The sequence below is a fragment of the Amphiura filiformis genome, chromosome 8 (genome assembly GCF_039555335.1).
Source record: "Amphiura filiformis chromosome 8, Afil_fr2py, whole genome shotgun sequence".
Taxonomy (NCBI): domain Eukaryota; kingdom Metazoa; phylum Echinodermata; class Ophiuroidea; order Amphilepidida; family Amphiuridae; genus Amphiura; species Amphiura filiformis.
The window spans coordinates 26,266,785-26,338,873 of NC_092635.1; the positions used below are offsets into that span (position 1 = coordinate 26,266,785).

The following is a 72,089-nucleotide window of genomic DNA, read 5'->3' on the forward strand; positions in this document are numbered from 1 at the left end:
ATATTTCAATAAGGTGCAGTGTATGCAGTTTAAAAAAATGTAAAATTACACTGAAATGTTGCGGATTGTTGCGCAACATAATTTTGATAAATTAATCTGCTCAAAACTCTATTTATACAATTAAGAAAATGATTACTTTTTACCAGTACAATAAAATCAAATTTCAAACACTCTTGACTAAAACAGGGAATTGGAAAATAAAAAATTTGAAATCCACTTCCAAAAAAAAAAAAAAATAATATTTGAAATTGTTTTTTTTTGAAAAAACCCTTTTCAAAATTTAGTTTCGGTACTGCTACATTTATACGCTAGAAGTGAAACATCCTTCCCATAATCAGCTTAATTTGGACTGTTAGTTTGAAAAACTTATTCAGAGACTAGTTCAGGTTTGCAATGCCAAAACATGTGAACTGTCATCCATACCCAGAGTATAATGAGCTAAAATGATCTCACTCACTCGATGGCAAAGTTCACAACCCTCATTTAACAATCCAAGTTTAAAATTTGACCTCAAGTTGTAGAGTATGATTTTTGGTACCCAAGTCTGCAAAGATCATTCTATGAATGCACAAACATATTAGGGGTAAAGAACAGTGCCTTGATAGATGAGCATATTTGCGAGTTCCAAAATTAACTACTCAACTGGCTAGTTTTAATTAGGTGTGTAGTTAATTATGTCTGTCAGGTGATTATCTCTTCATTACCCACCTACACAAAGGAAAGGTGAGATTAACACAGCAGCTGCTGTCTGCTTTGAAGAAATCCCAGTTTCCTTAAGATGGCTTAAATAAAAATTCCTTTAAAAAGGAATAGGGTGAGCAAATGAGGAACTGTCAAAATAAAGGTGTAGTTATGATATTGATAAGGCCAAAAAAAAGGTTTGTCTCAAAAACTAACCCAAATTTTTTTTTTTGAAATGAAAAAATTTCCGATTTTTTTTTTTTTTCAAATCAAGCGATTTTACAAATCCCGCATAAGCTTTGAGACAAAACCTTTTTTTTGGCCTAATACATAAATACAGTATTACAAAAAGCTTTACTGAACAACTTTTTTGCCACCAATAAATGATGATCGGATTTGTAAGCATGGTTTTATATTTTAATAGAAGCATGTCCAGTAGTGCACTTACATGCTTTGGAAGTTGGCTGGATTTGGATCTAAACTTCAAGAGTCACATGATATAGAACAACTGTCTCGAAAGAATGTTAACTTATCATCAGTGCAACCCGGGGTGCAACCATAGTGGGAGCCAGTATACTTTATGTTTTAATAGGAACCACTGCAACATTCTTCAACCCAATTAAACCCTAAACTTAAACTGTAACCCTGGTGGTTCCCATCATGGTTGCTGCAGACCTGCCAACTACTGAAGTCAGAAAGAGGTACATTGAGGACAAAACCTTGTAAATGTACATAACCCAGCAACAGACAAATTCAAAGAGTTGAGGTGTGTGATACTTTCAGAATTCAGAGAAGGTTTTGCAGGTCTAAATTTATCACAAAAGACTAAAAAGATTGCTATAGCAAAATTTAAAGTGAAATTTGCATCATTTTCTGCTTTTCTTATATTTGAATTTGCCATCCCTGAAATTTTCAGAAAGTAGGACTGTCCCTCTTTTTCACTTTGGAAAACCCCAAAAGAGGGATAGTCGGCAGGTCTGCTGCTGAGTGAGCATCCCGACACATTAGGAATTACACAAATCCAGTTCAAAATGGATTCAGATCAATCCATGTTGCAGAGTGTGATGTGAACCCCACATCCTTATTTGTCCAATGAGTCTGCAACATACATAATCCATCTTATGTGTATTTGGTCAGCAATGGTCCACTTGTTTAATTGATATGGTTTACATGTGTTGTGTATAGTGCCTTAGATATCATCTTCTTCATCCTCCTCCACTACATCTCCCTCATCTTCATCTGTAAATAAAGAAAAAGATAGAATAACAACATGGTCATATCCAGGTACAGTGATGTAAGATACTTAAAACCAAACTTTCTGAAGATTTTTTGGTGTATTTGTACATTACCTTATTTTACCTAACAAAAATTCGAGCAACATCTTTTTGGAACACTCCAGCATCTATATTGAAGTGTTCATAATGTTTCAATTTCCAAATAAATTTCTAGTGATTTAAGAAAGGAGAAACCCACATCTAGCAACAGTGCTGTCTCTATCACTACAGACTGTATCAAAATGATTGGTACCCATTGATTTTGGTGTTTAATGAAAAGCCTACCTTTTCCAAATGCAACACATGATCCTCCTGGAATGGCCATGAATTATAGTTTGTAACCTTTAAGCTCTTTTACCAATTTAACAAAAATTGGAGGGTCTTATGTTGCATTTTGACGAGGCAGTCTTATCCATAATCACTGAAAACTAATGGGTACCAATCACTTTTGATACAGCCTGTATTCACTAGAATTAGGCTCAAATGTATACAATACCTCAAGGGGATACTGCAAGAAGGCCCTATCTGTAATAGCTGCCATATAGACATTTGATAATTTCTGCATTCTATATTGTATGCATCTAGAAAGATATGACACCTGGCAGCTTTTGCAGATGGGCCTTCTTGCCCAAACTCCTCGACATAATTGTTTGCACTTATTTCACCAATGCATATCATGTTACTTATCTGATGAACCTGTTCAGCTGCTTTTATAAACATCTCATGCTCATTTTGTATTAAAGCCATATTGTAACATTTGCTGAGGAGGACGCCCTCAATATTGGTCAAAATTCTATTTCGTTATACGATTGTAATGTATTTCATTAAACTAATATGCCCTGCAAAAATCAAGATTGTAGGTACTGCAGTTTTGTCAAATTCGAGACTTTGAATAAAATGCAGGAACCATCATTTTATTATAACGATGGAAATATTAGTCGAACGCATGCACAATGTTCACAACACAGTACGTACACAACGTGCGGGATGGTACACACACATCAAAGGCCTGTGCCATAGCACAACTGACAAAGTGACATGCATTGGCAACATCTGCGCTGGTAGTAAATTTTCTTTGCTTCACCTCAGTTGTTCGGCTCAAAATTTAAAGGGGTAATACCTGACAGTAAAAGCTAACATGGAAAGGAAATACTAATCTAATTTTTATGGAAATTTTACAACATGGCTTTAAGAAAAATACTAGTATGATCAATTTCTATCTGTATCTCATCGTCTCCCCTTTCCTGAGGATGCTGATGTCACCTGTAACTCACCTTCAACTTCCTCCTCTTCTGGTTCTGGGCTGTTTCTTTTATCTTTTGAATCTACAACATTGACTTGTGCATTTGCAATGTAGGTCTGTGAGTTGACTACTCCTTCTTCTGGTCTGTCATAAATCTGAAGAAAATATGGAGGAAAATGAAAAAAATCACCTGATAGTGATAAAATTTAAAAATATCATACCATAAAATATCAGCATCTTACCTTTTGCTGAACATTCTGTTTACAGAATAGTGTTTCTTTACCCCAGTCAAGTGGTGCCATGACATGGGAAGCAAATGCCTCCCGCTCAGAACTCTTGCCCTCCCTTGTTTTTTGCCCCTCCGAAATTCACTTCCACCCCTCCCCGGAAATTTTCTTTCTGGTGCTGCCACTGTGTTTGACCCTCTTGTGTAAAGTTCTTTTCATGCAAGGACTTACCCATTGGCAAATGCAATTGACCATGCCAAGAACTTGGGATGCAGCCACTGTGTATGTGTTATGTGCTTGTTTTTTTGGGTGGGGTTAATGTACAAGTGTGGTTGTCCAAGGTGAGTGTACGAGAAGGAAATTGTGAGAGTGAGAGACCAACCCCTAGGTTTCCAGTCTTTGCAAGTAGGGGTGCATGTATTCATGTGTGTCTTGGTGGGTGCATTTGATAGTCTGTGCTATGGTCAGTGTAAATGGACAGACTGTCATTTACATGCAACCGGGCGTAACTACAGGGGGATGCAGAGGGGGCAACATGTCCCGGGCGCCACCCTTAGGGGGTGCCAAATTGACCAATTCAGCATCGATTCTGCACTCCTCCAAGCGATGAAAGTCAAAATTCTTGTGCGCTTCGCACGCATCTCAGCACAAAATCAATTGAAAAAACATTTTAAGACCAATATTCAACTTCTGGTAACCAAAATTAATTAGTGTAGGCCTATAGGCCTTATTTGTCCAAAATGTTGCACGCAATTGTTTCAAGAATGGGGGGGGGCATTATGTATCCCTAGCTCCTATGTACGCCACTGCCCGCATCCAAGATATTCTCGGGGGTAGGGGCGGCAATTTTGTTTCTTGCCCCAGGCACTACCAACCCTAGTTACGCCACTGTATGCAACCATACAAAAGGCTGGTATCAATTTGAAATATTTAAAAAGTACACATCATATTTTTACCGGACTGTGTGCATTTTAATAGTTTTAAAATTGTGGCTAATGAATGCATTGAATTTACCATAGGTTATGACTGTCACCATTAATTTAAATTTTCAAACTGTTATATATACAGTCTGGTAAATTATTTAAATGTTTAAATGCTATTCACAGTTGGAGAAAAATCAGTTTAGGTGTTTTTTAAAAATTAAACAGAAATCGACAGCCCTATAGTCTCTGCACAGACTGTGTGCTCAGTGTCAATATTATAGTTATTCATCGGTGAATTTAAGTGGGGGTGCGCGCCTGACTTAGTGTGGGCGCCGAGCTGCCACAGCAGCAGTGGCTCGGCACACCCCTATTGAAAATTCCTGGATCCGACCCTGATCCTAGTAGGCCTATTTGCCTCAGTCTAATGACCATGATGACAGGATTTTTAAATCCTGTCATATCCTTAAAAGCATAGTCTCAATCTCACTCTCTATGACTGGTTACTTACCATCAGACAGTCAGTCCATTCTTCATATGAAATTTTGCTATTTTTGTCAATATCACACATTGCGAAAAATTTGCTAGCACAGTGTTCCAATGGCATGAGGGCAAATCGGAATTCCTTCAAATCCCTTGCATCTAACGAATCATCATGTTTGCGATCCAATTGATCAAATTTCCACTGTTCAGAAAGAAAAAAAGAAAATATAACAATTAACACTCAATTTTACTACATTAAATACTAGAGCAAAGCGGAATTCCTTCCAATTCAGTATTGAAATTACGTAATGTCAACAGGATCACACGTTGGAGCAATGAACCACAAAACAGTGTGGTCCGGTAACCAAGAGAATTACGTAACCACTTTGATGCTGAATTATGTACATTCAACCAGTGGCGTAGCCAGTGGGGGGCCAGGGGGGCCGGTGCCCCCCCGCTCGTCATGTGCGTCGGTTCATGTAAGGCCGTCGGTAGGCGGAAGGCGTTGTTGAAAAAAAAATTGGGTTAATAATATACTATTTTCCATCCAGGGGACAGAAAAATTAGGAGAATTGTAACGAAAATGATGAAAAATTGACAATTGCACATAAAAAGTATGTGTTTTTATGTTAGTAGCGCCTATTATCCTTTTTTTTTTTTTTTTTGTTTGTTTGTTTTTTTTTTTTTTTGCTCTTCACTTTTTCAAACCATGCTAAAAAATTTAGGGTCAACAAATCACAACTTCCGCCGGTAAAAATATTTCCGCCGGTACATTTACAAGTTGTGCCCCTCGGTTCCAAAATCCTGTTTCACGCCACTGCATTCAACTGATTATCATGCTGCCAAACTTCTACTGTTCAGAAAGAAAAAAAACTCAATGGTAAGTGTTATACTGGTCCATATATAAGTGACACTTTTTAAGGGGCTGGCATTTTCTTCGGAAGGGGGTCCCAAATATAGTGGGGTCATGAATTTTTGGAAAGAAAATAGGGGGGTCATAAAATTTTTGATGACCAAAATGTAGGGTCACAAGATGACCACAGATAGTGTGTTTATTTTATTCAAAAATACTGATTTTAATACAATTTAGCCTGTGGTAATAAGGTGTATCAGTGGTGGGGCTCATAACATTTTTGTTGCTGAAATAGGACGGGTCGCAATTTTATTGATGCCGAATTTGTGTAAATTTGGGAACCCCCCCCTTCTGAAGAAAATGCCAGCCCCAAGATGGGACCAGCTAAGACTTCAGATTCACAAATCAAAACATCAACAGTCACGCCAAAACTACAGTTAGGTTTGATGTTGAAGTCGGCATCGAGTCCAATTTCCAGACTTGGTAATAATTTCCTGTGGTATTTTTCACAGGCTTTTTTCCTGAGGACCCACCTTATTCAAAACACTGTAAATGAATGACAAATATTCTAATTGATTGTTTGTTTGTCAATAGACCCTAATGACAGGTAGAAGTTGGTCGTTCATTAAAAAAAATTTGCTTAGCCTAAAAAATTTGAAAATAATGATCAAAGCAATTTCAAAATTAACTTCTGTTCCATCCCTGATTTGTAATGTCCTTTATGCTTCAAAGCAATATTATATCATTTGGGAAGTACGCCCTCATTTTTTCAAAATTTCGATTTGTACCTGATTGTGGAAAAAAATTAAATCCATTTCTTATGAAAATTTTACAATATTGCTTTAATGCAGCCGTTAGCTGAGTGGGAGTGCGAGGCTTTTGGAATGATAGCTCAGAATGGTTCTAATTGGCACGTAATTGAAATTCTTGAGAGTATTTCATGTACTGGGCAGGGATCAAAATAAACCAAATTGATTGATCAGTCAGTCATGTCAGCATACAGATAACTATATAAACATCATAGCACCAGATAAAGCACAGCCAGTTTTAGTATTTTCAATGCCAGGAGTCATATGAAAAGTATTATCATGATCCCTTATGACGAAACATAGATTCTAACGCTATTTGAAAGAATGAAATTCAATCTACAAAATGCCACTTCATTGTGTAGTTATATATGTGGTTTGATCTGTAAAAAACATTCACATGTGGCATTATCCTATTTTGTTTTTAAATGATAATTAAGGCCAAAACTCTTTAACTATTTCTTCTTTTTTCAATCCTTCTTTGCTCATAATTTTTGATGCTGAAGTTCTAAATTTGCATGATTTTGTCTACAAAACTCAAAAATTAGAAATGTTACCATGTAAAGGTTTTCATAAATCAAATCACATATTTGAAACTGAGACACAACCTAGTTAAGGTATTTTCATTAATGTTACTATCTAAACAGACTTAAACTTACACTTGAGATTCTTCTCTTTCTTCATCTGAAATCTTTCTGATTTTATTGTTATTACCCAGTTGAACAAATTCATACATTATTTTGAGATGTATAAGGGCTCATATTGAAATACCCTACCACGTTTTCACACAGAAAGAAGGCAGGATTCTCCTCGCTAAGCCCGCGCCTCAGGAAAGCTCGGATGGATTATAATGCATCAGTGATACACCCTGCCCAGGATTTTAACAAAAGGCGGCTAGCACAGGAAAGCTGCAGGATGGCGCACACCTTCCTGTGTAAGGGAATTTCAATATGAGCCTTAAACCAAGACAGCCTGAACTCGTAGTCAACACTAAACAGACTTAAACTTACTCTTGAAATTGTTTCTCTTTCTTCATCTGAAATCTTTCTGATGTTATTGTTACTATCCAGTTGACCAAACTCATCAATTTCTTTGAGATGTAGGAACCACTCCAGGACACGATGAGGAAACTGCATCAGCTCATCTTTAACACACTCTTCTTGAGAAGCTAAAACATTAAAAAAAAATTGTTATCATTTTAGTGCTTGAAAATGTTTTTGTTTCCTGGATTTCTAAAATAAAGAACAAATTGCATAAAAATGCTTCCCAAAATGATATGTGAGCAGCCTGCAGGAAAAAACACCTTATGGTATATTATGATACCATTCCTGCAGGAAATTGCATTGCTATATAGCATATTGTTTGTATGAAATGCACCCTCTAAATAAATACCCCCCCCCCCTCATAAAGTGTTCAATGTAAAAGTGATAATATAGACATTTCCATGCCATGTCATGTGTGAGTAAGCTTAATTAAAACTGGCATTTGTTACAAGTAAATCACAAAAATAGCATGGACAAAAGCTCAACTCCATCCAGTAATTCATTGCCAAATTATAGTAGAATGTTCATTTAAAGACTTATTAAAATAATATTTTTGCATAAAAATACACTAAGGTCTACAGATTCCAAAATCAAACCAGTGACATAGCCAGTGGGGTGCGGTGCCCCTGCTCATCATGGCTATCGGTTCATCTCAGACCGTCGATCTCCATGAAGTGGACTTTTACCTCACATGCTGTCAAAATTTGGAACAGTCTTCCTGCTCTAATTATGAATCCATGAGTGTCTCTCAATTTAAACATAGGATTCTTCCTTCATAAATATGTTTTCCCATTTGCATTTTAGGCCCATCTGTGTATTCATTTGTAATCTTTAATTGTATCGTACTTGTATGTAATTTTAAAATTTTAAAACTGTTTTTTGATTACTGTATAAGAATCTTGTACTTTTTGCTGCAGGGCCAAGAAACAAAGTACATGTCTCAAATACTTCCAATCTTGGATGTTACTCTTCCCTTTTGGCTGTTTACGTTCCGTTTACCACATTGGAAGTAAACATGCTTTGAGCAATTTTTGGACAATTTTGCTCAGCCCCCCCTCATTTTTCAGATTCTTGAGGAGCGCAATGGGTCAACATCTCATTTCACAACTTCCGTCGGCAAAAATACTTCTGTCGGTACATTTACAAGTTGTGCTACCCCAGTTCCGAAAACCTGGCTATGCCACTGAATCAAACTAATGGGTTTCGCTCATAATGCTTTTTCCAAAGGGCATGCAATATACCCTCCCCACCCCCCCGGGGTACTCAATACAAATGACCATACGGGATGTGCCGCAAATATGGGTAGCATTTTCAGCCTTTTGGTATATTAATGACCTCTTTTTCAAAGCCTATTTTGGTATATATATGAATGGGTCCTTTTTTTCAAAATGTTCTCAATTTTTTCGGAAAATAGCCAAATTTTTCCTTAATCTAGCCAAAATTGTCAAAATTTTCCCAAAATTTCGGGAAAATTTGTAAAAACTAAGACAACTTGGGTTAAATTCGGCCGAAAATTTTGACTTTTGGTATATCAATGGGTCCAAATTTCATGAAAAATTGGTATATTTATGGGTCCACTTTCAAATTCTCAGCGGCACGTCCCTACCAAAACCAAACTTGAGTACCCCCCCGGCCCCCCTTCTTGCTACTTACCTACACACTCTCCTTTGTATGCCATCATAATATTTTTGCCCTTATTACACCCATACAAATGCAATTCGCATAGATTATTATACTGCTTGCCATAAACGCTGCACACAGGATCAAGGCGCTCATTGGTACAGTCTTCCGGGCATTTACATTTGGGTTTCCATTTGTCCCCTTTCAATACAGGTATACACATGGAGCCTGCTGGTTTCTTGCATCGCTTGTCCAAACATGGATCTGTGTTGGATAAAATAAACAAAAACATACGCACATGGTTATCAAGCTTGTTTATTAGTAGGTCTTTTAGCTTCTTTTAAAGCGAAATTCACGCTTGGCTCTGGATCCAGGGACTCGTGTGCTTTTGTCAGCAAATTATTAACCCTAACACCAGTAAAAACCACAAAATACCACGATGAAAAGTTCTGATCATGCATGCATCCCAGGGTCTGGCGATGACGCAATCACCCTAAGTGTGATATGCGCACGGAATTGCTGGCCGGGCAGCAATAACCCGTCCAGCTACCGGTCCGCGATCATGTGCTTGGCATGCGGGGGGTCAAAGGTTCGAATCCCGGGGGTGCCAAGTCCAAAATTCTTCTTCTTGAAAAATTTGGATCTTCTTTGACTTCCGATATCAAAAAGCATGGGTCAGTGTTAGGGTTAGGTAAGATGTATTTTTCCAGATTAGAGTGTCTTCTAACCCTAACACCAGTAAAAACCACAAAATACCACGATGAAAAATTCTGATCATGCATGCATTTAAACAAGTAAAACAAAATCATGCATAGGCCCTAGGCCAAAGGGGGAGTGGAGAGCAGGTTCAAATTGATTCAACATAGCATTGATGAACATGTTATATTTAAAGGGACATTTAGGATAGCATTATCACTCACTTTTCTCAAAAAAGTTGATATTTTTATACCACCCGAAACTTTTTGTGGATATCTATTCAAACATACCATAAATAGAGGATGCTAGAGGATGCTAGAATTACAAAATACTCATAACAACTTTTTTTTTCAAACTTGGGGACCAGCAGTCTACATGATGCTGACATATTTAATCAAATGTCCCAACATATGGTTGAAAGAATTTCATGTAATGATGACTCACACGCTCACTGCTTTATTCTGAACTTGCGTGAGTTTTTTTGCTGTTCTCAAAAGGTATTCCTACAAAGTTTGTACCGCTCTCAGTGGCTGCTGTTTAGGCCTATCGGAAATGTAAATGATCTGTGTTATTGTACCGACTATTGCTTGGTCTGGGTTTAATTAAGCAGTAGTATCTATACAGTGGATTGACCATATGTGCTGACACAAGTAATTAAACACAATATGCAACATTGTATATATTGCGTTCAATAATATTGTTCAAGAAGGCAATGAATATGACCTTTTAATAGTTACAAGAAACAATAAACAAATGTGGATGAGTTTCAAACTGGGATACACCCTTGCAGCAAAATAGCTACTATATGTCAAATCAATGTCCATTCATCATAGCATAGTATTTTTGTCCTGAGACGAAACTCAGCTTTTGCCCCAACAATTATAGGATCAGTTTTATAGAAAATTTGAGAATAATTCTTATGTTGTTTTTTTGGTTTTGAAAATTCCCTAATTTTTACATAGATCTTCAAAAGAGCTATGATTCTTCTATGTTTGAACATGGGTAGCATTTTCGACCTTTTGGTATATCAATGACCCTATTCCTAGGCCAATTTTGGCATATAGGCCCTAGATGGATTCTTTCTTCAAAATTTTCAAATTTTTTTTTGGAAAAAAGCCTAATTTTGCCTCAATCTAGCCAAGAAAATTTGGGTCAAATTCGGCCAAAATTTTTACATTTGGTATATCGATGGGTCCAAATTTCTTGAAAAATTGGTTGATTGATGGGTCCACTTTCAAATTCTCAAATTTTATAGTCAATCAGTAATAGCAATTGTATGGTCAATGGCTTTCTCCAACTTTTGGGTCAATTATTTTACACCAGTCATCACCAAAATACATAATATGTGATTCAGCTTATAATAGGTGAAAATTATTTGATTTTTGTTACCTTGAGCGTCAATAAAGTCCCAACTTTACACTCGCGTAATTTCACATAAGCATGCGTCAGTCACGTATTGCGCAACTAGTGTAAATGCTGCGCCCAACTGCATGCATGGGATTCTATATCAATACACAATGTTACGAGTTTTTTTTCGCCTATATAAGCCGACAAACTTAAGCATCTCCCACAACTTCGCCACCGATTTGGTATATCTCTACCAATTTCCCATAGCTTTTACATGGTCTTATTTCTTTACAAGATGCATGATTTGATTGGAACACCAATCTAGCACAAGTCTTTGAGTCATGAAAAGATTAGCTTCACATGACAAGTTGAGCTTCATGAACAGCTATCACTAAAATAAAAGTTCACCAAAAGATGAGAAAATCATTAGTACAAATCCTTATTAGCAAAAAATTGCAGAAGACTTCAGTTTTCCTTATTTATCAAATTAAGTTCATTATATGTTTCCTAAACTACAGTGCATTGAACTGAGAGGTCATTCAACGGTCCAACGGAAATGGACCTAGACCAGACCCTAGAGCTGTCGGACTTATACTAACAAGTTTGGTTGAAACATGGGGACCGGTGGATAGTCAATGGCCAATTTTTAAACCAGTTATAGCCATTAGTAATGATCCCTTGGCTGAAGCGATTTTCAGCTAGGCCTACAGTTATCGAGATGCAACCATGGCCAAGGGGGCTCCACCTCCTGCACTTTTTTGATCAAGCAAAAAATCAGTTGTATTCTTTAGCACTGGCCCAGACCCTTTATGTCATTAGCATGCAGGGCTGTAATTAACTTTCACACATTCGAAGCGAGTCTCACACATTTTCACCAATTTGGGCGCTTTCTCACACTCTCACGCCAAGACAGTAAAATCTCACTCCACAACGTCAAAATATAATTCATGAATTTCTTTTGTCCCTTCGCCCCACTTTTTTTTATTCTTGAACGCGACAAAAATCAAGGGGTCAACAATTAATCATGTTAGTTCGCAAACAATATTTCCGTCCCGTCCCAGTACGCCCCTTGTTCGCCAATATCGCGATAAGCAATTCTGAAAAGTTGACAGCATTGGTCATTAGTCATCAGGGGACAGCAGTGGGTGGATAAGGATTTTATGTAAGTATTTATTTCTTTTCTTTCTCTTCCCTTTCCTTCCTTTTCTTTTTGTCTTCTTTTTTATCTGTCTTTTTGCTTCTTTTTAGAAATTTAGGGAGATGTAGGCATGCTCACATGTGGAATATGTGGGCCCACAGATTTCTGTGGTGGGCCTACCACTTGCCATATAAAGAATTAAATAATAGTAGTATTTTAGTCTCATCACCATAAATGCTATAAAAATACTGAATTGAGACATTTCTCCATCAACATGACCTAGTAATATATCCCATGGGATAATGGCTGATTTATGATGAATTTTGCTAACTTGTGTTTGAACTTTTTTCTGAACTTGGATGATTATAGTAGTTGACCAGTGCAAGTGCAATTTTCCACTATGGTAATTACATCCATTAATGACATACATGGCAATTTAGAATCACCCAGCCCCATTTGTTATTAATTTAAATTTACCATATAATAAGCTTTCAGGCATACCATAGGCTTCCACATGTGTTTGACCCTTTGAACTTGACTGAGTTACACACACTGGTTTATAATGACCTATTGTTGCATATATCTTAGCCTAATCACTGTGCTGTATACTTATCCAAAAGTCTCCCTAAAATTTGGGAACTGATGTAGGCCCCGGTGTACACTGTAGGCCTATTTTTAGACAAGAGGGACACAGATAATTAGTGGAGTAGCCAGGTGTTGCCATGGTGTAGTTGGGGGAATAGTGCTCTGAAATATTTTTAGACAAATTTGAGGAAAAGTTGAAAATTTGTGGTAGCTGCTTTTGTCAAGCAGTTCCAACTGGACAGTTTTTCAAAGAAAACAAATAATTATTCCTCGTTTGGACATTGGACTGATTGGACTAGCTATATGATTCAACAGATGATTTCTACGATTGATAAATTATCAATGACAGTGACTGAAAATTGTAGCAAGTTTTTTAAATTTGTACCAAAAGAACAATGCTTGAATGATTTTGCCCAAATACTAAGGCCTATTTGATTGAATGGCATGGCACTCAATTCTGTTTTATTCTAATCTTTGATAATTTCATTTGTAACTTGTACAAATTAAAATTTTGGCAGGTGAGTTTTTCTCACCCATCTACACATTCTGTATTATTTTCAAGCAAATCTAAAGCCATATTATAACATTTGCTGATGAGGATTTTTTTTTACACAATTGTTATGTACTTTAGTTCCCGTCCCCGCACTCCATACATGTACATCCGCTGGTATTCATGCTCGTCGAAATTTCACGATTTCACGAAATAAGGGGTGTTTTTTTCAAACCATGTGTTTGCGAAATTGAAAAAAAAGGGTATTTTCATCGAAATATTACTTCCCTTGCTTACCGTTCTGCACATCCGGTGTGCACCCAGCCAAGTGTTTCACGTTTCTGCCAAAAAAAGGGTATATTAGAAACATCATTTGTGTTTTAGCAAAAATAGGGGTATTGTCGAAGGGCAAATAATTCACAAAATCGATAAAAAAGGGGTGTTTTTCCCCTGAATACTTCGCAAAACGAGATGCAAAAGGGGGTGTTTTGAAAGTTTACCAACAAGCATGAATACCTGTGGATGCACAGAATGTGGGGTTTGAATGAGTGGCTCGCATTGGCGACATATGTGGTGGCAGTAGCGATTTTCTTTGTATTGCCTTGTCTGTTTGGGCCCAAATTAAATGAGGACGTATCTGACAGTGAAAACTATAACATTTTACACCAAAAAATACAATTCCATTTCTTATGGAAATGTTATAATATAGTTTTAAGGTGTATGTGACTTCATGATAGGACTATGATATAGTTGTTGGGTTGAAACTTTCATGGTTCAAAGCGAAAATAGTTTTGAGGAAGTTCACCAGTTTCATTATATCAAAAATATTTGGGTCCTTCATAAACCTTCCACCACTGGTTGCATACCGCTCATTCCATGCAAACCCTGATCTGCCAATGATACCATCACAAGCCCTTTTGTTTGTCTGAAATCAGGATTTCGCACAATGTCATTCAAGCACAAACTAAAAACAAAGCTTTCAATAGGTTAATATTCATGAGTTGCGACCAATGGAGTGATTATAAATTTGGTATCAAACTCTGACACTGGATGTAACTTTTTCATGTTAGATCTTTATAGCCAATCACAAACGACATCATACATTAAAAATTGGCAGATGGTTTTAAATTATATTGAGAATGAGCAGAATCCAACTGGTGGTGGCAGAGGGTTCCAGTGGAACACCTTTAGTACAGTATGAAGACACATTTACATACATCTGGTTGCATCATCTTGAGAATGTCTCCTTTTACAAAAATTTACAGAAATTGCTATTGAATTCAGAAATATGAAGCAGTTTATATCAAAACAAAAATCATTAATGTGGAAAGTTTGAAATATATGAGCAGTTTAATATGTATACATAGGGCAATTCATGATCCACAACTTGACATGCTATTGATGAGTTGGTGAACCCATAGGTAGTAGCATAGCAGCTGTGTGTATGTATGTATGCTCTCATCACCCAGTGGGAGGGGTAATAGCTTCTGACTAGCATTGACCTGAATGGGGGCAAGTGGTCTGGGCATTTTAAGGTCATCTCATCCCAGGGACTCCCAACATCATGATGGAATGCGTGTATAACTTGCTCTGCCAACTTATTATATAATGGTATCCCTTGTTATGTGACCTTGGCAATGAAGAAGATACTTGTATTATTCATGTCTTTCATGGTATCCCTGTCACATGATATTATCATCATCAAAAGTCAGGAAGGTGTAACATTTCAAACCCAATTGGCTGAATCATCCATGACTGAATCCACCCAATTTCTCTGGATAGCTATTTGAAGGACTGGAAAAGGAACACTGATAGCTGGCTCCGTGGCTGCTTTTCAGCCTGTCAGCCATGCACAGAGCGCATATTTAGGGCATTAGGCGCGTGAAAGTCGATTCCGAGTTTATCGTCCCCCGCCCGCGTCACTTTTTGGAAACCAAAAACACCAGCGTCAAATTTTCAAAAATGCCAAAATAATTCATTATTTTCAAAGTATCGGTGTTTTCACCAGTTTTAGCAATTGGAAACATATATTTTTGTTTGTAAAACATATAAATTCATAACTTGGAAGCAAAACCAGGCTCTTTTCTAACTTTTCTAGTCCCTACCCATATAAAAACCTATTTATAAATAACATGAATGAGTGTGGCTTTAAATCAACACGCATTTTAGGTCAATAATGAAATCTGATGAAATAATGAAAATGAAAAATGAAAGTCACCTCACCAACCCGGGAAAAAAAAGGGACGATAAACTCGGAATCGACTTTCATTGGCCTTAAGATTCAGTTTGGTATAAGCCTCAAAAGTACTAATTTTCTCAAAACACACAGGCCCTTTAATTTGCCTTTAATTGACCGTTGCCCCTTTTCAGTTCTACAGCTGAAGCTCAAAAATATCTAGATTTCATCCATTTGAACTTAAGTTAAAGGGGCCAAAAGGTCATCAAGTGGAGGCTATCAAAGCACATTATGACAATCCCTGGATACAACTTGCAAATCTTCACACAGAGTAGGCCTAATATCTTCCAAGATCTAATATTGGCTGGTGATTGTATCAAATAAAAATATTAGTTTGGAACCTGCATTTTTAATATGACACCAGCGTAATAAGATGAACTCAAAGAAAGGCGCCTCACATGGCTACATGGCTGTACTGTGCGCAGCAAGGTTGTAAAATGTGGGGCAGCTATCAATATAGGGGGTAGACTGCGCTGCATTCCTTTTTTTTTTTTTTTTTTTGATAAACAATTCATACGTTTCCATGCATGAAACCATTTAAAATCTATGACGAAACAGATCACATCTCCAGTGACTGCCCTGCCCAGAGAAAAAAGGACTGTGGTAGTTGGATATGACCTGTGTGACCCACCATATCTTAACACATAGACTCAACCTCTTTCATCTCGAATCTGAGATGAATGTTAATGAAGTAAAAATCAATGTGGGTGGTAAATCTTAACCAATAACAGATAGCAGGCGCGTAGCAAGGCGTGTAAAGGTGGGGCGCCCAATAGACGGACCCAATATGACACAGCAAAAAATGTAAAGAAATGGCCGCCATCGCGTCGTGCTCGCGCGACGCAGGGGGGCGTCTGAGGGGGGATGTGCCCCCCTCAGAAGTTAGAAACTTTTGCAAAATGAAGACCCAATTGAAGCGATTTGTTGGACCATTTTAGCACTATTAGGCCTAGTGTGTAGTTTGAAAAAGCCGAAAATTTATAAAATGAGCGTTCCATGAATCCTTTCGCGCGAATTTCGAGGACAAGTTTTCCCTATTATTGTAGGCCATAAATTATGTTGAAACATAAATTGGCAAATGTCGAAAGGAGAAGCGAAAATTGGCACTTGTTTGTCCACTACGCAGGGGGTGTATGAGGGGGGATGTTCCCCCTGAGAAGTAAGAAACCTTTATAAAATGAAGACCTAATTGAAGCGATTTGGTGGACCATTTTAGCACTATTAGTGAGAAAAGTTTAGTTTGAAAAAGCCGAAAATTTGTGAAATGACGGTCTAAGAAGCCTTTCGTGGATAAGTAGTTTTCCCTATTATTGTAGGCCTATAAATTCTGTTAAACATAGGGCCTAAACTGGCAAATGGTGAAAGCAGAAGCGAAAATGGGCACTTGTTTACCCACTATGCAGGGGGATGTTTGAGGGGGGATGTTCCCCCTCAGAACTTGGGAAATTTTAATAATAATAATAATAATAATAATGCATTTATAATGCGCCATCTATCTAGACAACCTATTCCGAGGCGCAAACATTGAACAATTAAAAATTAACACACAATTATAAAAACAGTCACATATAGAAGTCAATTGTCATAAGCAATCTTAAACAGATGAGTTTTTAAAGTCTTTTTGAAAATATCAAGTGAATCACATATACGCAGATTTAAAGGGGCATTACTTGATCCACAGCCTCATCCCCCCAATATAAAAAAAAAAAGTTGAGATTTTTATATCGCTGGAAACCTCTGGCTACATAATGTTTATGTACAAAATATTTCTTGCAGATTAATTCGTTTAGCTAAGATATCGTGAAATTTGAATTTCGTTCTGGTGCACCAGAACGAAATTACAACGCATTGTCTATGGAGCAGTGTAATACACATAATCATGCATAACTCGCAAACGCAAAATCGGAATCAGCTGAAATTTTGGGAATAGGCTTTTTTCGTGGATATGTGCTGAAACATGTCATAAAAAGAGGATGCTAGGATCACGAAATCCTCCTTTAAAGGAAGCAAGTTCCAAAGTGCAGGTGCACAAGCATAGAAGGCCCGGTCGCCAAATGATGAAGAAGTCCGTGGAACTGAAAGAAGACATTTATCCGATGATCTAAGGTTTCGTGATGGAATATAAAAATTGATAAGTTCACTGATATAAGAAGGTGCCATGTCATGGAGCGCTTTCCAGGTGAGAAGAAGGAGTTTGAAATGAATGCGATACCGTATTGGTAACCAATGCAGACGTTGTAAGACGGGTGAAATATGGTCAAATTTCCTAGTCCTTGTGAGCATGCGTGCAGCAGCATTTTGAGCCTGTTGAAGTTTATTGAGTTGTCGTTCAGTGATTCCATATAATAAAGCATTTCCATTGTCAAGGCGTGATGTGACTAAAGCGTGGACAAGTGTTGCAGCAGTATCATAATCGAGCACTTTGCGAATTTCATTAATGTTTCTAATCTGAAAATAAGTTGATTTGCACACATTTTTGATGTGGTCGTCCATTGACAGAATGTTGTCAAATATAATTCCTAGATTGCGAGTATTAGTAGAAGCTTGAATGTTGGCAGAATCAATTTGAAGAGAGTTGGAGCGAAGTTTTGATTGATTATATTTGGAGGTGATAATAAGAAGTTCAGTTTTGTCATCATTTAATTTCAATTTATTTACAGTCATCCATGATTTAATGTCCTTGATACATAATTCAATTTGCGAACGTGAAGAAAGTTCATCTGATGCACTATCTAAATCAAAAGATAAATAAAGCTGTGTATCGTCGGCGTACATGTGAACTTGTAATCCATGCTTGCGGGCGATGTTCGCTATTGGAGACGAGTAAATGGTGAAGAATTGAGGTCCTAATACAGATCCTTGGGGGACACCGAAAAGGAGTGGAATGAATGATGACAAACAACCATTGATGTTGACAGCCTGCAATCTGTCGGTCAAATAAGAACGGATCCATTCAAGTGCACTACCTCTAATACCAAAAAATTTTACAAAATGAAGGTCCAATTGAAGCCATTTTGGTGCATTCGCCGCGCGCCTCCCAGTTCTGGCACTCCGTGTATCCGCACCGGTTGCACTAAAAGAAGCGCGATTCGCGAAATACAATAAGAAAAAAGGGGTAATTTTTCATACACTTGTTCGCGAAATTGAAAAAAGGGCACCAATCACATGTAGGCCTAGGCCTATAAATCATCGTAGTTTCATTATTCAATTCATTTACGAATTTCAGTTTCATTATTCCGTTTGGTGCACATTACATTAGGTCCAATAAATTATACGATGCATATAGGCCCTACAACCGCGGGTAACATTAATTAATGCGTTTCCATCAAAAAGGGGTAGGCCTAGGCCTAGGCCTATATTAGAAATATTATTCGCGTTTTAGCAAAAAAAAGTGGCATTGTAGAAGGGCAAAAAATTTGTGAAATTGCTAAAAATAGGGCTGTTTTTATTCTGAAAAGTTCGCGATATGAGATTCAAAAGGGGGTGTTTTCAAAGTTCGCCGACGAGCATGAGTGACCCGCGGTATGCACGGAGTGCTGGAACCGGGACCCGCCTTCAAGCAATGCCTAAACTAATTGCAGGGCTATAATATATCATAAGACCTACTTCGATCGACCCGACTGCGGGCCCGACTGCGCGCGTTTTTAGGTATGTGCCTACTATCACGACTATACGCATAATTTAACTTTTTCTCTCCTCCTTTTTCCCTTTTCTCTTCTCTTTTCTCCTTTTTCCCTTTCTTTTCTCTTCTCTTCTTTTCTTTGCAAAATAGTGGGGCGCCCATGGGCGCCCCAGGCGCCCCGCTTGCGACGCGCCTGACAGATAGGCAAGCATACATATTTATGCATTAGCCCAACCCACTGTGTTCACAGAACCCAACCCACGTGGGGGTAGCTCTATCTGGGTCAGGTAAACTTTTATTCATATTTCATTTGACAGCTTAACCATCGCGTATACGTGCGCGACGTCAAGCGTATACATTGGACCTTGTGCAAATAATACGCGCTGGACGGCTATTCAAACGGCTTAATTGGTAAAAACCACAGGATATGTGCATAAACAGTCAAGACTGCATTTTTAATGAGGTAACATCATACCCACTATAGAGTGCATAGTTCATTGTATATTCGAAATACAGTAGACCAGTTTTCTCACGGATATCTGAGCTGTTGAATCAGAACAGGAATGATGAGTTTTCCAGTTTAGAGAGATTAATTTAGGGTATGATAAATTAAACTGGTCTACTACAGTAGACTATATAGGGGGCCGGGGGCAAAATGTGCCAAATTGGAATAAAGCTATATAAAGAAAAGCAAACTAGAAACGTCGCGGTTTTCGACGCAAGACGTCGAATGGGATGCCTCCACCATGGGGCGATTATGTGTACAAATCCATTTTAGTAATTTGACCTCAGATGACCCCTGGGTGACCCCGGATGATTCCAAAATGACATGCCAAAAATTTGGCTTTAAATGTTGACTGTACCCACCAAGTTTCATGCCCATACGACCAATTTTATTAATTTGACCTTAGATGACCCCTGGGTGACCCCGGATGACCCCAAAATGACCTTCCAAAAAATTGACTCTAAATGTTGACTGTACCCACCAAGTTTCATGCCCATTAGACAATATTTAGTAATTTGACCTTAGATGACCCCTGGGTGACCCTGGAATGACCTTCCAAAATTTGGCTCTAAATGTTGACTGCACCCACCAAGTTTCATGCCCATATGACCAATTTTATTAATTTGACCTTAGATGACCCCTGGGTGACCCCGGCTGACCCCGAAATGACCTTCCAAAAATTTGGCTCTAAATGTTGACTGCACCCACCAAGTTTCATGCCCATACGACCAATTTTATTAATTTAACCTTAGATGACCTCTGGGTGACCCCGGATGACCCCAAAATGACCATCCAAAAATTGACTCTAAATGTTGACTGTACCCACCAAGTTTCATGCCCATAAGACAATATTTAGTAATTTGACCTTAGATGACCCCTGGGTGACCCCGGAATGACCTTTCAAAAATTTGGCTCTAAATGTTGACTGTACCCACCAAGTTTCATGCCCATACGACAGTTTTTAGTAATTTGACCTCAAATGACCTTTGACCTCAGTATATGACCTTGAACCCCACCCAAAAAAAAAGTAGCCTGAGTTTTTGACCATGACCCACCTATCCTGAAAATTTGAAGTCAATCCGCCCATCCATGCCCGAGATACAGCATCCGGATGGACGGACGGAAGCTCGGACATTGCAAAAACAGTATGCCTCGCGGTGGAGGCATAAAAATTACTCAAAAAGTGGGACAGCCATAACCTCCCTAGCTGTTCTTGCTACAGCCCTGACTCCTGATTTTCAAATTTTCAATGTCCTTACCACAAAACCGCTGTAAAAACTATTCCACAAAAACCCAAAACTTTTTAAAAGAATACAGCAAATTTTTGTTCTTGCAGATCACATTTTTCCCCAAAAGTTTTGCTATTACCAATTACCATGAAAACCACTCATAAAACATTGCATTGTATCACGAAGCATCTACAATGTTTTGATTATAACATAATCAAAACAATTTCAACCCAGAATAATGATGTGTAGGTCACGACATCGGGTGACATGCCCTTAAAACCTAGGACTATAATAGTTGTGTTCACATTGTCGGACGTACGCCCGGCGGAACTTGGTCAGCGCAAGTTGCTAGGAGTAGTGGTGGGTGCCAGGAGTAGTGGCAGTGTGTTCCGCCAGGCGTACGTCCAACGATTTAGGAGTAGCAAGCTGGGTGCCTGGGCTGGGTGCAATGTGAACGCTGCTACTCCTGGCACGTACCCGGTGGAAGTTTGACCTTTTGTTGGTTGAAACTAAGACATATACATATTGCATGGTTGAAGAAGGTCACGGAAACAGCGGAAGTGGTAGCCGAAGTCTATGCCGACCAGAAGTGAATGTTTGGTGGAACTGGTCGGCGTAGTGCTAGGAGTAGTCTAGGTGTGGACACGCGGTAGGAGTAGCGTAAATATTTGTGGAATTTTTATCAATGTTAGCGTAAGTTTACGCCAGGTGTAACTCAAAATGTGAACACAACTTTAATAGTGCAGATATGTAGGAGGAAGAAATAGACAAATTACTGAACTGGGACTACATAACTTTAAATTGTAGATTCATATTTCTTTTCCAGGCACATATTTGAAATTATTTGTCAATGTCAAGCCATCTCCATAGGGATAAGAGGATTTGTACACCTGATCCAGAAGGCAGATGCTGGGGTATTTTTGTGTATTTATTCTTTCAAGTTGTATTGCTTTCTTCCATAACTTTCCATCTAGCAGACAACCTGACAACACCGTTCTTGTTAACCCCCTGAGTACTACCTGCCGATCTAACATTGCCTCTGATTAGTCAATTACATGATATCTTCACTTTATCACCAATCAGATTGGAGCTTTGCAAATAATTTACCCCAATTTTTTGTGTGGTGAAATTATTCTAACAATGTTGCTGATTGGTCCAATTGATAATGAAAACTTCTTTTGGCCAATCGGCAGGTAGTTCTCATGGGGTTAAGCTATGGGACCTATCATATCATAGGCCCCTAGAATGTAAACATACTGAAAAGTAATTGGGAGAGACAATAATCATAATAATGTAATGCTGTATATTTATACGTAGTGATAAACGTAAATAGAAAGCAAAATTATACTTCTACGCTACTCAAATTTGGTACACTCCCCGGAGCGCTTTCACCGGGTCAATCGGCATCTTCAGCAGATGTTGTTGCCACAACATCTTCACGTTTGACCAGGCCCGTACGCAGGATTTCATTTGGGGGGTGCTGATTTTGAAAAAGTGGACCTTTTTTCAAGGGAGGGGGGAAATTTTGTGAAAAATGGCCAAAATGTGGACCTTTTTTGTCCCAAAAAGCGTAAAAACCCTGATTTTTTGCCTCGCTACGCTCGCAAATTCTGCAATTTTGGGACTTTTTGCATACTTTTCCAAATTTGGAGGGGTGCACCACACCCCCTACATACGGGCCTGCGTTTGACGTCATCTACATCTGTGATGTCATCAGAGGAGTCAACAACATCACTAGCAACAACACATCTTCAGAGCAATAACATGCGTTGAATGAAGACGCTGGTTGACTCGGAGAAAGCACTCCGGCGAGTATACCAAATTTGAGTAGCATAGAAGTATAAATTTGTGTTGGGCAGGTACCAGTGGCATGGTCAAGGGGGAAGCTGCCCCCTGTGAGAAGTATTTCCCCCTCCCCAATGCCCCCATAAGGGGTCTGGCTGCTCAGAATAATGTTAGCTAACATTGAAGGTTTTAGGCCTTTTTTGTACTTTTTTACCCATTTTTGACATTTTTTGTCAAAGCTTGCCATCCTTAAAAATTGCCTTCCAATTTCCAAATTGGGAGGGGTTATTAAATAATGTTAATAACCTATCGACAAAAAGTGTTAGCAGCCAATCAGCAGTAATAACATGCTGGATGCAGTAAAGTAGGCCAATTTTTGAAAAGGAATCACTTGCTTTCTAGTTGAACGGTCTACGTTTTACAACCTGCCTCTGTTAAAAAAGTTAAAAACTGGTGCAATGGGCCCAAGCATGCATCTTTGATCCCCATCTCAATCCCCTGCCCTATTGAATATTTTGTTACTGATGATTTCAATCTTTCCACACCTATAACATTATTGTTTCCAGTCATCCAAATAATAACCCCAATATTCCACTTATATTTATGTTGTTGACAAACTAGGTTTGGGCAAAATGCCTTAATTGGAAACAAGGCTTTCAACATGCAAGTAGCCAAACAAGCTTTCAACAGCAAGTAGCCCACATGCTTTGAAAACATCGGCAGCATCACGCGATGAAATTGAAATTTAAAAAAAAGCGCAGTGATTTAACATCACAGCATCCAGGCCCGTATGCAGGGGGGGTGCGACGCACCCCGCCCCCCAAATTTGGAAAAGTATACAAAAAGTGCAAATTTCAGAATTTGCGAGCGTAGCGAGCCAAAAAATCAGGGTTTTTATTTTTTTGTACAAAAAAAGGTCCAAATTTTAGGAAGAAAGTCCACTTTTCACAAAATTTGGAAAAAAAGGTCCACTTTTTCAAAATCAGCACCCCCCAAATGAAATCCTGCGTACGGGCCTGGCAGCATCGCGTGATGAAATTGAAATTTGAAAGCTCTGTGACTTATAGTGCGCTACGCACAGACACAATGCCTATATATAGACGTTGATCCACAAGCGTCAGCACACTTTACAGGTTGTCCTGTAATGTAAAATGTACATTTTAATTTCATCGCTCAATACTGCTATGTTTTAAAGCATCACAGCATCGCATCCACATCGCGCTACGATGTGGAGTCTGACTTTGGAACTTTAGAACTATAACATAAATGTATCATTCTTTGTGTTTGGATCACAAGTTTAAATCAAAATCATAATGTATCATTAATTTATGATTATCAAACATGCTCAAGGATCAGCCTGTCATCACTAGGATCCACAGTTCTTAACTCTCTTCACGCGGGTTATTGATTCAGTAGTTCTTAAGATAGCTCTTGATATTTTGAGAAAATATTTCAAAACTTCAACTTTTTCCGTTGAAGCGCATGGCTAGCACGCAGAGCATTAAACCCCAATACATTTGTACATTCATTGAATGACCTTTGAAGATTTGGGTACAAAAACTCATACTCTGAAACTTGAGGACAAATTTTGCACTATGATTATGTAATCGAGGTTATTGGACTAAGCCATTGGGATGAGGCTATTGTGATCCATAGTGACTGCAAAACAATTGTGTAGTCACGATCTGATTCAAACTGTCATATTGTTTCCTCTTTCGACATTCAGGATTTGCACAGGTGCAGAAATGCTTAAGGGTCTGGGCAAGTCAGTATATCCTTAATATCCAATCACAAAAGCATTTGAATCAATCCAACTATTTATATGACAATTGAATGATGAAAACTTGGTGCAACTGGTGAAGTTATCAACAAGGTGTCACACCTGATGACAGCTACCAGACTTTTATACTTGAACTTGCAATGACATCACAGAACAGGGTGGCAATGTCATTTCCTTGGGATGGGATTTATGCATGTCTTGTGTTTCAGCTGAAAAACAGACCATCCCATAATTAATATGAAGTGCCCTTCATCTTTCTTGAAGCTATAGCGCCAATCCAGTTTGAAATGTGGGGTGTAAGTCGGAGACAATCGGCCTGAATTGTCAACAAGTGGCTGAAAAGAACAACAAATGGGCTATTTTGTGGAAAGGTGGGGGGTTTTGTCTCTCTGTCCCCCGGGATTGATGCCCATGCTTGAAGCACATTTTGGGCCGTGGTCTAGTGACTCTAGTCCATGGTTAGGCTAAAATGGACTTGCTGACATTGTGTCACCAAGTAGGACACCAATGCTCTTGCTACAGGTTATCTGGTTCTGTGTGTATTATCCTCTCCCCCCCTCAATAACTTGGAAATGTATTGTTCTAGCTAGCCATAAATGTGTGTCATCAATTTTTGCCTGTCGCCAAGATGCCTGTGCACATTAACAAAACTCAGAAATACTCTACAACATGTGGCTGAGATATCAAAAAGGATCTTCAAATTCTATTCCACCTTGAGGCAGTACTATCAAATTCTTAGTCCAAAAATTGTGTCTCCAAAACTGAACCATTTTGACGAACATCACCTCTATTTGGACCACAATGGCCTCATCCTAATGGCATAGTTCAATAACCTCATTTAAACAATCATAGTGAAAAATTTGACCTGAAGTTGCGGAGTATGAGCTTTTGTACCCAAATTTTCAAAGGTCGTTCAATGAATGTATTGGGGTTAAAGAATTGTGCCCTGATAGATGAGCATATTGTAAAATCCTAGTGTATGAACAATCGGTAGTCTGTGCTATAGACTACGTACCTAGTATATTATCCATAGAGAGAGAAACTACTGGGCCACACTCTCACCAGTCCGGTCCGACTGCCTGATCAGGAAGCACTGCCGAATCAGGCAGTATGTTGCCGAGTCAGGCAGTATGGTATCCCACAATGCATTGCTCTATTTCAAATAGAGCATCTTTTAATATACCGTTATTTCTTGGTTTAGAGTAAAGAAGTAGGTAAAATATATACAATTATGAATGAATGTACAATTAATAGTAATTTTTCATCAATTTTAGTTAAAATAAAGTTAATTTGCATATTTAAATCAAATTTTTAAAAAACCGTTAGAAATTGTTTTGTTATTTAAATTATTTTCTCCGGTGGAATTTTTTTTAGCCGGTGAAAAATTGTCAACTTACATGCAGCTCATGTGTGTCAAAGTAAAATTTCCCCCGATCTTTTATAAAATCACCATGAACAATTTAGTCCTTAGTCTGTCGAATTCGGAAGGGTTACCAAAGCCTGTGTTGCCTAACTCGGCAACATGCTGCCTGATTCGGCAGTACTTCCTGATCAGGCAGTCAGACCGGATTGCTCACAGAAACCAGAATGGTTACTCACCGTTTCGCATCAATGTTGCGGCAAACTTTACCACTCCGTCACTCGTCCCCCCTCAATCCTGAGTAGTCTTTGACAAAGACTAGTTCTGATCATGCAGTATTAAAGTTTTCTGCATCTGTTTAATATAGCATCATCTTTTCCCACCCAAAATATTTGTGATAAGTGATAACCCTGAATGTGGTCCAATTTCATTTAACATGATTAAAACATGACAGTCAGCGGTGTCAACGACTCCATTTTGTGAACATTGATGATAAGTCGGACTATGCAATTATTTCATTCATGCACTTGATGAATGCAGCAAATTTGGTTCCAATTTCCTATTCTAAAAATGCCACTGATTCATAATCAAACCATAGGCCTCCCGATTCCCGGGTCCATTCCAAGAGATGTCCTTATATTATTGATTCAAAAAAATAGACACTACATGGTGCAATATTTATACTACAGTTTGATCAGCTCGTAATCGGTGGGAATTGTTAGGCTTTTACAACCATGCCGAAAAGTGGACCCATAAATGAGTGATATTGTTGACTTGTCTGGTCTATATTGTGCGTCTTTAGTGTAGACAAAGTATATGACTTAGATAATAATTTGTGGTACTTCTGGCGTGTTGTCACAAGACAGTTCTCGAAATAAAATATATTGATATTAATCCGCAATGTTATCAGGCCTATTATGAGCTGATCAAACTATACAAGACTACACAGTTGAAACATATTCTAAATTCTAATCTTATTTCATTCTTAAAACACCCTAATTTTTTTAAATTTTGCTACCGGTTCTGACTGTTGGAAGGAAACCACACAGAAGATGCAGATGTATCATTGTTACCCAGAACTATCAGTTCTGACTGCTGCCACAAAATATTTTGCTCCCCATTCTATTTGACCTGGTTACCATGACTACTGAATCCACAAAATATTGTCGTCTCATATATTTGTTGATAAAAACCCTATTATGTGGCATCAACTAATATAGGCCTACTTGTTAAAATCATGATGATGTCCTTCCTCGGGACTTCAAATTTCAATCATGTTTAATATAGATTCCTCTTCAAATTTTGGATATTGAAATAATTTTTAAAAAGTGCAAACATTTTTAAAACTATGTCAACTGAAAAACTTGTGTAACCTACTCCTCTGTTTATTCAACTCTTATTGCTTCTGTCACTTAAAAATGATGAAATCCTAAAGAATACCCTGCATACCTTGCACGTTAAGTTATTAACTCATCCTAAGGACAGGGTCAGACTTTATCATCCAACCATACTGTGACAAGAAAAATACCGTCCACAATTTCATCTCATATATCTGAACCGGTTCAAGCGTGAAGGAATCAAATCCAATGGCTGCCTTGTGTTGTGTGATTGCTGCTCTTTGGGTGTGCAGTTTATATCGTTCTTAGGTACTGAGGACACATACTCTCTTGAGGTTGAGGTAAAAGAGTGACAATCTCACTTTCCAAAAGAGTGAGAAGTGAGAAGAGTCAAAACAACTCTTTCAGCATGATGTCCCTTAAACATCATACCTTGAAAATGGTTTTCACTCTTTTACGAGTGGATTTTATCTCTTTAAGGGAGTGATTTTCACTCTTTTAGGAGTGGTTTGTACTCTTTTAGGAGTGATTTAACTCTTTTAGGAATGATTTGAACTCTTTTAGGAGTGATTTTCAATCCCTTTGAAGTGGTTTTCACTCTTCTCGCCGCTTTTGGAGAAGCCACATACTCTCTTGAAGTAAAAGAGTGAACTACTCACTTTCCAAAAGAGTGAGAAGAATAAAAATACTTAATGTATGAATGATAGGGTCATTATTCAAAAAAGCGCAATGTCCCTTATAATATACCTTGGGAAAAGTGGTTTTCGCTCTTAAGGAGTGATTTTCACACCCTTTGGAGTGGTTTTCACTCTTCTCAATCTTTTGGAGAGGGAGTTTTTCACTCTTTAACATTAAGAGAATATTTATCATCTCGACAATTCCAAGATGGTGCAGCATTTGGGGGGTGAGGAGCTACAACAAATCAAAACTGCCCTAAGACCACTAATTTTACAAAATTGCCAGAAATAAACAGAGCTATCTTGAATGGTACCAGTAGAGCTATCTTGAATGGTTTTGATGATTTCTCCAAAAATTTACTATTTTGAAACACATCTAGGTTTAATCATGGGGAGAATCCCAGTCCCACTCCACCCCAAACCCTAGGGAGAAATCATCCACTGGACATTTACCAGTATAAGTATCTCTGAATTTGTGTAGACTTTCTATAACCATTTCATTTTGAAGGCAGCGATCACAGATAACACATTTTTGCGCTTACACAAAATCAGACCTCCCGCTAGTCATCATATTATGTTCCTATACAAAAACCCATTGAATACGTGACCTTACCCAATGAAAGCGTAGTAGATATGGCAGGATGAAACTATAGTGCCTGCCGGGCCCAGGGTTCACTCACAAGTTTTCTTGGTGAATGGAGTTACAAAATTATGACAAGACAAGATAATAATGTCTTACTGAGCTTGCAATCTATCCAGCTTCTTGAGATCTTATATCACGCTAAAACAAAACGTTTTTGATCTTCTACTTCCATGGTTGATCTGAAAGTTGCCATTTTACATAAGGCTCATATTGAAATTCCCTTACACAGGAAGGTGTGTGCCATCCTGCAGCTTTCCTGTGCTAGCCTTCTTTGTTAAAATCCTGGGCAGGGTGTATCACTGATGCATACAATCCATCCATTTTATGACCGAGCTTTCCTGAAGCGCGCGCTTAGCGAGGGGAATCCTGCCTTCTTTCTGTGTGAAAACGTGGTAGGGTATTTCAATATGAGCCCATTCTTTTTATGAATTCCTATTAATGGCTATAATCCATCATAACTCTGAAACCACTGTCCAAAGGGTTTACCTTCATGAGTTTGGAGTGACTAAATGTTAATGAAGTCCTCCCAGATTTGATCTGACTAAAATCACAATTCACATAAAAACTGAGTGCCATTGAAATGCTATGGGTGTCAAGTTGAAATACTATGAGTGTCAAATTGAAATACTATGGGTGTCAAATTGAAATACTATGTCAAATTGAAATACTATGAGTGTCAAATTAAAGTCAAATTGAAATACTATGGGTGTCAAATTGAAATACTATGGGTGTCAAATTGAAGTAGGGGCCTACTATGGGTATCAAATTGAAATACTATCTCTATGGGTGTCAAATTGAAATATTATGGTGTCAAATTGAAATACTATAGGTGTCAAATTGAAATACTCAAATTGAAATACTATGGGTGTCAAATTGAAATACTATGAATGTCAAATTGAAATACTATGGGTGTCAAATTAAAATACTATGGGTGTCAAATTGAAATACTATGGGTGTCAAATTAAAATACTATGGGTGTCAAATTGAAATACTATGGGTGTCAACTTGAAATACTATGGGTGTCAAATTGAAATACTATGGGTGTCAAATTGAAATAATATGAGTGTCAAATTGAAATACTATGGGCATCTTCTTTTGGTGTCTTTTAAAACTTTTAAAACCAATGATAATAAATGAAGGGGAAAACAATAACACAGATGGGGGTCAAAGCAATATTTATTTATAATAGTCCAGTCAAAGTGGGTTTTGACTCACCACTAATTGCAACAGAATTTTTTTCACTCCTATGAATGTCACAGATGTCCCCTGAACAGCATACAAAAAGTATACTAAAATATACTTGGTGGAAAGGTAGTTTTTGGTGGGAAAAGGTCATACAGGGGTCAAATTTCAAAATCATTTTTCCAATCATTTTAAAAACTATACCAAATTATTCCTCTAGTCATAAGGATTCAGAAAAAATATAGTTTGCCATACCTGTGATGTACGGTTCTTGAGTTATAACCAAAAAGGTCAAAGGTCAGATGTTGGGTTCAACCGAGGTCAAAAAACTAAAAATTGTCCGATTTTAACCAAAATGGTCTCAAATTGTTCGGCTTGCAAACATAATTCATTTAAAGAATATTTGCACTGTTTAGGTTGTTTAATTTCATGCGTAACATCGAAAACTAGGTCGGGGTTAATAGAGTTCAATGGTCAATGACCTCTTTTACCTTGCTACCTAGGTAACGAAGCATCCAAGATATGGCAAACTATTCTTATATTGGAGTGTTTTTAAAGGACGAACACATTGAGACCATTTTTAAGGAGATTGGAGCATATTTACGAAGTTGACCCACGTGGAGCCTAAAATTTGACCTTTGACCTTTTTGCTTATAACTTGAGAATGGTACATCACAGATATGACAAACTATACTTTTTCTGAATCCTTAATTAAGAATAGAGGAATGCTTTGGTATAGTTTTTAAAAAGATTAAAGCAATTTTGAAATTTGACCCTTGTATGACCTTTTCCCGCCAAAAACTACCTTTCCACCAAGTATATTTTAGTATATTTTTGGTATGATGTTCAGGGACATCTCGAAAACGTATAAAAGTGAAAAAAATTCTGTTGCAATTAGTGGTGAGTGACACCACTAATTTGTTTAGATTGACTGGACTATAAGTGTTTTAGTGCAAGCATACCTTGTTCACCTTGTGGAAGGACATCTTGAGCTACAACCTGAAAGAAAAGAAAGTCAAGAAAAATATTACAAGTAAAAAATACCTCGAAAATTAACATTTAAACAATCGTACAATCTTTATAATGGAAGGTTCATAGCCATGTTTAAGGAATTTTTTTTAAATTAAGCTCATTTATTTGAATTTTTTCTATAAAAGGACTTGATCCCACAAAAATGTGGTAAGGCTACGAAAAAAAAAAACCCTGTTCTACGGGCCCGACCGACCCAGATTAATAAATTGGGGAAAAATTTTTTCCTGTACAAAGGAATGACGACCCAAATTTCGGATATTTCAGAAACAAATTTTTTTTCGTATTTTCTCGAATTGCAAATTATTTATAGATTTTGATGATTTTTTTGGGTCACTTAAAAAAAAAAAAGGTTGACCGACCGACCCTACTTGAAAGGTCCGTCCGCCCGTAGAACAGGGTTTCTTTTTTTCGTTGCCCAATGGACCCTTTGTGAACTGGACCTACATCAGCAATGTCTAGCCTGGGCATCTAGCAAATAACTATATCACCAAGCTTGTAAAAACCCTAGTCATTCTATCCTAAAAATTATGTCTCCTTATAAGTTTACATATCCTAAATTATATCTGGGAACAATTTAATACAATTTACGTAATGACTAATAATACAAGCTCATGATGAAAAATAATATTTCACTTCCAGAGTGCTGAAAGTAAGTTTTTAATATGCCTATTGTAATAAAAGTAAGCAATTAACACTGAATAATGGTGCTTTTTCTCTTGCATAAAAGTCAAACCTATTTAAGAATGGTAACAAGAAAAGATGCTGGGATATGAATGCATTAGTCAAGATCCTTGGCACGTCAATGTCTGAAATGATCCAGCAGTTTATGTAAGTACCGGTATATAGAGGTGATCGATATGACTTTGCATGTCCACCATCTTGTACTTGTAGGTGCATGCCTTTTTTGGGTGTCTTTAGCCCGAGCCTTCAGCATTCGATCCTTTATGCATGTACAGACAAAAAACAATGCACAATAACAGTTGTGATGTGCTGCATACTAGTGGAATATACCATAAAAATATGGCTTTAATTTAGGCCCATGTCACAGGGGAAGTTGCCCGAAGTTGTCCAAAATTGTCAAAATTGACCAAAGTTGTGCAAATTTTGCAAAACTGCTCAAAGTTGTCATTTGAATTTTTGACAATTTTGTGCAAGTTTGCATTAACATTGAGTAATTTTGCGCAAATGTATGCAACTTTAAGGAACACTGAGTAACTTGGTGCATCTTTACGCAACTTAATGCAACGTTGATGACCTTTTGTGCAACTTTGAACAATTTTGCGCAACTTTGAACAATTTTGCACAATTTTACATAACTTTGAGGAACTTTGTGCAATTTTTAAAATTTTTATGTAACTCAGTTCGAGGAACTTTGTGCAACTTTGCAAATTTTACGTAACTTTGAGGAACTTTGCACAACTTAATGCAACTTTGGTAATTTTTGACAATTTTGAACAACTTTGGACAACTTCCCCTGTGACATTTATTTCACCCATAGCAAGCTTAACAGATAAGGTCAAGAAAGAGTATGAGTGACAAGATATGATAGGATTTTTCTCAAAGTTTAAGGACGTCTTTCACTACTCATCTTGTCTGTACTGACTAATACCTCATTAACGCTTCCTATTTATAACACAACACCACATAATGATATGATCCAGATTTCCTAATGACCAACTTCTGACATATGATCACATTATTAGTTTTACTCGACAAAAATGGGAAAGCTAAGATCCTTTTGTCATCAAAACATAACAAATCTTTGGCACAGTGAACCTTCAACATAGCAAATCTTTGGCACAGTGAACCTTCAACATAGCAAATCTTTGGCACAGTGAACCTTCAACATAGCAAATCTTTGGCACAGTGAACCTTCAACATAGCAAATCTTTGGCAAACCATCAACAAAGCAAATCTTTTGCAAACCATCAACATAGCAAATCTTTAACATAGCAAACCTTCAACATAGCAAATCTTTGACATAGCAAACCTGTGGACCTTCAACATATCAAATCTTTGGCATAGTGAACCTTCAACATAGCAAATCTTTGGCAAACCATCAACAAAGCAAATCTTTTGCAAACCATCAACATAGCAAATCTTTAACATAGCAAACCTTCAACATAGCAAATCTTTGACATAGCAAACCTTCAACAAAGCAAATCTTTGACATAGCAAACCTTCAACATAGCAAATATTTGACATATAGCAAAACCTTCAACATAGCAAATCTTTGACATAGCAAACCTTCAACATAGCAAATCTTTGACATAGCAAACCTTCAACATAGCAAATCTTTGGCAAACCTTCAACATAGCAAATCTTTGGCAAACCTTCAACATAGCAAATCTTTGGCAAACCTTCAACATAGCAAATCTCTAACATAGCAAACCTTCAACATAGCAAATCTTTGGCATAGTGAACCTTCAACATAGCAAATCTGTGGCATAGCAAACCTTCAACAAGCAAATCTTTGACATAGTGAACCTTCAACAAAGCAAATCTTTGACATAGTGAACCTTCAACATAGCAAATCTTTGGCAGAGTGAACCTTCGACAAAACAAATCTTTGGCATAGCAAACCTTCAACAAAACAAATCTTTGGCATAGCAAACCTTCAACAAAGCAAATCTTTGGCACAGTGAACCTTCAACATAGCAAATATTTGACATAGCAAACTTCAACAAAGCAAATCTTTGACATAGCAAACCTTCAACAAAACAAATCTTTGGCATAGCAAACCTTCAACATAGCAAATCTTTGGCACAGTGAACCTTCAACATAGCAAATCTTTGGCACAGTGAACCTTCAACATAGCAAATCTTTGGCACAGTGAACCTTCAACATAGCAAATCTTTCAAATAGCAATCCTTCAACATAGCAAATCTTTGACATCACAAACCTTGCATCTTTGACATAACAAACTTTCAACATAGCAAATCTTTGACATAGCAAACCTTCAACAATGCAAATCTTTGGCATAGTGAACCTTCAACATTTTGTCATCAAAACAGCAAATCGTTGGCACATGTGAGCCTTCAATATCTTTGGCAGAGTGAACCTTCAGCAAAGCAAATCTTTAAAACATAGTGAACCTTTAACATAGCAAATCTTTGGCATAGTGAACCTTCAACATAAGATATCATATGACATAGCAAACCTTCAACATAGCAAATCTTTGGCATAGCAAACCTTCAACATAGCAAATCTTTGGCATAGCAAACCTTCAACATTGCAGGTTGACACCATATAAAAGACTCAACAATGAAGGTAGTTGAAGTAAGCTACATGTATGATATAGTTCCCGGTATCAGCTAAATCAGAGTCTACCATTCATGCTATATGCTATGTCTATCGGGTATCTATCATACCATTTCTTGTCTTGATAACATCCTGTTTTTTACTTGATAACACAATAAATCAACAAATGCCAGACAAAAATATTGACATTGTTTGCAATTTAATTGTTTAAATTTCATGAAGTTTAAATAAAGCAAGGTATAGGTAATGCATTGTCTTCTTTGGTGAGTTTATTGGGCTAGTACTAGGCCCATCAAAATATGGGGAAAAATATGTGGCAAACAGGTAAGTGGCAAAACTGTGAATATTTATTCTCTGTTAATGGAGTATTTTCGTGATGCTTGCATTCTCTTTTATGACATATTTTCAATATCCATGAAAAAAGCTTATTCCCAAATTTTCAATTGATTCCGATTTATCCGAGTTATCTCCCCATCTACAAATGATAATGTATAAAATAACATAAATGTTCTTTTTTTCAACAGACTTTTTGACAGACTCTAAAATATGCAAAAATAGATTTGTGTTTGTTGTTGTTTTCATTTGTTATAAAAATTCACAAATTTGCCTGTTTGAAATTCATACCACACAACTCTGATATTAAAAAATCCGCGCCTGACAAAAGTCTCGATAAATCATCGTTAAAATACAACTTGTATAGCACTAGTACAATAACAGTGCTGTGCAACTCCAACTTGGTTAGAATATTATCTCTTCAGGCACACCCAAATGAAGTCTTGAGTCACACAATCCTCAGGCATGTCTGGCTTAGTGAATAAAATGTGATAATTTTTCCTTGGCTAGCACCACCTCATTAAGACAGTGACTGAATCCATGGTACCTGAAATGGGTCTGAATTCCCTTATTGGGCTTCATTGTGGTTCGTATGTTTTACAAGCCTTGCCCTAGCTTTGTAAGCTTGTGTGAAAACTTCCATGCACCAAGGAGGTTGACCCTAGCCACAAAAGACAATTCCAAGAGGCTAGCAGTGGTGTGTGCAAAGGGGGGGCAGCCCCCCACTTTCGGGGGAAATTCGGGGGAAATCAGTCATTCCGCTCGTTTACACTATTAATCAGACTCCATTCGGGGAAACTGAACAACCTGCCCCCCCCACTTTCAATGGCGACGCCACTGGAGGCTAGAATTCAATTCCTGGGATAACTAAACTATAGGCCCTATTATTTTAAAGATCAAGCTATGTCTTTACAAATTGTTGTTTGCATAAAATATTTTGCAGGTATCACAACAATTTGGAGACAATTTACTTAAACAATTTGAGTGCACATTTTTCACTCCAAGATCCTAAAAATAAGTGGCACCCACTATGAATTAACAAAAACAGAAGATATATCCATTAAGTATCATTTATGCATGTTGTAAACCATTTAGACCTACCAAATCCTACATGTATTTGACGTAATCATTTTGGAATCCTACATGTAGTTCACCTTTTACAAGTTTATTTCACCTCAATTGGTCTTCCTGTTTCAAGTTGAAAACTTCCTGTGAATCTATCCTAACAAGTGACGAAAACTGAATTTGATCAGATGTGCATATGTGACAACAAGACTGATCAAGCTAATAGAGGGACTTTGGTTTCCTTTTTCTATAATTTGCTATCAGGCTTTGCCGTTTGAGGAGAGCTAGAGCGATTGCTCCCCATCACTCCCTCAAATAAAGCCCAGGAGAGCTTTTTATTGCTCTCCTACCTTTGGTGTAACAATAATATACAGTACAGTAAAAATGCTCTCCTAGTGCTCTCCTGTAGCACTCAAGGAGAACGATTATTTAAGCTTTTTTTCAAATGGCAAAGCCTGCACTATATCGTCAAAATTAAAGCTGATTTCTTCAAATTTGAGTGAGCTGCGTGCATTACTGCATAAATTAGCAAGGTGCACAAAAATCAACTTCAAAGAGGGAATTTTCCCGGGACATGGTCCATCCAATCACTTTGATACAGGTGTATGCCATTACAAATCAACTATACCAGCAGTGAATGGTACACTCTAAATTACAGGGATTTAAATTCAAATCCAAAAGACTGTAGTTAGGGACCAATCAATATAGGATTAAAATAAATCTTTACAAAGTTTTATAAATTTCAGTCCCACAGGGATTTAAAAATGCAAGTCCATTGGATTTAATATTCAAGTCCTTTAAGATTTACTTTTAAGCATATCTGGGATTTATTTCAAAATAATATAAATCTTTATGGGGATTTAAATATCGATATTAAATACAAGTCTGTGTGACTTAATTCTTATCAAGCAATACGTCTATTCACGGCAGTAATACCAAGTCAGGACTACTTCTTTCATAAAGTTCAAGCAATAGTCTGCAGTGCCAGTGATAATTCCAGTGTCTCTGCAGTGGCCGAGTGTGATCCTTCATGGAAATAAGCTTACCCATTTATAAATTATATTATGTGTATAGGTAAGCTTATATAGCAGAAGCACAGACTACTACATGTGTATCTCGGCGATTGAAGATAATGTTCACATTGGCCCTTCGTGCACAACAATGTAAGCTTTCTCATGGAAGTTATAGTCACTGACATTGGCAATTACAGCATCTGGGATGCCATTCTGCAAAACAAATCGTCCATATCACTTCATTCATTCGCTCGCCACACACGAAATCGCAAAAGAAAGATGGCGGCTGAGCAGTCCAGGAAAGCGTTTCGACTTGATCACGTGCACACACCATCGCGTTGTGATTGGTTTACTGTTTAAATCTTTCGAAAGATTTAAAAATAGATTTTCTTTTTGCCGATCCCAAAGAAAATTTAAATCAAACCCCGCGTAAAATAAATCTTAAAGACTTAAAACATTTCAAGTCTCAACTAAGATTTAAATTTTAAGTCTTTCTAATTTAGAGTGTAGGGGCATGCCAGGTATATCATCTAGATTTTTTCTCATAGAACATAAGGGCAAACTTGTCACATACTATTTGAATGACATTTTGACATTGAATAATATTTAGTATATAACCTTTTTATTAAAATTTCAAAATTTAGCATTTGAGGTCATATTTGTTCACTTCATAAAAGCAGTTGCTGTTTTAGCTCATACAGATATAAACTTTCCAATTACAAGAAATAGAGAATAAAGCTGTTGAAAATTATTGAATTGAGAAAAAATTTGACCCAAGGAATTTTTATTTAGACATTAAACCTATTAATTACCAAGGGGAAAATAATAATTTATTCCATAAAATTTGGGTTTCCAATGGGATTGCACCTGCCTAATTTGGGTGCAGTTAAAGCCCATTCAGCTACCCAAGCAGAAGTGTAAAAAAAAATAAAAATTGTGTATAATTTGCTTAATTAAAAATGAAGGTATGTTATTATCATTTGGGGTTTTGGAAAAAGTGGGCAAAAAAAGATAAAACAGCAGTATCGACAAAGTTGAAGCCTGTTCCGTATTTGGGCCATTTGCATTTTTAAAAAAAGTACATATTTATAAAGCGCTTTATGCTGTAAGCATGATTATTAAAAAGCTAACTAAACCCCAGAAAAGTAGCTGAAAAGTGGTTGATAGACTGGTGACTAGGTTTCCCAGAATTGTAGATGAAAGGAAATTGTTAATTTGCAGTACCCTAGATGAGTAGATCTTCAAAAGAAGAACTATCCAACCACTTGAAAAAATAAATGGTCTATGTTGAAACTGATTGAGCAATTAATTATGTGTTATTTTCTTTGACAAAAAAAGAGATGTTGGACAAATACCAACCTTAATGTAATGGCAAGTTAATGGAAGTATCATTAGGGCATCTATTTTGGAATATATAAACAACGACCAACCATCCTGCCGAGAATGGCACCCTTCTTTAACATTTGGGGTAAACGTCACTAATATATTAGTGAGTGATGATAGGAAGGTGCCCAGGCAACACAAAAAGGAGATGGTGGATGAATAATACTTTCAAATCCTAATTCTGTAAGCCCATGCAGCTGCAAAGTCAAGTCACTTCAAAGTGTTGATTTAATATTAATATTACTTATTAAGGGTTGGAATATGAAATCATAGGAAGTACAATCAGCTTGTTGAGATATACACAAATTAATGTGCAATGATTCCTTCTTGGTAAAACTATACTCAGGCATGAGACTGCACTTTCTTAAAAAAACTGAAAATGCGCGTAAAATTGAGCAAAAAGTACCAAAAACAGGCTAAAATAGTAAATTTGCGGACATTTTGACTAAAAACTGAATTCAGTTTTATAACTGAAATTCTCATGCCTGTATACTCCATCCACATTACATTTCAGAACATTCTCATTCAAATGATTCCATTTGTTAGTAGAAGCAAAAAGGTCAGATCAGATGAGATTCAATTCTTCTTTACTTGCAATTGTATCAAAATTAGACCAGATAATATTACAACATCCATTACAGGAATACTATTCTTTCGAACTCACAACTCAGTATATCTTACAAAACATAGGCCTAGGCCTAGTCCAGGATAAAAGGTTTGTGACGCCAAGTGTGTTGCCTAGCCCATATCAAATGTAGACATTATACCAATAGGAGCCATAGGGGTTTATTCAATAGGTTTAAGGAACTTAAGGGTGCATGCATGGGCATATGGTTCAAAAAGTTCAGAATTTCCACTTTGTGGAATGACCTACAATTTTCAATTTGAGAGTTAATTTTCACTCTGAAAAAGAATGTTCCCTCGTAAAGTTAGCAACATAACAAATTATTAGCAGTCTTAGATGAAAATAAAATTCTGACTTCAAAGCGGTCTTCAAAGTTGATAATAAATGTACTGCAAATGGGAATTACTTCAGGAAAAAAAAACACCCTTAATTGCAGCAGCCATTAAGACCCGGTCACTAACTGTGAGGTCTATGGCAACGCAGCAGGGGGAACATAGCGTACCGGCTGACCCAGAACAGATTGGTCAGTTTTCACGGATTGTGTGGTCTTTGGTTAGGTATAGAAAATACCACAAGTTCAAAGTTTCTCAGGAGTTCCATCATATTGTGTGTAAAAATAAACAGTAACTCTTTCTAAAGGTCAGACTTACACATATCCACTTATTAGTTAATTAATTTCAGAAATAATTATGCAATTATGTATGTATATAATTTCCTGTAATAGTAATACATTATTTCCTGTTGAATCAGTATCGGCACTTAAGTGTAGCAGGATTTCAACTTTAAAATACAGAAATATTTTTCATCTGGATCTTTATAGTGCATGTGACATTAGGCACAGTCGCATGGAGGGCTTTTTACAACATGGTCTTGTTTGTCCCCAAATTTATGCCCAAGAAATCTAGGTGACATCGTATGCTCGTAGCAAGCAGGGCGCCCCACTTTTTTGCACTTTGTGCAATTTTTGCACTTTTTTGAACATTTTGTCAGCTTCGCGTAACTTTGGGCACCCCACTTTTTATCACCTTGCTACTAGCTTGTGACATCGCAATATTTGGGGGTCATTATTTGGGAGATCACAGACCCAGAATTGAATTTTACTCCTTTAAGGGTATACAATGTATTGTTGGTCGAAGCAGCAAAAAAAATGTAGTTCACAGCATCTTGCGAATGGTAGTGAGCTTTAGCAAAAATTGCATTGCTCAATTCATAACGAGCGTGTAGAATAATTCAAATTAAATATCACAGATATACTTTTGTAGGTCCTGTGGTTCTTGAGTTATGTTGTAAAGAGGGCTGAAACAACAACACTTTTGTAAAGCGTACATAACTCATTAACAACAATAAATTAAGCAAGTTTTCAAAGTATATGATTTGTAGAATGAACTTTTGCAAAACACCAAAATGTTATTTTTCAATAATATATTGATTCAGATAATGAAATAAATAATGACTTGCTTGTAATATTTGAATACTTACCAATGCAGCAGAGAATATGAGAAATATACATTGTAAACTGAATTCCATGATGTGAAGGTTTATAGACTAAATCTGAAATGAAAAAAAAATAAATAAAAATGTTATTTCAAAAGTACACTATTTTAGTGTAGTTTGATTTTTGCTATACGGTCTATGCACAGGGATTCACTCGCATACGGTACTTAAAGTGGTACACTGGTACCCATGCTTGTCACAGCATTTCAAAATTTGACCCTAAATGGCATATACCGTACAAGGCTAGCAAATTTTACAATCTAGCAAAATGGAAATCATTGATTTTACTGTAGAAACCAAATGGTGAGCCTCATCAACCCCCCTGAGCGCGAAGGATGGATCTACTATATGCTTAGGTCGTTTGGGCGTAAACATGCACATTTTTTGTGAAGGATAAAAAAAATCTTAGGGAGGGGGTGGTACAACCCTTCCTTCCTAGTTCTAGGGAACAGATAATGGAAAAAATCAATTTGACAAATTGACTCAGTCTTGTTGTTTGCATAGGCATAAATTCTGTGGGGATGGGTGATCAATTCCCCCAATGTTGACACCTGTATGTGCATGGGTTTCTGACCAAATAGCCTAAAACGAGCTTGTTTGCGCTCTTTGCACAAACTTATTCCACCTTTGCACCATATTCCACCATGTTAGCAAAATTTGGCAAATTTTTTTGCAATATGACCCATTTGTACCATAAACCTATTCTGTCGCCAAAGGGCACTGGATTCACTATACTTTTACCCCCCCCCCCCCTGTCAAAAAGAAATCTATGCCACTGGTTGCTTGATTCTCTCATAGACCCTGGAAGATTTTGTTCAGGGTCTAGGATTCCCTCACATTTATGAAAAGGGCAGCTGTGAAACAAATAGGGATTCATATTACTGATCTTCAGCAAGGCAGATGAGAAAACCACAACATCAAGAAAACAATATTTGTCAGCTTTGAGACCAGGGTTTTGAGCACGGTACATGTAGAGACAACCTGAGCAAAAGTCTCTTATATATTAAACATGATAAACAGTGACATACCAAAAAGGAGCAGATTGTGCAACTTCTGGGCATCTCCACAGGTAGGAGAGAGGATGCAAGATTAACTAAACACAAGGCACTGTGGGTGTATATAGGTAATATGCAAGAGACTTGTCCTCAGCAGGACAAGGTCAGACAACTGTGTGGGTATAGTGTCAGCATGACTGGAACATTCACACCAATTGGGTCCCCTTTGGCAGAGCAAAGGGCCCTTTATAACGCTATAGCCCACCGCTACTTGTCACCAATCGGGTGCTTTATAGCATACGAGGGGTCCCAGGTTCAAATCCAGAGGCTAACAAACTTTTGTTCATCTTCTCTCTTTATTCCTTCTATGCTTTCCAAAAGGCCGAAAATGCTAGTGTTTGCTGCATGAATGGTCTGAGTTTGTCCTGAGTAACCCCCCTTCAAGCTTCAGCAATACATTTTTACAAGACTCAAAAAGTGGGGTCTTCTGTCTCAAGCATTTAAGCTTTGGATCTGTACCAGAGTCTGTGATCACCAAAGATTGGATCTGTTAGGTAGTGCACGAATATGCACCTTTCAAGTAATGGGCTATCTATTGCAGTTGAAATCCACACATGCCCAACGGAAGACAAGACCTTAATCGCCCACACCGGGGGTGTGGATTTCAAATGGAAGCACCCATTCAGGTAACTGAATGTGAAATTCATATTCTTTGTGTGGAAGATTAAGGCAAATGTCTTCCATAGGGGGTGTATGGATTTCAACTTGAATAGCCAATAATTATGTACTATAAATGGGACAATAGTGATGACATATTCTCATCTGACCAAGCATGGCCATTCTATAAACTTGATAATAAAGACTACCTTTATTCTGTGGCCATTACTGTGTGGTCTTTGAATGAATATCAACGTCAGCCACAGGGATTTCAGGTAACCCCCGCCCTGTTTCCCACAACTAGCTGGTTCCATCTATAGACACGTAATATTCCATAAATGGAGATTCAAGCTGGATATCCAGGTGGGCAAAAAATACTTCAGGGTGCAAAAGATATGAGCCTGAAGAAAATGTTATCACAAGTATTCTGAAAGAGATGGGCCACTCCAACAGGCCATGATTTCCATGTTTTGCCACTTTATGCACAAACATTTTTTCTCACTGAGTCCATTAAGGGGGTACTACATACCCATTGCATTTTTGTGTTTTTTTGCATTTTGTGAAATAATGAGAAAAAAAATTGGACAAAGTGGTATGCAAATTGAAGAGTCAAATCTTCTCGTTCTATTGGTGGTTTACCTAATATTTCCGTAAGGGCCATTTATTAGAGACAAATTTACCTATGTTATAATAGGGTCTCAAGACGTTCGAGTAGCTTTTCTGTGTATTGCAAGTTTACACAGGACTTCAAATCCTCAAGCTATTTCACTGCATCAACGTCTATCAGTCACCTCAATATAGGGTGCTTATTGAGGTATGGGCTCTTATTGGAATGAATACGGTAATTAGAATTTCCATGTTTTGTCTATTTTAAACATTTACTGTTCAGTAGCAAATCCAGTGGCATAGCATGGGTCATCATAGGGGGGGGGGGCACGACCAAGATTGGGGGAAACTGGCCTGCAGATGGGTAGAGCACAAGCCATTTTCCAGCAACTTTCCTATGGGATTCTAAATTTTCAGATCGATTCAAACCTGCCCCCTGCCCCTATGTCACTGGGCAATGCTTTTTCAAGATGGTGTCTCCTGTTGGACATTCCAATGGTAATTTTCACAAAACACAATTGCAAAGTAAATCTAGCAAGAGTGAAATCAGAAACTTTTCACAAAGTGGTGCCAATAAGGTGCCCCTGCCGTAGCGGGCGCCCCAAAAACAGAAATAGGTAAGTGAGGTAAATTTATGAATTTTAGCACAAAACTTTAATACACATTCATGGCCTCAACATGCTCAACAAAAGCTTACAATACTTGAAAGTCGGATCATCATCGTTCAGTTAGACCCTGTTCACATTAGAAAATTTCTTCATTCGACGAAGATAAGTTAATCTTGATTAACTAATTAAGCATGCGTACACATTACGGTTAACGAAGACCATGCACTGTACACATTTCATGAAAATTAAAGGGGCATTTCGTGATCCACAGCCTCATCCCCACTTTTCTCAAAAAAAGTTGAGATTTTTATATCACTGGAAACCTCTGGCTACACAATGGTTATGTACAAAATATTTCTTGCAGATTAATTCGTTTAGCAAAGATATCGTGAAATTTGAATTTCGTTCTGGTGCACCAGAACGAAATTACAACGCATTGTCTATGGAGTAGTGTAATACACATAATCATGCATAACTAGCGAACGCAAAATCGGAATCAACTGAAATTTTGGGAATAGGTTGTTTTCGTGGATATCTAATGAAAAATGACATAAATAGAGGATGCTAGGATTACGAAATACTCCTTTAACAAAGCTCGAACGAAGCTATTAACGCCAGGCTATTATTAAAGCCCGCGAAGGTCACTTGTTATATGATCACTTTCCTTCGTTGAACGAAGTGAGCGTACACATTACAAAATTAGCTTCATCGAACGAAGCAATTTTAATCTTCGTCGAAGGAAGAAAAGTGCGTACACATTAGGAAAAAACATTTTTAATCTTCGTTCGAGGTTCGTCGAAAGAAGAAAATTTCCTAATGTGAACAGGGTCTTAGTCATTTCTTCCTCCCAGTTATTTCTATAGGCCTACATGGTTGATTCACATCTGCAATACAGCTGGGTTGAGGCTTCTTAACGCGGCTGTGTACTCTAGACATGGTTTCTTTCGCAAAATTGAGTTTTTTTGATAAGTTTGTACTTTGTTATGTTTTTTATAAATACAATGAATGAAAATCCAGATTTGTAAACTCCAACTGCAATATTTTAAGGATTTTATTTCACTATTCCACTCGTATTTGAAATTGAAAAGGAAAGAAAATCTTTGTTGTACCAGCAGGGTACACGCCAAGCAATCACAAGCATCGCTAGGCGTATCGCGCAATTTGTTAACGCACAAATCGCTACGACATGCAACGCGTATCTACATCTTGTGGCGCATCTTATGGAAGCACCACGGAAGCACTGATTTCACAAAAACCTAGCGGTCAAATGGCTCCGTTTTAGCTGATAAAATGTGGGTTTTTTCAAGTTCTTTCCCCGATTTAAATATCAAGTTATGAATGGATTTCGCTCAAACTTCTCAAGGGGCTGTGGATTTACCCGATGTTCACGTTATATAAGGTAGAAAAGCGAAAACTGCCAAGATTCTCCTGTAAGATTCGATGAAAGTGCATAATGTGACCACTTTAAACTTCAACGGCCATTCTTTCAATGTTCATTTTCTCGGTAAAATGACGATTTAGGTACACGATAACTCAATAAATACAGCATCTATAGGTAAGCAAATATGATCATCGTAAAAAGCATGATCGACTCAAGAAACGGTTTTCTCATTTTTTATATTTTGGTCTATTTATGATTTTGTGCATCATTTTGTGCAAATAGGCGTTTGTGAATTTTAAAAGTTCAAATTGATGCCTTATATGGTCAATATCTCAAAAATAAGGCCAATATCAAAAAATAAAAAACCGTTTTTGGAATGGAGCCTCAAGATTGAGCTAAAAACAAAATAAAATATTTTGGAAAGAGTGTTTTTTGTTATGATGTACCTAACAAATATTGCCAAAAACTCACTTTTTGTGATTTTCTTCATAATTGTTGTTTTTACCCCAAATCTGTATTTATATTAAGATTTATTGATGTCTTGCCTTTATAAAAATGTATACTTTTATATATCTTGCGCGAATAATTACAAAGTTATTGCACTTTTACTACATGCATATCTGAGAGTACACAGCCACCTTAAATAGTTGAAAGGCTTCAGGCTCTTTGTAAAAAACCTGTGTGTTGGCTTCAATAATTGCTCGGTTATGATGTCATAATGCATGTAGTTTCTTTCTGCACACCACGATATCGAGGCTATGAAAATTGCTACCGGCTATTGGTTGCTTATAATTGGCACCAAACTGCCCAACGCAGTTTGCAGAATAGTTTTAGAGATTTGGTGGTATAAAAGTAAAACAAATATAACCCACAACTTTCGTGTAATCAGATTTAAAACTCTTATTTGTTGAAAAACTTTGAAAATTGTTCTCAATATACCACCACCAAGTTTTTAAATCTTTAAGGGGGTACTACACCCCTGTCCAATTTTGTGCCTATTTTTGCATTTTTCTCAAAAATTATAGCGCATTAGTGACAAGTAAGATATTTATATTATAGGGGCAAGGACTATAACTAATGCACTGGAAATTTTATTTCAGCACAGACAACAGTTGTGGAGTTACAGTCAAAAATGAGGGAAAACCAATATTTGATCAATAAATCAATAACTACTTGTCTTGAGTTGCTGAATTTTCAGTGCAGTAGTTGTAGTCCTTGCCCTTATAATATACATATCTTACTTGTCACCAATGGGCTATACTTTTTGATAAAAATGTAAAAATAGGCTCAAAATTGGCCAGGGGTGTAGTACCCCCTTAATTCAAATCTCGCAAGAGTGAAATCTACAAACATCAGGACAAAATTTGGGAACACCGGGCAGTCACATTTAAGCTTTACAATGGTTTTTGAGTTAGAATGGAACTTGGGATTAGGATTGGGGTTGCGATTATAGTTAAACACAGCAAGATTTTGGAACACAGAACAGCTAGCCAACTTAGAGACTCAAAATTAAGGTTAGTTTTTTGAGTTAGGACTGAATGAAGGATGATTGAGATTAAGATCAAAATAAAAAGATTTTGTCATTTCCCAGATTAACATTCCTGTTCAGGTAGCATTGAGAATGGCATCGGAATGCTCCAGCGCTATTCCCAGTCTTGATATCAAAACAACATGAAATCAAATCTAGGCTATAAATAAAAGAAATGAATCATTGTCCTCAAAAACATGTCAATTGGTTGGTTTGGCCGAAACCGAATAAGTCTTCCCTCCCAGGCAGAGTCAGAATTATTAGTATCGAGTACATAACATAAGCGTGACTTAGAATGAATAACCGAGACATTGACACCATCCTGCACATTTTAACAAAGTAAACCAAACCCAGATTAGATATCCAGCGTATGTACGGCGAGTTTGCTCGAGATCTGATTCCACGCCCAAGATAACCTTAAGATTGGCAACAAGTTAAGTCATATCTTAGCTAACGAATCACTTGTTGCAGAAACTGGCAAAACTTATCTACGTTGACAAAACAGTTTGGGCTTCATGGGGAGTATTGGATTCAGTTAAATATGACACGGGAGAAGATTATGTGCAATTGACGTTGGATATAACGGTACAGTTTATCTAGAGGACAAGATTATTCAGTCAAAATTAAGGCGGTTCTGACGACATGACACTTGACCTCTATACAGACAGTCATAATAAATTCTATGATTCAATCATTGATAATACTGAATTGCACACCCACACATCGCACATACATGCACTTTTTGGCGACTTTTGAATAAAGAACTGCAAAGGAAACTCAAGATTTTCACATCAAATGCTTTCACATCCTTGCTGGACAAAACAATAGGGTGAATCTTGATCCAGTAAATGTTCAGATGAGCTCAGATGGTAAATCTTTGACAAATCTTTACCCTTGTGTAACACTTTTACACAATACCATTTTCACTTCACAGATCAGGTGAATCTTATCCTAATAATTTTTTTCTTGTGGTGAATTTTGACGACTATTTTTTGGACAGAAGGTGAATATTTGCCTAAAAAATAATTTTCTATTTTTAAAGAGTGAACCCCGGGGAGTGACCTAATGTGAAGGGCTTGAGGAGGACAGGTTCAAGATTCCCTTTGATGCCTGCATTTAGGCTTTGGAATATACATTTTATAGACAGAAGTTGTGTACCATATGGGCTGATGTGATACACAGTTCAGGGAGCAAATTACTAAAAGAAATAAAATATTTGAGTGAAAAAATGAATACTTATCCATTTTTAGAGAAGATCAGTCCCAGCCCAACCTACAAAATCATCCACAACCCTTCAGCACCAGGGTTGCCAAAAGATTTCAGCCCGAAATCGCCCAATTTCTCTTTGCCATTGGTTTCTATGGGGCAGGAAACTATCGGAAGTCGCGGGAGCCAATGTTGAAAAATCGCCCCAATTTTTTCTTAACCATTGGTTTCTATGGGACAGGAAATTGTCCAAAGTCGGAAAAATCTTTCAAAAGTCGCCCAATTGGGCTACCAAATCATGGGTTTGGCAACCCTGTTCAGTACATCACATGATAAGACCCTACCCTAGGAGACCGAGTCAGTAATAAGTTTTCATTTTGTTAAAATCAATACTTCGTTGACTTTGTCACATTCACACAGAGATCTTTTTGGTATCCCCAAGAAATTTAAAGGATTTCCCCATTTCCCTGAGTGATGCTCGAGTGCTAAAGCTTTGAGAACGATATAAATTTTGCGATTTTGGAGTGCTGAGCAGCGGGCATAACCTATACGACCTTGTATTAATTATATTTAATATGGCTTCAATTGAGTTGTGTGGACACACACTCAGGGATTGACTTAGAAATTCCAATTCTTGAGCATGCCAATCCTTGAAAATTCTATGTCCATCTGAATACCACCATTCAAGTGCCCATCACATATAAAACCACAAAATTTTAAGCCTACACATATCATGAATTGAATTATGTGATTATTTGATGTGAAGTACATTGGATCCAGTCAAGTGGTTCTGGTACTATTAATGAGCCTCAATGATCATCAATATGCCTTTTGATGTTGGTTGAGCATGTTGACTGATGATAGGAGAGTGCAACATTTACTTCCACACACTCACTATTAAAATTCTGACAACATTTTGTGGCAATATCATGGTATTTTCACTTTCAAGTTTCAGATTATGATGTCAACAAATCCAAATGGCTCAAATTTAGTCCTGCAAGCAAGATTTCAGTCTATCATAAACATAACTCCGGGAATATAACAGGAACTAGTGCATAATTATTTGAAGCTAGAGTTCTCGAGTAAAAGTAGAAATACTCCTGTTCTATGGCAGTTCCAATAATTGAAACTCCAGGCTCCAACCTGGAGATCCATCAAGTGCTGTGTAAGTATTTATATGTGTTTAATGTGCATTCACATACATACTCCGCAGTCAGTACGAAAAAATTGTTGCTCTATAAATGATTGAAAATTGCACATTTGCAATCATTTTTCACCACAAAATATGATATGAAAACACAGGTGAGCAATGTATGAATATGTAAATACATGGAGAGGTCAAACAGGTTGTTAATTATTGTCAATATTAATATTTTGCGACATTTATAATGAAAATAATTAACACTGAAGACACCTTATGGCACATTCTACAACTTGAGAACAAGTCCTCAAACGTTCAAAATTTATAGTTACTGCAACTCTGGGGCACTCACATAAATGGTCTGTACGCATGCGTGACCAAAAAAAATAAGTAAAAGGGGGTGTTTTTTTAAGGCAAGGCAAGTTACGCGTGTGACGCATTTAGGGTCTAAAAAACACTGATTTTCAAGAATAAGGGTAGTTTTCGGAATCTGAACAACTTGTTTAGGGTACCTTTTCAAATTTTTGGTAATTTATGAGTCCAAAAAGGGCATTTTTTACTAGCCAAAAACTCATTAGGGGGTAAATTCTATATTCAATTATCTTATTAAAGGGCTAAATTTGCGGGTAGGGTAAAACTTGTTTTGGGGTGTTTGAAAAAAATTTGGCCATGCATGCGTACAATGTCATATGTGACCCCTCGGCACAACTGAGCCCGGATGTCGCCAGTGCCACTATTGAGATATGCTCCATCGAACTTAACAATAAACAATAGGAAACAAAGGATTTATTGACTGTTTTATAAATTTTTCACTACTTAAAGTCATAATGTACGATCTTTTTTCAGAATTTACCTTTATTTTTTTCAAAACCGATTTTTTGGCATATTTGTAATACTTACACATGTTCTAACTTAAATCTATGAGCATACTGTCAAATTCGTCCTATTTGTAGTAAAACGGAACGATTTTCTGTTGGTCCGACATAAAGTCATAATTTTTTTAGATTATGACTTTATGTCGGCCACGATCGCAAACCGTAGTCTCGTACAAAACTAGTTGATTACGCTCCCTCCACATGTGGAGGGAGCGTAACTCAAACTGGCCGCGTAGAGGAGACTAACTCTGAGGCCGCACTCGCTGTCCTAATCCAAATAGTGCGAGATGTTTTGAGTGATAGAGGTGAAGTTTATGATGTTGTTTCTTTGCAAATTCCCAATGTTTTTCAAGCGTCCAAATGTATTGGGAACTTTCATAATGATTGGATATTATCATTTTAGAAGAAAAAAAGAAAAATCTAAAAATTTAAAAAGATCGTACATTAAGGCTTTAAATGTCAAGAACTATAGACATGATATACATCATTTTAAAGCTAATTTCAAGCAGAATATTTTGGTTGAATATCTCAAAAATGATGATTGGCGACTTCAGGGCTCAGTTGTGCCGAGGGGTCACATATTTGAGTGATCCCCCCGGGCTACAACTGCCCTGAATGCCACTGAAAACAATTAACACTGAATCGAAAACACCATTCGGCACCTGCTACAACTTGAGAACAAGTCCTCAAACGTTCGAAATTTGTAGTTACTACAACGGGTTCTATGGAGATAAGCTTATCCCATAGGCATTCACGAGCTGCTGCTATCCATGCTATCCGGGGCTGCTAGTGCTATATCCTCTTTGCACATAACAATGATCCCCATTCCCGAACACAATTATTACACATATCGACAATCGACAATTCCTTTACTTACGTGTGAGCAGCAAAAGAGAATAAGCCTATTAATTGATCCTGTATAATCCTTTTCCCAACAAGAAAGTAACCACGTTCTCCTTTCGTCCCGTCAACGAACGCTACTATACGAAAATGACCAAGAAAATATGTTGCAGGCCTCGAAATGCACCTGTGACGGCTTAGCAACTTTTGTCAGGCCTGTTTTTGTGTTGGCTATTTCGAACGATCGATTTTTGGGTGTTGCCGGGGTGATACTTTGAAAAATGTGAATCTATACTGAAAAGAGTGGAATTTAATAGAATATGCTAAAAATTAACTTTATAGTTATACACTAAGTATAACTAAAGGAACAATTTGATACTACTTACGAGGTTTATTGTGTACCAATGACTTAGACGTGTAAAATTTTATGGGAAATTTAAAAATACACCCCTCCATAGTTTCTCTTTGGAAGAGTCCAAAAAACTTTTTTTTGCGATGGCGCTATTTCAATCTTCTGAAACTGCAGGCGGCGAGCGGCAGGATAAACCTGTGATCAGCCTGTGATTAACCGGGTAGAAATTGAAATCCCAGGATTGAAATTGGACCAGTATGAAGATGAACTATATCAGACTGAGACGCGTGGGCGGATTTGATTTTTTTCTGGTTTCGGCCACTGTGGGTTTCGGCCGCTAGCTTAGGAAACTTATTTGTTTATAATAACCATTATCCACTGCTATAAGCTGCTATATTAAACGTCATCAAAATGTCTGGTCCCACAGTGGTCTGGTCCTATGTATACGTCATATATATATAAAGAGAAAAGAATCACAAGTTGTGGTATACCATAGATTTTATGGGTATACATACTTATGACTGAAATCAGTGTGGAGCCATTTTCAGAGATGTTCAAACAACTATGAACTATCAGCTACTATCAGCACTATTATTGGGTATATAATGTGTGTGTAATGTGCGTCTATCAGAGAAGTTATTTCTTGTTTAAAAATGCATTGCTATCAAACAAAAGAACGTGTCAAAACGTAAAAAGGGACCAAAGTTAAAAAAGAAATCTTTCCTGTGTGGCTTTTCACCCTTTTTTTAAAATAAACTTTGTCTCAAATATGAAAGTTTCTAAAGACTTATTCAAAGTCATCTATACTTATATAAAGGAGAGAGGGAGAGGAAAAGAAGAGGAGAGAGAAAGGGAGACAGAGTGAGAGAAAGAAGGGAGAGAGGATGAGAGGGAGCGAAGGTGTGATAGTGAGGCCGGAGGTGAGAGAGAGGGAATCCATTAATAACTATACTAGATGCAGTTCCTGCGATTATATTATCTCATGATCGTTTAATCACCTGTTATATATATATACTCCTGAATCAAAGGAGACCTATTCACTTTCTTTACCTATAAATGATGCTCGCATTTTCACCATGAAAAATTATTTTGGGAGCCCAAATCCCGGTCCAAATAGGGCAAATGGTCAAAAATGAAAGCAAATTGTAAATTTTCGCACGTTTCTCACAATCTTACGCATTTAACATGAAATGATAAGAATTATGGGCAAAATTCATTTTTATTAAGACCAAATTAGTTGTAAAAAAGCAGAGCGCTCCATTTCTTAATAACATTTCCCCTGTGCCACCGTGTATTGCTAAAAAGTGTACTTTTTCGATCATTTGTAAATGGGGGAGGTGGGTGGTGCATTGCACCACCTGCACTTTTCCATATATATGTGGATTCCCGCTCGATACGGCTTGCCCCAATACACGTTGTCACATTCTGCTGGTATGCAGTCACTCATGAGAAATAAATAGGCCTACTCATCAGTTTGGAAAACTCCATAAGAATACACAAAGCTATATTCTGAATAGAATAATTCTGCTCCCCCGACATGATAGGCCTATACCATGATTACCTATAACAAGATGACCGAAATGGTTTTGTTTACTAAAAAATGAATGATACAATCGTTTTTAGCTACAATGGGACGCACATTCTTTTTAAGGAATTTTTATTACGTTGAAAATTTTGAATTTTGTTGGTAGATTTTCTATGACCGAAATATTTAGTATTGTGCGCCCTTGAAGTTGATGTATTGCAGGCAGCTGTAAACAAACACGACCTTGCACCATGGGTTGCACCACAGATACGTTTCACCATAGACAGGTTTCACCCACATTTCACCAGGCCTTGCAAGGTTTAAAACGTGGAAGTTTTAGTATTTGATTGTAATTCAGATCACTCTACTACATCATCCATGTTCAAATGAAATCATTGCAGAAGAGGGACACATCTGCAGGAAAAACGTACTGTAACACCTACTTCTTGGAGTTGAAGTCTTAAAAGGCATTTGAAGGTATGTCAATCATAAGCTTAAAATTTGTATAGCTATCAGTACAGTGATAATTATACTTACTACCCGGACTTCCTAAGTAACACTAAAATTTTAATAATAGCACTAAATTCGGTACATGTATGCATATGATTATGTGGCGCGATTCCACGCCAGCCAGACATGGTCGGTGATTGAAATGATGGATATTAATCTGCGGAACTCAGTCTTTACTCGGAACCCCAGGCTCGGAACAAGTCGCCAAACATGTTTTTGAGTTTTGCCTTTAAAGATGACAGTCCCATAAAAATTGAAAGTACTTTTTATTTAAAGGGGCATTTCGTGATCCACAGCCTCATCCCCCCACTTTTCTCAAAAAAAGTTGAGATTTTTATATCACTGGAAACCTTTGGCTACATAATGTTTATGTACAAAATATTTCTTGCAGATTAATTCGTTTAGCAAAGATATCGTGAAATTTGAATTTCGTTCTGGTGCACCAGAACGAAATTACAACGTATTGTCTATGGAGCAGTGTAATACACATAATCATGCATAACTCGCAAACGCAAAATCGGAATCAACTGAAATTTTGGGAATATGCTTTTTTCGTGGATATGTACTGAAAAATGTCATAAAGTCAAAAAGAGGATGCTAGGATCACGAAATACTCCTTTAATCCATAAATAACAGTTGAACTATAAATCCCTAGATGCTATTCAATCCTGTGTAAGGCAGGAAACTAATTGTAGGTATGCTAGGTGAATTCAATTTGCCATCAAACTGCATCATTTTATATATCAAATTAAAGCCCTTGAGTAAACAAAGCCAAAACTGAAAACCTTTTTTTCATAGCACTTTCCGTAGCAAAGTTACATCTTGTCAAAGATTGAATTTCATCAAACAATGTCAAAAGATTCAGCTAGCAAAATTCCCCAAAACGGCATTTCGGGGTGTTTCTAGATCTTAATCTCATGATGATACCAGCTTTTTTAATGGAACTGCTATCAAAATCCTCTAAAATTCCATGTGCGAGTGACTTATCACCATAAAAATCATATATTTGGGTCAAGTGAAGTATAGAAAACATATTTATGTAGGTTTCTTTCTTCGGCCAGTTGTTTTAAATTTCTATGTAAAAATGCATTGACATTGTCGGCAAATTTGGCTGACTAGCAAATGTGTTTGCCTGGCATACCTACTAATTGGCCCATTACTCAGAAAAGCAATTTGGCAAAAATATCAAGGTATCATTTACAAAATCATTTGAAAATATTGATGCTATTTGTTTTTATATAATTTTGGTATCATTTTAAAGCTTATTGTCTAGTGCTTACATTTTAATTCAAATCATGAAATGTCAAAAATGAAATTGTCAGAGCAGGTCACGTTTTACCATGCAGTGCCTATTTAATTTGATGTTCTTTTATGTTAACATACTGGTATACTTTACATTATTATATTAAATCTGTTTTATACCCTATATTATATCTCATTTTTCAGAGAAACATTTGAATAGTCAAAAGTGGTTAATTTCTGGACATCATGTTGGAATATATAATCTCATCATTGAATACTTCAACCATCCTCTTGATGGTAGCCTCATTACTGGCTTATGTATGGTACAGGAATGTAAGCAGACCTGCTGAATTCCCACCTGGACCTACTACATTACCTATGGTTGGCAATATATTTGGTAAATTATGCAAATTTTTTACTTGATTTACCACACCATCTGCAACATGTCCTTGACATGGACGGCGACAGTTCGCTATCTCTAAGGACCGCTATACGCTATCTCTAATGTTCGCTATCCATAAGGTTCAAGTTATCACTAATTACGAAAAAAGGTCCACTATACCTAAGGTTCAATATCACTAATTTTGAATAAGGTTCGGTATTTCTAAGGTTCAATATCACTAATTTTAAATAAGGTTCGCTATCTCTAATTTTAAATGAGGTTCGCTATCACTAATTTATTGAAGGTTCGCTATCAATAATTTAAAATAAGGTCCGCTATCTCTAATTTTAACAATCCCGGTATCCCTAAGGTTCGCTATCTCTAATTTTAAATAAGGTTCGCTATCTCTAATGTTCGCTATCTCTAAGGTTCGCTATCACTAATTTCAAATAAGGTTCGCTATCTCTAATTTTAAGGCCAGAGTAATGGAAGACACATTCGTCCACGACCGAATTTGAGATTTTTTGATATTTATCAACACTAAGATGTATTCTTTCACTTGAAACTGATAAACTACAACTTGCTAATATTTATTCGTATTTTTGCTTGATTTATTTCACTCTTTTCAACTCTAAAAAGTCACATGGCTCAAGACAGCTTAGTAAATTGGCGGAAATAATGAGTCAGAAATGCGAGAATGCGAAATATTGTGATTACGCTGCAGCGATTCGCGTCGTGTGTGGCGCAACTCTGCACGTATGTCCAACGAGTCAAGGCGCATTCGGTATGTTGTTAACGCCAGCAAATGTGGTGTAAACAAAACAAAAATTTGCAGTCAAAATGCCACTTAGATTTTTTAATTATTTTGAATTTTGGCGCACTGAAAGCAGAGATTATAGATTCATTGGTGCAAAAAGATGCACATTTAGACCATGCACCAGATACAGCTTTTACAAGTGTGAAAGTCTTACCGTTTTAAAATTTAAGGACGTTTTATGCATAATTTTGACATTTTTTACTAAAACATCGATTTCTCAGAGTTCACTTTTGACAATATTGCTTGCGATTTTTGTGACAAGATAACTCGAAAAATATGCAAGCAAAGGGTAAACTTTTGCACTATCCTTTAGAGTACATCAAAGTCTAGGGAAGGTTTTTTCATTTTTCAAAATATTTGTTTTAAACAAAAATATACACCATTATGTGCAATTTTAGCTTAATAGAGTGACAAAATGGCTTTTTTCACATGTTTTTTCAATATTTGAAAAAGAGACGAATTTGAAAAATAAAAAAAACCTTCCCTTAGTTCATGTCTCTTCTTCATGAAAAGCTAACAGATTTTTTTTTACTCCGAACGGATTTTTTTCTAAGTTGTCACAAAAAAATTGGGGTAAAAAAGTGAATTTTTGTGATTTTTTCAACAACTTGAGATTTTTGAACAAATCTGACGTCACCATGGGATTCCTTGACTCATTTCCTTTCCAAAAATGTATAGTTTTATATACTTTGGACATATAATTCAGAAATAATGAAGCTCGAAAAGGTCCATGTTCCCTCCCATTACTCTGCCCTTAAATAAGGTTCGCTATCTCTAATTTTAAATAAGGCTCACTATCTCTAATTTCAAATAAGGTTCGCTATCTCTAATTTTTAATAAGGTTCGCTATCACTAATTTCAAATTAAAGGTTCGCTATCTCTAATTAAAAATAAAGTTCGCTATCTCTAATTAAAAATAAAGCCCGCTATCTCTAATTAAAAATAAGGCCCGCTATAAGTCCTATCTAATTTAAAATAGGGCTTAGATGGGAAAAAAAAGTCAATGTCAATTTTTGTCACTTTTGAAAAGCTCTCTTTTTTCATTCAAAGTTAGGGAAATATAGTCGTATCGTACCGAATGAGGTATGAAAATATGCAGGACAAAATTCTCTATCTATTGACTACTTGATCTTGCAATTTAGTTTTAGTGTCTTTAAGAAATGGCTTTTGTTTTAAGTGTTCGTGTACTTTTTGGGTATATTTTCACCTGTATAAACTATTAAACTCGAGGGCGCTTTCCCCCGCTTTATTTAAAATAAGAGATAGTGAGCCTTATTCTAAGTTAGAGATAGTGGGCCTAATTTTAAATTAGAAATAGCGAACCTTATTGAAAATTAGAGATATCGGGCCTTATTTTAAATTAGAGATAGCGGGCCGTATTTGAAATTAGAGATAGCGGGCCTTATTTGAAATTAGAGATAGCGGTCCTTATTTGAAATTAGAGATAGCAGGCCTTATTTGAAATTAGAGATAGCGGACCTTATTTGAAATTAGAGATAGCGGTCCTTATTTAAAATTAGAGATAGTAGACCTTATATAAGATTAGTGATAACGAACCTTAGGTAAAGCGAACCCTAATCGAAATTAGTGACAGCAAACCTTAGAGATAGCAAACCTTAATTAATTAGGGATAGCGAACCTTAAACAAAATTGGTGATAGCGAACCTTAGGTATAGTGGACCTTTATTGCAATTAGTGATATCGAACCTTAGAGATAGCGAACCTTCAATAAATTAGTGATAGCGAACCTTATTCAAAATTAGTGATATCGAACCTTATTTTAAATTAGTGATAGCGAACCTTATTGAAAATTAGTGATATCGAACCTGAGAACTAGCGAACCTTATTCCAAATTAGCGATATTGAACCTTAGAAGCAGCGGACCTTTTTTAGGTATAGCGAAGTAGCTTAACCCTTTTCTCTATTAGAGATAGCGGGATTCTGATCTCCATAGACTTTACATGTTAGTGATAGCGAACCTTAGAGATAGCGAACCTTAGAGATAGCGGTCCTTAGAGATAGCGGGATGTCATGGACAGGGGGTATAATCCCTGACTGGACTGTCAAAAATTACCCTAAACAGTATAAACATGTATTATGATTTGTTTCTGAAAATACAGCCCTTGAAACAGTATGACTAAAAGTATGACTTGTAAGTGAAAGGCCCCACCCTACTGAAATTTTGGTAGGGGTGTGCGGCGCGGAGCGCCAAACTTTGAGATCTAAGAACTGATTTTGAACAAAATAGGGGCTGGATGAACTGAAATGTCAACATTTTTAGTTGGTCCAGTGAACTAAAATGTGGCCAAATTATAGGTTTTGGAGCTAAAAAATTCAAAACTTTTCCAAATTTTGTCCAAAGAGCTACAATTGTCAGAATTTGAGGCTCAAAGAACTGGAGCATGATCCAAATGTGGGTCTTAAGGAACTGCCGGAGGGCCTGAAAAAGGGACCCTTGACTGCCGCACATACCCATACCACATTTACATGTGAGTACCCCCTCCGGGGGCCCCACAATGATCTGCATTTCCCATTGCCTGCATTTGAAATTTACACAGTTTGAATTCATTATTGAGATTGTTCATAATTTTTTTTTTTTAAAGTGTATTTGGTAAAAATCCTGACCATGCACTTATTTAAAATTTGGAAAGCATTCTGAATTCCCTTCACGTGCAACACCTGTTGGTGTGTATCTAAGTTAAGTAAGGGGCTGTGCAATAATAATTATCTGTCCCCCTGGGGTGGGCAAATTTCAAGATGGCCTGCCAAAAGGCTTTCCCCTCACCCTTTTCCCTTGGCCTGTCAAACAAACCTTTCCCCTTCCACTTGCTTGCATCCCCTTGGCCTGCCAACAATTCTTTGCCCCTTTGACCTGCCAAAATTATTTGCCCTCCCCTTTGCTCCACCAAAAATTACTTGTTCCTTCTTTTTTGCCCACTGGTGTGGGAACAGATACTCTGTATGTAATTATTGCACAGTCCCTAAATCCTTCAATTTTTCAATGGGTAAGCTTGTGTCTGAAGACTGCATTTAATTCTACATTTTAACTTTGTGAGGCCTAAAGATGGGACCATTTCTGTAACTCTGTACATTTGCCCAATTTTGATCTACAAACTGATCTTTGATGTGGTAGCACATGTAAACCCAACCAGTGGCGGCAGAAGCATTAAACTATAGGGGTCGGGGACAAGCATATTTTGTTCTGGTTTTACTGCATGATAAAATTTCAATTTCAGACTCTTTAAGCCCCATTTAATGGGCCAGTGAAATTGTGCAACTTAACCCTATATTTGGGCCAAAAACTTTTATGATTTTAGGAGGGGTTGGACCTGGCAGTCCTGACCCCTGCATTACTGCCCCCCCCCCTTCCGCTGCCTATAAACCCAATTTTGAGTGGTTTACATCAGTTTTGAGCTCTTATCTCCATTGTTTTGGATTCCTTTGAACATCATTTTTTACTTCAAATTTCTACATGTAAATGTCTGTTTTCCTTCTTTTCTAAGAAAAAAAAAAGTATTTGCCCCTAAAACCTGCATCCCCTGGTATTTTTCAGAACTGAAGGGTCCTCTGTATGAAGAGTTTAGTAAGTTGGCCAAAAAGTATGGTGATATATTCTCCATCAAGATTGGCAACAACTGGGCTGTCATCCTTAATAATCTTGAATTTGCTAAGGAGGCTTACTTGAAGAAGCCTGTAGAATTTGCTGGAAGACCTGAAAGTTTTACAGGTAAGAGTTTTACATCAATGCTTTGTGTTACTTTGGTAGTGACGTAAAAAAATAAGCATGCCAATCAACAGTCCGTTTCTATGTGCGTATATGCTCTGCTAGTTAAGGTTGGCATAATTATATGACCAGTTAAAAACGCACTTACGTTACTACCAAATTCAAGGGGTAACTAGTATGCAAACAAATCTTCACTGAAATTTTTTTTCTCAAGAAGGAGAATAAAGGTAAAGTTTTTTCCTCTGCTGTTCATCTTCTCATATAACTCACAATACCATAATTTTGGCATGGAACAATGCAGCCTCATTGTTCTACTGTTCAATAATGGTATCTGTCATATAGATGTCTCGTCTACAGACCTATTAAGACTCCCAAAGATGCTAAGATCCTGCAGGATAACCTGAACACCATGGTGAAGGGGGAAGAAACTTGAGGGAATGAGGTTCAAGTGTTGTCTAGTGCAGAGATTTATGATGGAGGAGATACTGGTATCACATCCATAAGTTTTGGTAACAAATCTCTTCTGATTCAAGATAGCTGATGTTTTGGAAGTATTACAGGTCCTTAAGAGTGATGTAGCTTGGGGTTGTTGCACTCAGGGCAAGGATACAGAATGGTGCCCAAAACTGGTAACAATATTTCTTGCCACCTGAAATTGTTAATTGTTTACCCCAATTTTTTTCTCATGGCACTTAGGAGCTTAGGAATCTTGAAAGGGGGTGGGTGTTGGAATTAAAAAAAACAACCCCATTTTGGCGCACATTTTTGTGCATTATCATGCAAACAGACAAGAGAGATTAAGCAATTTTCAAATTTGGGCAACATATTATATCAGTACACAAATAATTTTAATTGGGTGACCCAAAAAAATTTAACAAGGGGTAAGGTCAATGAGCGTGTGGTAGAGCTGCTCCTTGTTGTAGGTAGAAGTATGGTGGACATTTTTTCTGATGAAATTTAGTATTTTTGGCCTTTATCCAGCAGCATAGTTAACTTGACCATTCCAATGGAGATCATGATGCCCAAGTACTTGCATCTGTCTCTATTTTCCATGTTGATAGCCATGCAGGGCTGGACCTTAACTTTTTTATGGGCTTGTACTGTTGTAGCTCTAAAAGTTATATGCCTGACAAAAATGTTACAAGCCCAAATTTTGTCTGGAAATATGTTACAATAAATGGGAAAAAGAAGATAATTGTCTATTAAGGGCGTACTACACCCATATATTGGTTTGATTGGTATAAAAAAATATTTTTTCATTTATAGCTAGGCGATATATGCACGGATCATGTGAAATAAAAAAAATTATGAAAAAACTTCGTAAAAGTGTCCTGTTTCACCTATTTGTCGTAAAGTTGACTGGTTGATAAGGACGCTTATTTTTTTTAGCGATATTCTTGTAATACGTACATGTCAAAGGGTTGGGCGATACCAGCTTTTGGTACCGATTGTCGATCTAGAGCAGTCAGGGGCGGCGGAACGATTTTGAAAGTGTGGGGGCAGTCAGGGTGATGTAAAAATCAAAATAATGGGCGCGACAAGAGGGGGGTGTCTGAGGGGGATGTGGCCCCTCAGAAGTGAGAAACTTTTGCAAAATGAAGGCCCAATTTAAGCCATTTGGTGGACCATTCTGGCACTATTATTGTGTACAATTTTAGTTTGAAAAATCCGAAAATGGGTTAAATGAAGGCCCAAATTGAAGCCATTCGTGGATAAGTTTTCACTATAATTGTATAAATTATTGCTTTTAGTGTTGGGTGTCCTAATACAGGGGAGTTGGAAAATTTTGCAAAATGAAGGTCCAATTGAAGCTATTTTGTGCATAATTTTTACACTTTCTTTAAGCATGTTAAGGTCTAGAATAGAGATTTGATTATTTATGTTCACCCAGACATGTTACACACAGCACATTATGGGTTAAAAGTGGGGGGGGCAGGTCCCCAGTCAAAAAGTGGAGGGCCACTGGCCCCCTGGCCGAATTTTAGAAAAATAAAATAAAATAAAACAAAATTGGCGCGGAGCTGGGGGGTTGTCTAAGGGGATGTTCCCCTCAGAAGTAAGAAACTTGTGCAAAATGAAGATCTAATTGAAGCGATTTGGTGGACAATTTTGGCACTATTAATAGTGTAAAATTTTAGTTGAAAAAGCCATAAATTTGTAAAATTAATGACGGTCCATGAAACCTTCCGTGGACAAGTTTTCCCTATAAATTGTGTTAACATAGGAAATTTGCAAATGTCGAAAGAAGAGCGAAAATGGTCATATGTTTATCCACTACGCTGTCTGAGGACGGATGTTGCCTCCTGTTTGAAAAATTTGCAAAATGAACTCCAATTCAAACCATTTGGTGCATCATTTTTACACTATTCAAATCAATTGCTTAAAAAAGGGCCCAAACTCAATTTGCAAAATTCGAGATTCAGTAAACATGGTAAAAGCCGTGCATAAATCGATGAAGTCGGTAGGAATAATGACTTTGGTGGCAAAATGTGACGGACCCTGCATATCGGCGGGCCGCAGTAATTTTACATGCTTTAGGATGCGGACCGCCTTCAAGCCCAATGCCTAAAATAATCGCAGGCCATTATTATAGGACCTACTTCAAATCGACCCGACTGTAATGTGCTGGTTTTTATTAAGCATGGGCCTACTCAATTACGTGAAATTTAACCTTCCTTTTCTCTCCTCTTCTCCCTTTTCTCTTCTCCCCCTCCCCTTTCTCTTCTCTTCTCTTCTCTTCTCGCCTTTCCTCTTTTTTGGGGGGGGGGGGGGGGTAGCAGGTCAGTCGGCGTTCCCCCTTAAAATCTGCGCCTGAAATGAGTAGGATGTGAAATTGTTCAGGGGATGCGGGGTACGTGTGGCTGTAGGCCTACCACATTAATGAACTAAACTTACTCTTTATGGGATTACGAATCGTAAACACAAACAACACAGGTGATAATAAAAGCAGTAGCAAACATCACTTTAATCAACTAGATGCAACAAGTTTACAACTTTCTTTTTAAAGCCTTGTAGGCCTACGATCGTTTCAAATTTTTAGATTTTTCTTTTTTTCTTCCAAAATGATAAAATAGGCCTAGTTAAAGGCCCATTCAGTGATTTGCCCATCCGGACGATAGTAAAAATCATCAAAATTCAGATTTTGGTACCTTTGTCATTGTCATAGATGTGCTAAACATAACCTGCGAGTGGTTCAGCCGAAAGACATTTTACACAAATCTGTAATTTAGATACTGACAGTATACGTGTATTTGAATGTGGCTTCAACTTCGTCAGTACTGCTGGGTTTTTTTTTTTTTTTTTTGCCAAATTTGTCATTTCAAAAATATAAAATGACAATTTGAATGACTTCGTATATCCGCCATTTTGGATTTTTGCCATTTTTTGCATTTTGAAACCAAAGACCAAATTTTTCTTCATTTTTTAAAGTCCCCAATTAATCTCTATGCAATTACCTCGTTAATGGCTTGGCTTCGATTTAGTTTTCTTCTTCTGACAATTTTAACTTTACGGCCGCCATCTTGGATTTTGAGCTGAATTTTCATAAATTTTCAAGTTTTACCGGATTTTTAAGCGAAGGCGATTTTTTCTTCAAATTTGGAAGTTGCCAAGTAATCCTTGTACAATTATCCTTCATATAGTACATGCAAATTTGTTGGCTTTGACTTAGTTATCTTTTTGAACTTTTTGAATAAGTGATCGAGCGGTCTATGTACATCAACCCCTGTGATCCTTCAAACAATTTTAATTTTTTTACACTTGCGCTGGGATCACTGAATGGGTCTTTAATATGCAATCATTATGAAAGTTCCCAATACATTTGAAAGCGAAAAACACTTAAGTTGGAAATTTGCACAAAAAAACAACAACATCATAAACTTCACCTCTATCACTCGAAATATCACGCCATCAGGCATGGTATGCCGATGAGTGTAGGCCTATATATCCCATAGACAATCCCATTCATTCATTCATTCATTCATATTTCTTCGGCAAAATCGACAAGAACAATAAATATAATCAATCACAAATTATCACAAATTTAGCATATATGAAATACATGGATACAAGCAAAGACACCAAAAAGCCGAAATGCTAAGATAACCCATAAAGTTTAGCTGCAAATGGGGCACAATCCACTATACCACAAAAAATTTATTCGCTACCTGAAGTTGCTAATAGAGAATGAAAGATTAGAATATTTGCTTATATTTGTTTTCAATTTTCAAATATTTTTGTTTTCAATACGTTTCATTATAGTACATTTTATTTTTGCTATCTGTCAAAAGTAGCCGTTACCAATAATATTTACAATACCACTGGTATCGTAATTGTAGCGAGTACCGCCAAGGATTCTCGAGTACTAATATACGCGTAACACGAAATGCAAAATTCGATTATAAAATGGCGACGCTTACAATTTATGGAAATATCATACATTGGCAGCGGTTGTTTCAAGTGAATGGACTGGATTGAGGTGTCCGATGTAAGTACAAATGGTGGCATATTAATTATACTCCAACATACAATGTGAAGGTTCCCATTTTAGTTGATTTTGTGCAATAAGGTGCGAGAAATAATCATTTTTGTCCCACACACATATACTTGCGTATCGTTTCACGTTATATTCAATGTTCGTGTTTTACTTAGATGACGGCCCTAAAAATCACCTAATAATAAAAACCAAGGCATTGACTGTTCTTTAATTTCAACCTTATCAAACCTGAAACAAATATGCTGCCTTGCGAACACAAATTTTGCATATCATTGTCAACTGGAAGGGGAAAAATAAGTTTAATTTCATTGATAACATGAAATTGATGCATATTAATGTTTTCAAAGCTGTGCATAATTAATTAATTTCCCCCAAAAAATATTTTTTATAGTTTTAGCGTCTGTCATAAATGCTTAACATGTGTGTGTAATTGGATTTACGATAGCAATTCTGAAATTCTCAAGAAACTTGATTTCATGAATGCAGGCCTATGTACCTCTTCCGGGCTTCTACCTTTAAAGCATGTAAGCTACATTGATACCGATGCCACCAATAGAACGAGAAGATTTGCCCCTTCATTTTGCATACCACTTTGACCAATTTTTTTTTCTGATTTCTTCACAAAATGCAAAAAACCCGCAAAAAAATCCAATGGGTGTAGTACCCCCTTAAGAGTAGCAGTAAATTCACCATTAGAGGTGAGCCGTGCTTGTGACTTGTTCTTTATTAAACCATATGCAATACAATTATATTTGAATATGTTTCTGATACTGTAAGTGTCAATAGTGACACTCCTTTAGGAACTAGTAATATAGGTCAATATACCAATAGTTCAGCATGCAATTTTTGATGGCCATGACTGAAATTGGAAATAGTGTGTGTTTGACACTGTTTGTTACTTTGAATTGACTGGTGGTTTACACTCATTAGGAACTAGTGATGTCATCGAACTATTTACACAATTTGAAAGTAATGTAGGTCAATCTAGTTTGTCAATCTAGTTTGTCAATCAGTTTGTATGCAATTTTTGATGTCCTTCACTGAATTTTGCAAGTTGCTGGGGCACACCCCACTCCCCACCATATTTTTCTTGTTTCCCCCATAGACTCTCTTCCCCACCCAAAGACTCCATTTTCCCACCAAAAGGCCAATTTTGCTCTCAAGACCCTTTTTGTGGAAGAATTCCTAGACTACTGTTATTTTTGTCTGCCCATTTGTCCCATTTTTAGTCATTTTATTGACACTCTGTGCTTTGCTGTCCCCATGTTATCTCTAAACAGGGATCACCACACCACAGCGAGTCTGTTACCTTCCCAGCATTTAAGAATGTACCCATTTTTACACCTTAGTGGAGAGAAATAATCAAGATAAAGTGCCTTACTCAAGGGCACAACAGGATGGCGTCGACGGGACTCGAACCTGTAACCTTCCGATTATGAGTTGGAGCCTATTCCGCTCGGCCACTGTCAATCCAGTTATAATCCATAAATTCCATATGGAAGACATAATTATAGCCTAAATCTCCCACACAGGGGTGTAGATTTTTAATGGAGTCACCCATTTAGGTATAAATTCTCACAATAATAGAGTTCATATATTTTCCAATTCTTAGGAAAATCAAAAGAAATCAATGTTCTTTACTGGACATTTAATGCATCCTTTGTTTTTAACATTACAGCTGAGGTTTTTTTCCCAAGGCTACAAAGATATTGTGTTTTCTACATCAAATGACACATGGAAACTTCATCGTAAGATTGGACATAGCGCCATCAGGTAAGGTGAAATATTGATTGGCTGGGTAAGCTGAAATATTGATTGGTTGGTCGATCGATCAATCAATCAGAATGAATTGTAGATCAAAAATATTGTTGTAAAATATGCTCTAATAAACACATTTTGCATTTTTGAAAAGGGAGCATTTTTGCCAATATTGTGGTCATTTTATACTTTTTCAAATATTTATCTTCTTCAAAACAGGCAATTTGCATCTGGAAAGCGGCTGGATAAGCTAGTTCACAGCGTTTTACCCAAACTAAGTAGAGCTCTTGATGAAAATGAAGGAAAATCATTTGAACCAAAGGAAGTACTTGGTGTTTCTGTTTATAACATCCTGGCAACCATGTGTTTTGGACATGAGTAAGTAGTACTTGGCAATATTTTTTATAAAAAAAAGTGCTCCTAAAAGTTTATAGAGCACTACATAATGTATTACAAGTACCTGAGTTTGCGATTTCCAAATGTATGTTTCAAACGCCTGTGCATCTATTCAAAATCCCGTCACATGAGAATGATTTTGAATAGATGCACAGGTGTTTGAAACATACATTTGTGGAAATCGTAAGCCCTCTAATCTGGTCTTCTCCCTCTGACCATAGAAACATCACCTATTCTGTTCTGATGCAACAGCTACTATTTGGTGTACCTATAAGATTGCCTGGCTGCAAGCACACATATGTGACCATCCACCACAACTGAGCCCGGATGTCGCCAGTGCCACTATTGAGATATGCTCCATTGAACTTAACAATAGGAAACAAAGGATTTATTGACTGTTTTATTGATTTTTCACTACGTAAATGTCAAGTACTATAGACATGTTATGCATCATTGTAGAGCTAATTTCAAGCAGAATATTTTGGTTGAATATGGCAAAAATGATGGGTGGCGACTTCAGGGCTCAGTTGTGCTGGATGGTCACATATTGGCTAACTGCATTCAATATGTGGATCCTGGATTTCTCTGCAATTTCATTGTTTCTGCCTTTGAAACAAATTTTGTGCTTCTTAGTCTACTTGAATTTACTGTAATCTGGCCTTCCCCCTCTGACCATGGAAACGCCACCAATCCTGTTCTGATCCAACAGCTATCTTCAACATTGATGGCTCACTCTGAAAACTGCCCCCCTGAGAACTGTGCGGTCAAAGGTCATTTGAGGTCAACTTGTAAAAGCGGCTGAAAATGAAAGATCGGTTCTCATATGAACAGTTAAAACCAATGCAACCATTAAACTTGTGCCAAAACTGCACTGTGGGAACTTTCATGTAAATGGTAGTGTCCAGGTCATACCGTGGAAACATGGCATGTTGCCTCAGGGGATCGACGCTAAGTCAGGTACCGCGTGAGCAAACTCAAAAAAACAAAAGAAACTTTGCGCGTAAGATAAGCGATGTCGCCAGGTCTGAACGCTGTACCGGCGTCAGCTGAATTCGAGTACGCTTAGAGGGCACCGGCATGGAAAATTCTAATCTGTGTATTAATAATCTAACTGAGGATAACACACTGAGGTCAAAGTTCATTCAAGGTCAACTGGTAAATTAGGCTGAAATTACAAACAGTTAAAATCTGATTGCAACCAAACTTGGGCCAAACTGCACTATGGGAACTTTTATGTAATTCAAGGTGACACAGAGGTCAAAGGTCATTTGAGGTCAACTAATAAAATATTTACTATGTGTAATGTTCACTATACCCATAATGTTTGAACACCCTATTTGGGACCGCCATCCCTATTTTTGACTTTTGTTACCACAAGTATATCACAAAAGCAGATGGTCATAAAAGCAGCTAGCGAGACACATGGTTCAAGAACTGCTTTTTCTTTCTTTTTTTAGGTATTCATTTGGAGATCCAAAACTAAAGTATTTCATAAACTTCAATAAAATTATATTGAAAGAATTTGGTAATGGCGTGCCTGCAGATATCGTACCCTTCTTGAAGTATGTCCCCGATAAGAAGACTAAAAGATTTTGTGGATTGGTTGAAGAATTCCTGGAAGAGCTACAGAAGGAATTGGATGCTCACAAAGAAACCTATGATCCTGGTAAGTTGTAAGGTGGATAACCTGATTGACAGTCTCATCACACACATATGCATTGGGTCTCCAATTGCTTGAGGAAAGGTGTCAACATTTCTGCTCTCAATTTGCCAAAAAATGTATCATTTCTGAAAAACTTACTGGTCTGTTGTGTTCCCTTACAACAGAGTAGTATGGAATATTTCTTTGAACTTCCAGCGACCACCATGTCCCAAAATACAGAACCAATAGAGCTCAATAGATATATAGTAACAGTATACCTCATAACCATTTAGTGATCAGTGCCCGGGATCAGTGTGTTTTTCCTGAATTTTTTCTGATTGATAAAGATGGGCCGGTACAATGTCAGAACCAGGTAAATAATTATTTTTGTAAAGTTAGAAAACTAACCAATATAGAAATAGACCCAGCAAGTGTCATTGTAATCACCTTAATTCTCAACTCTAATGACCTGGGAATCCAATTGTTATTGAGCATGAGCAAATGTTAAAATGGACTCTTGAGTGTGACATGCCGGAAACCGGGCCAAATTTGATGGAAAGGTAGTACTATAAGGAAAATACACTGTTTTTTAAAGCTTTTTGAAATCCATTATAAATTGTGACATCGAGATAGTTTCGAGAGTGAAAGTACCAGGTATTGTGTGAAATAGAATAATATTAAGAACTCCCGGACCAGGGACTCTGACTTGGAAAAGGTGATGGACTTAACATAGACAATGCTAATTGACAAACTTGGACCATTTAATATGCTCACATATCATTGTAATTTTGTGTATCTCTTCACAGAAAATATTCAGGATTTGATCGATTCCCTGTTGAAGGAGCAAGAGAATGCCATCGCTGATGGATCAGCTAAAGTTGACTCGCTGACTGATGTACATCTGCTGCAAACTGTTAGTGATGTCTTCATAGGTAATACTGCCAATCATAATACTAATCACAGAGTGTCCGTCCAGCGCTAACATGTTAAGGCGGTGTGTATATCAGCGTTCTCGCAGTGCGCTATTGCGGCGCTGCGGTGCACTATCATGAGTATCAACGGGAGTGTCGGGGTTCTCCAGAATCAGTTATGGTGTAAGGCCTATATACAGATACTAATAGAATTTCGGGGTATTTTGGGGTCCTCCAATGTGGTAGGACAGGGCTTGGAAGAGGCGAACGATTGGTTTCAAGATTATGGATACCGAAGTAGGCCTAAGCATCACAGCTACATAACAGAGTTGATTAAGTTGTGTCAAGTTGGGTCTTTATCATTGAGATACGTATATCATAGTACAGGGTGTCCCAGAATGATCTATACCGGGAAAGATGGAATTTTTAGGTATGAAGGGCATGTTGAATGGTCATATTGTTTTACATTTTAAGTTCTACATATATTTAGCTTTCTCAGATTTTTAGATTTTAAAAATTGGACGTTTCTAGTAGAAGTTATAGAAGATTGCGTAAAAATGGTGAATTCTAAGTTTTGACAACGCAACCTATTTTGAAAATCTGTAACATTACTAACCGTTCAGCACAAAGTTATTTGGAAAAAGTTATGCAGGTATTTTAGTTGTGCCCTGTTCATATTTCCACTAAATAGCCGATATCTATCTATTATTTATGACGTTCTGAAGCAATCATTATATGGAATTAAGGATTTGTGGCCTAATCCCATTCTCTCTTTGGCGGTTGTTTTAAATATAGTTATTGTGGTGTGAGGTCCATGTCATTTGAAATGCTTGCAGAGATCGAACTGGTTGTGGTACAGAAAAGACGGCTCCTCAATTTACTGTACAGCAGCGTGCATTTCTTTGAAAAACTTGCTGCAAACCGGCAGCTATGTTGAGACGCAAAGAAGATTCATTAGACGATAGTGTATGACATAAAGAAGTTTGACGAGCATGGAACTGCCAGGAATCGGCAGAGTGAAGCTTCAGGTGCTCGTAAGACTGTAAGAACTAGAGCGAACCTTGCAGCTGTCCGGAAAGCTTTAAGGCGCAACCCCAACAGTGATTGTCATCGAAATGCTGTGCCAAACAAACCACGTTCTTCATTTAATCGTATTGTGCCATTTTTCAAAGGTATGCGAGTCGTTTTTCTTCGATTTTACATTATTGCATGCCACGCCAAAACAAATAAAGGTAGCGTGCTGAAATTAACAGAATAAGTAGGAGACATGTCCAACATTATAATGCAGGTATCAGAAATAGATACACTGCCCGTCTTCTATTTTTAGTTATTTTTGCAAACACGGTACAAATCATTCTGGGACACCCTGTACTTTAAAAGGTCATTTGAGTAACGGGTGTTGGGTAATTAGAGATAGGCCTACCACGAGAACTGTGCAACCCGAGAACCGCGAAATTCAGTATAATGTCCAAGCATATGTTTATGTTCCTGATTCAGAACAGAGATATGTCAGTTGATGTTCTCAAAACCTCCTGAAAATTTACCTCTTTATATTGCCTCAACAAATATTTATGGAGATACCATTTTTCACCCTCATGTGGCAGTGACATCAGTGCGCATATCATTGGGCGCAGTTTCAAATCGCTAGTGTTCACTCAAAGCGCTGGCGTGCACATGCTTTAAAACGCCGCATGGATCTGGGCGCGAAACAGCTGCTTCGGCGTGTTGATGTCACTGCCACATCAGGGTGCAAAATGGTTAGTCCAATATGCTGTCTATATGTATGAGAGTGCCTTGTTCACTGTCTTAATGGAACACACTATGAATAATTTTTTGAATTGCTGCCACTTATGGCCTCTGCCATGCAAGTTGAACACATACAAGTGTCCATGAGTAAAGACATGCTCGGTTTTGAACACACATTTTTAGAACAGCAGAGCGTGATTCTCTTACTATGGCACACTGGGACACCTAGGGATATCATGCTCATGACCACATGACCAAATACACGAAAAATACAATTTTGTGCCCGTGCTTCAAGTTACATTAGGATATCCATTTCTCACCTTGATGTGGCAATGACATCAAAGTGATGTTGAGGCAGCTGTTTCATGTGCCCATCTATGCAGCATCTTTAAGCATATGTGTGTGTGCCCAGACAAACAAGTACCTAGACCTATGACTTTGGTTCGCGCAGTGAAGCCGACACTGCTTAGCAACGACTTTGACAAGGACGCATACCCGGACGCAAGCAAGCAGATATGTTCGCGTCTATGGAACATGTTGCATGCAAGCGATAATGTGCCTTTTGTTTGGAGCGGATCGGACGTGTGGTTTCCGTAATGCATCGATTTGTATTTTCTTTGTGTCCTGTTGTTTTTGTCAATGATCAGTATAGTTGGTGAGTTGGTGAGCTGGAGGGACTGGGGAGGCTCATTGATATGTAGTTTTTGACAGTATTTTGCTGGGAATCAGCGCATAGATGTTCAGGGTGCTTTTGTTTTGCATACTTTTGCCCTGAAACTTGGTCAAGGTGTTTCTGGTGTGTTCTAATGTATTGTGTGGTGGGGCCGCCCTCTGATTTGCATATTTGCATAATTGATGAGCTAATTTGCATAAATGCTAATCAATTTTGCAAATGTGCAAGTTGGGGGGCGGCTTCACTGTGTAATGCATTGGAACATGTTGGAGGCGCTTTGACCGGGTTTCGGGGCAAAGTTATGCAGGGTGGAGGTGCCCTGAACATTTATGCATGGATTTTTGGCGGGATGTTGGCGGAGAGTTATATGTTGGTGAGCTTCTCCAGTCATTTTGGCTCATTGACTTTATTGATTGTTGATAGGAGCAGTGGGATGCGGGGAAAGTGTAGATTGATGTATTTTGAGAACCGTATGTCCGATTGGCTCCGGGTAGGGGGCGTGTTGATCGGTGTGCTTTGCTCTGCTCAGTTGATCTGTTTAAAGCATGCTTAGAGCACTTTTATAATGCCTCCATAACCACCTTAATATTTATATTGATTACTATGAGTTATCCCGTTGAGTTATTGTTGTTATTGTTTGAAATGTATTTTTGTCTTTTATATGAACGCACCGCCAATTTAGGCGTGTGCCGCTGATTCAAAAGCGTCTGTTCAAATAAATAAATAAATAAAATCACGCAAACGAGTGCGTCTTACTCTCCAGACGTGAACGCTTATTTGTGACCCGGCAGCACAAATGAGCCGTAAATTCCCTAAATTGTATTCTGAGTTACCGTATAAAATGTGTACGAAGGTCGTATTCATCGGTTACTTAAGCTGGCCCGACATCTGTCTTATTTTAGTAGTCAAAAACTAATCAATAATCCTATTGTTGAAGTGGATAGTAAGCTTCTACCTTAGATGGCTATAGAACTTTTAATAGCTCTGGTCTTTGTTTGCTTTTGCTAAATCCTGTTCAAGTGGTGGGTTACCAGGCATTGTATTTTGTAAAGGTATGCATAACCAACAATTAACAATGAGAGAACTTTCTTAAACCTCGTTGACTTGGGGATGATTTGAAATGACCGCCAATTATGACTGTTTGATATTTATTGCCAGCAATGTGGGAAAAGAGACACATGTAAAAACGTAAAAAGCTATAATTTTGTTGAAGGAGCAAAGTTTAACAAACCATAACCCCGCTTCTGGATATCGTTTGAAGTCAAATTATATACCATTTTTAAGTTTATGATGTTTAATTTTTAAACACGAAATAAAACAAAATTGACCGGGGGAGGAATTTACGGCTCATTCGCCGTGGACGGTCACATTTCTCTGCGTCCGACCACCCGACCAAAATCACCTTGGATATGTGGCTTCACCTACTGCCACGGTCAGGGATGGGCAGTCATAGGTCTAGGTGGTATGTCTATGTGTGTGTGTACGCCAGAACCCTGTTTAAATGTTATTCACAATGTGTAAATATATTTAGGGGTATTGTTGTAACTTAAATTTAATACAAAGGATGAATTTTCCCCTTCCAATCCTTATTTTCTGTCATCAGCTGGAACAGATACAACTACTACCACTCTTCATTGGTTTGTGGCTCTGATGGTACAACATCCTGAAATACAAGAAAAAATTGCTGAAGAAATGGACAGGGTAGTTGGGAGAGATCGTCTACCAATTTTAGAAGATCGTGGCAAGCTACCATACACAGAGGCATGCATGTATGAGATGTTACGTTACAGTTCTGTTGTTCCAGTGGGTCTTATTCATACTACTATTGAAGACACCACACTTAGTAAGTTTTCTGAGTGTATATAGTAACCATTTTGATCATAGATGCTACTGTTTGGTGTCACTATTGCCTGGCTGCATGCATACATATTTGGCTAGCTGCATTCAAATTGATTCAATACATGGATCCTGGGTTTTTCTACCGGGCGTGGGAAATATTACTGTCCATTCATTTAGCTCAGATTATTGTTTTTTAAAGATATTTGAAAAAATTCATCAAAGTCATCAAAGAATGTGTACACCCTTAGACCCAACATGATTTATAATTTGAA

General features: G+C 37.4%; 2 protein-coding genes and 1 long non-coding RNA gene across 3 annotated transcripts in view; 2 read left to right on the forward strand and 1 right to left on the reverse strand.

Annotated features, from left to right (window-relative positions):
• Window positions 1-959: 959 nt before the first annotated feature.
• Window positions 960-49,988, reverse strand: LOC140158870 (SPARC-like). Its single transcript, XM_072182128.1, has 8 exons — window positions 49,843-49,988; window positions 39,954-40,025; window positions 30,725-30,761; window positions 9,184-9,414; window positions 7,498-7,655; window positions 4,857-5,030; window positions 3,230-3,353; window positions 960-1,920 (listed from the first exon to the last, which is right to left on the reverse strand). Exons 2-8 carry the CDS (start codon window positions 39,999-40,001, stop codon window positions 1,871-1,873), a joined length of 822 nt encoding a protein of 273 aa, XP_072038229.1. The 5' UTR covers window positions 40,002-40,025; window positions 49,843-49,988; the 3' UTR covers window positions 960-1,870.
• A 1,926-nt stretch (window positions 49,989-51,914) lies between these two features.
• Window positions 51,915-58,365, forward strand: LOC140158245 (uncharacterized). The gene is made up of 3 exons (XR_011859741.1): window positions 51,915-52,139; window positions 53,641-53,831; window positions 58,187-58,365. It is a non-coding gene; the product is annotated as an uncharacterized lncRNA (long non-coding RNA).
• Window positions 58,366-62,819: 4,454 nt separating this feature from the next.
• LOC140159474 (steroid 17-alpha-hydroxylase/17,20 lyase-like) overlaps window positions 62,820-72,089 on the forward strand; it is an 11,129-nt gene continuing 1,859 nt past the window's right edge. Inside the window, exons 1-6 of the mRNA XM_072182960.1 lie at window positions 62,820-62,843; window positions 64,531-64,625; window positions 64,830-64,988; window positions 66,464-66,672; window positions 67,455-67,580; window positions 71,582-71,821. Coding sequence (XP_072039061.1) covers window positions 62,820-62,843; window positions 64,531-64,625; window positions 64,830-64,988; window positions 66,464-66,672; window positions 67,455-67,580; window positions 71,582-71,821 — 853 coding nt within the window. The remainder of the gene's footprint in view (window positions 62,844-64,530; window positions 64,626-64,829; window positions 64,989-66,463; window positions 66,673-67,454; window positions 67,581-71,581; window positions 71,822-72,089) is intronic.

Excerpts from the sequence above, each read along its gene's own strand:
- LOC140158870 (XM_072182128.1), bottom strand. The coding sequence starts at position 40,001 with ATGGAATTCAGTTTACAATGTATATTTCTCATATTCTCTGCTGCATTG. Across the intron at positions 30,762-39,953 it reads TCATATTCTCTGCTGCATTG|GTTGTAGCTCAAGATGTCCT; the intron begins GTAAGTATTCAA and ends CTTTTCTTTCAG. Across the intron at positions 7,656-9,183 it reads ATACAAAGGAGAGTGTGTAG|CTTCTCAAGAAGAGTGTGTT; the intron begins GTAAGTAGCAAG and ends TTAATGTTTTAG.